The 53,638-nt window shown below is 46.1% G+C and overlaps 5 annotated features.

Moving 5' to 3' along the window:
* Window positions 12,207–13,192: an enhancer, noted in NCBI's record as "H3K4me1 hESC enhancer chr5:171042917-171043902 (GRCh37/hg19 assembly coordinates)". NCBI's record gives its function as "activates a minimal SCP1, AML or CMV promoter by ChIP-STARR-seq in naive H9 embryonic stem cells {active_cell/tissue: H9 hESC(naive)}" and the evidence as "EXISTENCE:reporter gene assay evidence [ECO:0000049][PMID:30033119]".
* Window positions 15,178–15,680: an enhancer, noted in NCBI's record as "H3K4me1 hESC enhancer chr5:171045888-171046390 (GRCh37/hg19 assembly coordinates)". NCBI's record gives its function as "activates a minimal SCP1, AML or CMV promoter by ChIP-STARR-seq in naive H9 embryonic stem cells {active_cell/tissue: H9 hESC(naive)}" and the evidence as "EXISTENCE:reporter gene assay evidence [ECO:0000049][PMID:30033119]".
* Window positions 19,545–20,365: an enhancer, noted in NCBI's record as "OCT4-NANOG-H3K27ac-H3K4me1 hESC enhancer chr5:171050255-171051075 (GRCh37/hg19 assembly coordinates)". NCBI's record gives its function as "activates a minimal SCP1, AML or CMV promoter by ChIP-STARR-seq in naive and primed H9 embryonic stem cells {active_cell/tissue: H9 hESC(naive and primed)}" and the evidence as "EXISTENCE:reporter gene assay evidence [ECO:0000049][PMID:30033119]".
* Window positions 40,573–41,074: an enhancer, noted in NCBI's record as "H3K4me1 hESC enhancer chr5:171071283-171071784 (GRCh37/hg19 assembly coordinates)". NCBI's record gives its function as "activates a minimal SCP1, AML or CMV promoter by ChIP-STARR-seq in naive H9 embryonic stem cells {active_cell/tissue: H9 hESC(naive)}" and the evidence as "EXISTENCE:reporter gene assay evidence [ECO:0000049][PMID:30033119]".
* Window positions 41,075–41,574: an enhancer, noted in NCBI's record as "H3K4me1 hESC enhancer chr5:171071785-171072284 (GRCh37/hg19 assembly coordinates)". NCBI's record gives its function as "activates a minimal SCP1, AML or CMV promoter by ChIP-STARR-seq in naive H9 embryonic stem cells {active_cell/tissue: H9 hESC(naive)}" and the evidence as "EXISTENCE:reporter gene assay evidence [ECO:0000049][PMID:30033119]".

Raw genomic sequence — 53,638 nt, forward strand, 5'->3', positions numbered from 1 at the left:
ACTTCTGTGTTTGTAGTTTCCTTGCTTTTGAATCATATATTTATAGTTTTTCATATCCATATGTATGCCTTAACAATATGTTGTTTAGTTTTTCTTGTTACAAAAAGTGTGTTCCAGAAATCTCAGACTTGCTTTTTCTCCTTTAACGTATGTTTCTAAAATTTATCCATGTTGCTGCATGTAGCTGTAGTGTATTGATTTTAACTGTTGTAAAATAACCATCTGTGTATACACCACAATGTATTTTCCCATTCTCCTATGGATAGGCATTTAGATTCTCCTAACGAGCTTCTGTTGGGTCTATATCTAGGATAGGAATTACTGGATTTTAGGTTATGCAAAGTGCAGTTTATAAAATGGAGCAAAATTGATTTCCAAATTCATTGTACCAATCCTTACTCTCACCAGCAATATATAAGAGATCCTGTTGAACCATCTTATCTACAGAATCTGGTATTGTCAAGTTTCTTCAGTTTGGCAAATCCAGGTAGCCTTGATGTACATTTTCCTGTAACTAATGAGATTGAACATCTCTCCATATTTTATTAACCAAATATATTTCCTCCTTTTTGAAATACCTTTTCCTGTCTTTTGCCCATTTGTCTAGTGATTTGCTTTCTTCTTCTGATGATATTGACAATTGTGTCTTCTCCTCTCCCCTTTTGTTCCTCATCTGTCTGGCTAGAAGTTTATTGATTTTATTGATCTTTTCAAAGAACTATGTTTGCTTCTATTGATTTTTCTCTACTGCTTGTTTTCTATTTATTTTTTCCTTCATTTTATTCATTTCATTCCTTCTGTATACTTTGTGCTTAATGTGCTTGTTGTTTTGTTTTGTTTTTGAGACAGAGTCTTGCTCTGTTGCCCAGGCTAGAATACAGTGACATGATCACAGCTCAGTGTAGCTTCAACCTCCTGGGCTCAAGTAATCCTTCCACCTCAGCTTCCTAAGTAGCTGGGACTACAGGTGTGTGCCACAATGCCCAGTTGTTTTTGTTTTTGTTTTTTGTTTTTGTTAGAGACAGGATTTCACCATGTTGCCCATGCTGGTCTCAAACTTCTTGGCTCAAGTGATCTGCCTGAGACAGTCTCCCAAAGTACTGGGATTGCAGGTGTGAGCCACCACACCCAGCCTCCTGCTCTTCTTTTTCTCGTTTCTTAAGGTGAAACTCCTGTCATGATTTGGAACCGCTACTCTTGATTTGGAACTGCTACTCTTTTCTAATAATGCTAATGCTGTAAATTTCCCTCTAATTGCTGCTTTAGCTGTATCCACAAATTTTGATATGTTGTATTTTCCTTTTTTTTTTTTTTCTGAGACAGTGTTTCACTCTTGTTGCCCAGGCTGAAGTGCAATGGTGTGATCTCGGCTCTCTGCAACCTCTGCCTCCTGGGTTCAAGTGATTCTTCTGCCTCAGCCTCCCGAGTAGCTGGGATGACAGGCATGCGCCACCATGCCCGGCTAATTTTGTATTTTTAGTAGAGATGGGGTTTCTCCATGTTGGTCAGGCTGATCTCGAACTCCCAACCTCAGGTGATCCACCCACCTTGGCCTCCCAAAGTGCTGGGATTACAGGTGTGAGCCACCGTGCCTGGTCATATTTTCCTTTTTAATCAGCTCAAAAGATTTTCTTTCTCTGGTGATTACTTCTTTGACCCCTGGGTTATTTAGAAATATGTTTAATTTTGAAATATTGAAGAATTTTCTAGATCTTTTTCTGTTATACCTTTGTATTCTAATTCTTTTGTGGCCAGGGAACATACTTTTTAAATATATTTCTACTTTTTATTTTGAACTAATTTTAGGCTTACAAAAAAGTGGCAAAATTTGTACAGAGAAATTTTATACATTCCTCATTCAGCTTTCCTTAAGGATAACATTTTATATAACTACAGTACAATTGTCAGAACCAAGAAACTAACATTGGTACAATACTTTTAAGTAAATACCACATTTTAATTTTGCCAGTTTTTTTGTTAAATCATTTTTCCACCTCAGGATCTCAGTCCAGGGTCCCATGTTACATTTAGTTGTTTTTCTGAGCTCCCCTTAATCTCTAATAATTCCTCAGTCTTTCCTTATTTGTCATGACCTGTCTACTTTGAGAGATTATTGATTGGTTATTTTATCAAATTCCCCAGATTTATCAAATCTGGGCTTGTCTGATATTTTTTGATTGGAGGTTTTTGTCTTTTTGACAGGAATACACAGAAGTTGGATCCTACTTCGTGCATGATATTACGGAGTTTATGATGTTGACATGTCTTCATACTGATGATCTTGATCACCCCCCTCTGCCTAGTTTTTTACCATAAAGAGAATATATTTTTCTTTATAAATAATAAATGTCATGGGCGAAATAGTTTGAGACTATGCAAATTTGTTTTTCCTACACTTTCATCATTAATTTTAGAACCCATCAGTCGATTTTTGTCTGTGACAATTACTACTGTGGTGTTTGTCTCATGGTACTTTTCTACTTCCCTCTTACCTTCTGCATTTACTCATTATAATTCTACTATATGAAAGAGCTGTGCCTTCTCTCCTGTTATTTATTGAATCAAGTACTTACTTATATCAATATGGACTCAATGAATATTGATTGTATAGGTTATAATCCACTACTTTCATTATTTCATTGTTTCATTGCTCAGATTGCCTCAGCTTTGGACATCAGGAGCTCTTCAGTTTGGCTCCTGTTTTTCTTTCAACAAGACTACATCTTTTAAATTTTTTGCCAACAAAAGATGTTCCAGGTTCATCTTATATTTTCTCTGTCTTAGTCCTGGACTCAATCATCCACTTATCCAAATAACCCTGGTTCCTTTTATTGGAGAATGATGTTTAGAAGCCAAGATCTGGGTGATAGTTGTGCTCATTAATGCTGGGGTGTTATTGCTTCTAGGCCCTCTAGTGGACAAAGCTACTAACACACCTGTACACACCAAACACACACACACACACACATACACACACACAACTTTCTCTCTTTCTCTTCCATCTATCCATGCCTTAAGAACCATGTCTTTATACTGATATTTCAGATTAAAATTAAACACCATAGGATTCTTTATTTATAATTTCTTTCTCAAGTGGCAAGAAATCTGGTTCTTTTTATAATCTTATACATTTATATTTTCATAACCAGTTATTCTCTAATTCATTTGCACAAAAATTTGCAAAGTTATCATGTATATGTTTAAAATTTGTATTTGATTCTATGTTTATCTTTCTCCTTGTCATTTCACATTTTGTATATTTGTGCTTTCTTCTTTTTATCCTTGATTAAATTAGCTAGTATTTTGTCCTTTTTGTTGATTTTTTAAACCAAGATTTTAATTTATTAATTAGATCTTTATTGTCTTCCTCATTAGTCTCTGCTTTTATCATGTTATTCCTATTCTTTTGCTTTATTTTGGTTTGCTTTGCTTTTGTTGTTGTTCTAGTTTTTTGAGTGAGCAAGTTAACTAACTGAATTTGTTTTTCATGTTTATTGAGTAAAGTATTAAGGTAATGAGTTTTTCTCTGATCACTGTTTTAAATGCATCCCATAGATTCTGATATGGATTGTTTTCATGTCATTAATTTTTAAAAATTCTGTTATTTCAGTTTGTATTTCCCTTTTACCTAGGAGTTGTTTAATAGGCTTTAAAATTTCCAGGTAGAAGGACCTGTATTTTTTTGATATTATTAAGATTTCATTGTGACCAGAGAGTATTGTTTGTATAATCATTTTTATTTCTAATGAAAGTTACTGACGTTTTCTTCATGATCCTTTATTGTGAATCTGCTGTGGACATTTAAGACTTCTCTGTTATCAATCTATGTCTATAAAAGCTATCCTATTACGTTCAGATTTTCTCTCCCTCCCTGCCCCATCATCTGTCCTGTAGTGAAAATTATTATTATTGGTGTGTTAAAGATTATTGGTGTGTTTCTATCTTCTGGTATCTGTTGACTTGTTTCTTCATGGAGATGGTTGTAGTGTTATTTGGTGCATAAATATTAATAAGTTATATTTTTATTCTAGGTTGTGGCTTTTAGCATTAAGAAGTATCCTTCTTTGTCATGTTTAATGCTCTTTGGCTTGAATTCTACCTTGCCTAGTATCAGGATCACTTTTTCCACTCATTTGATTTTGGTTTTTTTTTTCCACTTGTTACATATAATTTATTTTTAGCCTTTCCAAATCGCTTTATTTTTAGCCTTTCTGAATCCCTTTAATTTAGATTTATCTCTTTTATACAGCACATAGTTAATTTTGTTTTGTGAGCCAACTTCTAAATCTTTTTTTAAAGGTGAGCTAAGCCCATTCACATTTATTGTTATAACTGACAGGTTTGATCTCAACTGTATCATAATATTTATGATAATGCATATTTTGTTAATTTGCTGTTTTTCTTAAAGGATAGTCTTTATGTGGTTTAAATCCACTTGAGTTTTTGACACTTGTTTTACGGGCCAGCATATGGTTTATCTTGTTTTTTGTAATTGGTTTGTAAGAGCTCTTTACATATTAAGGATAGAGATCCTATGTCAAATGTGTTGCAAATCATTCCTGTTTGTTTCTTTCTCTATTTTTATAGCACTTCTCCTTGCAGAACAGGGCTAACTCATAGGCAGTGCTGCCAGAGTTGGCCCTTTCTGTTTCTAGTGGATGTAAAGGGTAATTGTCTGAAAAGAGACAGTTAAGGAAAAGCAACATATTAAAAAGAGTGAATATTTCCCTGTTATTCACATAGACTACTTGAATCTACTCTACCTGCGACTGTCTTCATTTAGATCCTCATAATTTCTTTCCTGGATTATTAGGCAACTCAGTTAATGATTTGTCACCAAAAGTCCTTGTTTGTAGACTATACGCTACCTTCAAGAGTTTTTCTTAAAATTATTTGGTTTTGTTATTTATAAATCACATAACACATTTATAAATATGATTTACAAATTTCCTGACTCTACAAGATAGATAGATATCAATTATTCAAATAACAAAATGTGGCTGGTGCTCAGCTCTCATATGGACAAATGTTAATAAATTTTCATGATCCAGTTGATGTGTCTGAGTGGTGATAGAGTATCATGTATGATACAGTCACTTTATGTTATGAAATGATTTATCCAGACAGGATGATCAAATACCCTGTGCATCTCCTAAAAGTTATAAGGGAAGTGGGAGTAATTAACATCAACAGCACGTCTCGTCTCTCTCCTCCCAACCCCAGCTTGTCACACTCCTGTCACACTGCATTCAAAGCTCTTTAATCACCTCAGGCTCTCTCAAACCTCCCTGCCTCAACCCTTTACAAAACCCTTTCCTCAACCCAATCCCTTGTCTTAGCTAGCAATTTCCAACTCATTCATCAAGAGCCTGCTTAGCTGTCATTTCTTGGTTATGGTGGCGGAACGTGGGGTCCTCCAAGGTGTGCGAGTGTTAACTGTCTGGGAGGAGTAGCACTCCTGCACCGCCCGTTCTAGAATGGCTCCTTCCCATCTTTCAGGATTCTTCATCCTACAAGTCACGCCAGCCAGGAAGCCTTCCCTGGACCCTTGACGTCTCAGCCAGGAGTCTATTCTGTGTTCTGGATCATCCTTTATTTTCATTTTTATTCTCCTACAGGGTCATTGCCTGTCTCCCAGGCAACTTCCCCCATTAGAAAGGGGGCTTTCTGGAGCAGGAACCATGTCTTTCTTGTTCACTACTGGGTCTCTAGATCTTAGCACAGTGCCTGACGCTGAAGGCAGAAGAAAGATTCCTTGAAAGATAAATTCAGGACTGTGGCTGGTGCTCAGCCTACATGTACTACATGTAGTACATGTAGGCATTTCACATTAATCAAGGTGATTATTTAAGCCTCAGTTCCTATGTCTACAAATAGAGAAAGGGTTATGGTGAGAATTACATAAAACCACATTTGCAAAATGCTTACCAGTGAGCTCAGCACTTAGTGCTCAATAAATGATAACAATGACCATCACTACTCAGGAATTACCAACGAGCCCCTTCTGTTGCAAAGGCCATCTCTGAAATGTAGTTTGAGAAAGTAACTAAAAGACTATAAGCATAAAATTAAGGTTCTTTGAGAAAATAACCCATATCAGTCATCCAGAGTTACAGCCATATTAACAGATTCACAAGCTCTGGCCAGTAGTACTGATGCTTTACTAATTGGAAAAATTAATATTCCAGGAATGTTCTAGACACCTCACTTTGAAGAAACACTAAAACTTATACTTGAAAAAATATGATCACGAGTGGTCTTGGCAGAGTTCCAAAGCAAATGTGGAAATTGAAGAATTCGAAGCACTATTATCACTCTGAGAAAGCAGCTGGCTTCTCAAATATGAACCTACCACTTGGTGGAAGTAAAGCTCATTTGTGTGAGTGACAAGTGCAAAGGTCATATCATACCCCATGCTAAAACCTTCCAGTGTCTTCACATCACACTTAGAAAAGGCCCAGCTCTTCACCACAGGCCTCTAAACCTTGGTGATATGGCCTCTGCCAGCTTCTCTGAACTCATCTACATTCCTGCCACAAGTTCCTTCTAATGCATCTCACTCCTCCTGGCCCCAGGGCCTTTGCACTTGCTGCCTAGAGTGCTCCTCCTTCAGGTCTTTGCACAACTGCTCCTTAGCATTTTGGTCTTCTTACCTCCAATGTCTCTTCTTCTTCTTCTTCTTTTTTTTTTTTTTTTGAGATGGAGCCTTGTTCTATTGCCCAGGCTGGAGTATAGTGGCGTGATCTCGGCTCACTACAACCTTCGCCTCCTGGGTTGAAGCAACTCCCCTGTCTCAGCCTCCTGAATAGCTGAGATTACAGGTGTGTGCCACCATGCTCGGCTAATTTTTGTAATTTTAGTAGAGATGAGGTTGCGCCATGTTGGCAAGGCTGGTCTCGAACTCCTGACCTCAGGTGATCCACCTCCTCGGCCTCCCAAAGTGCTGGGATTTCAGGTATGAGCCACCACATCTGGCCCAGTGTCACTTCTTCTAGGGAACCTCTGGCCTGCCCTAAGTGCACTCATTCCAAACGCTGCCTCTGTCCCTTTGGCACTTGTCACATCTAAAATAAAGCTATTATCTAAATATTTGTTGTTTGTCTCTCTGTGAGGAAGTAGACATTGTCTATCTTGTTTACCATGTCTGTACCTAGAACAATGCTTGGCATATAGTTGGTGCTCGGTAAATACTTGTTAACAGGTGCTGCGTCTGGCTGCGTGGACAGTCTCAGGTGTATTTTTCTCCAAGGCACTTGGTCATCAGACTGAGTCCTGCCCTGATCAGATTACACCCAGCTCATTGAAGCTATGAAAATCCCCAAGCAGTAATAACAATGGTCAACGAATATCTGCTTGTTTGTGTACTTCATCTTGTTCTGGAAAGGAGCTGTGGTAGAGCAGTGCACACGAGTTAAAGAAACACCATGAGCAGACATTTAGGACCAGAAAAAGGGCCATTTGCCCAGGAGGCCAACGTGGGAGAAAGTGAAAGGTATTCAGGACATGAAGTCTGAAGAGCCACAATGACTGCACTCTTACTGTAAACTTGTTCCTGAGCTTCTTGGCAGGTATTTCTCTAACTCTCTATTGTCCACAAAGACAAACCATTCCCTTTTTCCAAGAGAATCACAGAGTTCTTATTTGTCACCTGGGGCAGGTAACAAACCCAATGAAAGATGAAGTGGATGATGCCTTTACACCATATCCCTTCCATCCACTCAGCAACTGGTTCCATAAAATTGTTTCCTACAAAGCCTGGAAACGTGGCAGGACACCAAAGCACACTGACGCCATGAATCACGGCAGCTGACTCCGCTCCAATAGCTACTCGCACAGCTTTTTCACCTTATGTGGATCATTTCTCCTTTCTGAGTGGTAGCTTTCTCATCTGAGGAGATTCATGGTATTTTTTCCTGAATCATATTGACACATCACACATCATGGAAAGACAAGAGAAACATTATTATTATCTTTATCACGCAGACCGTGTTCGGAGGGTGAGCAGCTGGAGGAGTATTCTTCCTTGCAGTTTGTCCAAGACATGGGCAAACTTTTGATGAACCCACAGGAGACCTGTCTTCTGCTGGCTAATTTACTGGAACGCTGTTGGGAAATAGGAACCACAGGAAGACAAGGCTTGATTTCCCAGGACGAGCGGGTGAGGGAGGTCTCCCCTGGACTTGGAGAAGAAAGGGTAATTATGTTTCATCTTCTCTTAGGGCAAATTGCTGCTGTGGACCTGCCCACATGGGGGCTGAGAGCCCCGGCAGCTCCAAGGCCGACTGTCATTTTCCCAGGTGCGAGGGTATCTTTAGTAAGTGCTCCTGGGAAACTGCCACTCACACTCTGCCTGGCCTTGTAAAGGATTCCAGAAGGAAGAACCAGAGAAGGGACAGAGCAAGGAGGAGCTGGCTTTTTGTATGGCTGCTGATGGCCCCCTTCACTTAACCCCGGTCGGCAGAGAGCCTGGGCAGCCGCTGGGAGGTCTGCATCTGGCTCTCTTGGTGTCTGGGGTAGAGTTCCCATCCCACCAGGTTGGGGCCCTGTCACTGGCCAGAGCCTGCTGGAGCCTTGGATTACAGGGCAGCAGGAGACGTGCAGAGAAGCACACATCTATTGAGCAGCCACCATGTACCATTTTCCATGGCCCATGCGCTTTCTTCCCATTCCCCAGAGCACCCACGAAGCTGGAACTATCTGACAGATGAGAACATGGAGACTTAGAGAAGGGAAGTGATTTGTTCAGTCAAACAGCCAGCAAGCAGTGGAGCTGGGATTTGAACCCAACTTACAGATTTCAAAAAGCTGTGCAGTTTTGTGGTGAGGGCTAAGAAGGGAGAGTAATAGGAGGTGGAGAAGGAGGAGCCAGGCAGGTAAATGAAAAAGGAAACGGGTTCCTTCTCCGTGAAACGGAGCTAGACGAGCAGCTGATTCCAGAGGTTGTGACGATTCTACAGAAATGCATGGTTGGGGTTCTCAGCCCAGCGACCTCCACGGCTCTTGCCTGTCAGCCCACCCTCTGGCTTCCAGGGTCTTCCCTAGGGGTCCCTAGTTTCTTGCTTCCCATCTAGAAGCACCCCCTCCTTCCCCAAGTGTCACCTCCCTCTCCCCGTCCCCCACCCCAGCCCAGACCCTGGACTAATGCATTGCAGCTTGAGCTTGCAGCCAGCCTGCTGGCTCCTCTGCTCTGCTCGTTCCCCGCCCAGCTCAGCCATCACTTCCAATCACTCCAGTACAAAACATTCTGCCAGATGCAGCCTGCCGACATGGTCTTGCCTGGCCCTTGGTCACCAGCACCTGGTTGTGAGCTCAGACCTGTGGGGGTGGATGCACCACAGACTCCAAGGTCAATGGCTCACCAAACCCTCTCCCTCCATGACCCTGGGGCTTTTGAAAAGCACCAACCTGTGCACTGTACGTTTCCTCACCACCAGTATCCCCCATTGCTCCTTTCCCAGTCACAAGGGAAAACCACTGTGGACACTAGCCACCACATGCCCCTCAGGGTATCACTGTTTCTTTATGGGGAAGGAACTGCCATTTCTTGAGCATCTCTGTGCACCAGGTCCTCTGTGGACATTTCCTCATAACACCTAGGGGAAGAAGATACTCTTTTTTTTTTTTTTGGAGACAGAGTCTTGCTCTGTCGCCCAGGCTGGAGTGCAGCGGTGCGATCTCGGCTCACTGCAACCTCCACCTCCAGGGTTCAAGCAATTTTCCTGCATCAGCCTCCTAAGAGGCTGGGATGATAGGCGCCCACCACCATGCCTGGCTAATTTTTGTATTTTTAATAGAAACAGGGTTTCACCATGTTGGCCAGGCTGGTCTCGAACTCCTGACCTCAAATGATCCACCTACGTCAGCCTCCCAAAGTGCTGGGATTACAGGCATGAGCCACCGCACCCAGCCAGAAGGTACTCTTATCCCCAGGTTACAAATGGGAAGACTGAGGCACAGAGAGGGCATGTGTCTCTTCAAGGACACAGAGCATTCCTCCTCTCTTGCTCTCACTCTGTATCTATCTATCCACCCACCATAAGCATCTTCCATGGCCAGGCACTGCATGGATGATGCACTGGGTTGAATTGTGTCCCCCCAGAAGAGTCCTAACTCCTGATACCTGTGACTGTGGCCTCATTTGGAAATAGAGTCTCTGCAGATATAATCAAACTAAGATGAGGTCATATGAGATCAGGGTGGGCCTTAATCCAGTGACTGCTGTCTTTATAAGAGGGAAATTTGGACACAGACAAACACAGAGGGAAGAAGCCATATGTAGGCAGAGGTGGGAACTGGAGTGATGCAGCTACAAGCCAAGGAATGCCAAGGACTGCCAGCAGCCGCAGGAAGCTAGGAGAGCAAGGAAGAATTCTTCCCTAGGGCCTTTGGAGGGAACCCTGCTGAGACCTTGATTTTGAACTTCTGACCTCCTCCAGAACTGTTGCTTTAAGCCACCTCTTTGTGGTAATTTGTAATGGCAGCCCCAGGAACCTAATACAGATGATATTTAATCCCTGCTACAACCTTGTGAAATGGGAACAATTATTTTTTACTTAACAAACGAGAAAACTGAGGTTGGAAAGGGGGAAATTTGTGGCTGAAGGTCCCACAGCCAGCTGAGAGCAGGTCCACAATTTAAACCCAGGTCCAGCAAACCCCCAAACCTGCACCCCTTACCAGTAATGGATCCTCAAACCTGGATGCACTCCATCAATACCCAGAGAGTTAGGGAAGGTACTGATTCCAGGGCTTTGTCTCTGAAGATGCCCGTGCCATTTGTCTGGGCTGGGGCCCTGAACTCTGCATTTTAACAGCACCCCTGGAGGTTTTGAAGCAGCCGTTAGGGAAATGTTTCTTACCACACTCCTGTCACCCAAAGAAGTGTGTCTGCTGGGGCCCAGGAGTCAGGTCACTTGATGGTTTGTCACAAAGAGGGAGAAGTGGGGGTGAGGTGGAGAGGTGAGTCAGAGGCAGCAGTGGGAGGCTGGGGCCAAGTGGGGAGGACACACCCTCCCTATCTGCCCAGCGAAGCTCAGCGCACCTGTTCCACATCTCACGGAACTCACATCCAGCCACCCCGGCCCTGCCCTTACATCATCCTGGGACCTCAAGCCCTGGGACTTTTGTCTTCCTGGGCCTCCTAGAGCCCCTGAATATTAGATGGGGAATTGCTCATGGGGTGTCTCATCCAGCCACCCCACCCCACTCCCACCCACCACCGCCACTTTATGGCTCAGAGAACTGAGGCCCTTAGAGGGAAAGGGTCTTGTCCGGAACCTACCCGACCAACCCCTGACAAAGCTTTGCTCCAGATCCTTTTCTCCTGACTTCCAGAACATACCGTGTGAAGCCAGCAGAAAGCAGCCGTGCACAGAAGTCAGGCCAAAAGGCAGCAGACAAAGAGCCTCAGGAGGGGTGGGCAGATAAGGGGAGGGATGAGAGGGGAGGGCTTACACAAGCTGAGCGCTTCGTGTGCAGCACCGCTAAAGGCCGCATGTCATCGCCACACTTTATTATATGATGATCGTGTGTGTCCATTTGACAGATGCGGAAACAAAGCCTTAGGGGGTGTAAAGCCAGCTGCCCAGGCTGTGACCACCAGCTCACACGTGCCTGAGCTAGGAGGCACACCCAGCCCTGCTCGCCTCTGAAGCCCGACACCCTTCCCTTTGCTGCCCGGCAGCTCCTCCAACCCCTCAGCCCTGTTCCCAGGCCACACCCTCCCACACAGGAATCCTGCCTGCAAACCAAGCGTGAGTGCCATTGGCGAGAGGCACAGGCCTCGGAGCGATTCGTTGACAGCAAGTGCTCAGCTGGGCTGCACAGAGAGCCATCCAGCGGGTGTTGGCAGCAGCAGCCCTCCACCCCCCACCACCAATATTTCAAAGGAAAGATTGAAGCCACATGTTTGGAGGCCATAAGCTGATTGCTAGAAGGACGTTTCATATAAACAGCATGAGGCAGGGCCTGTCACTTGGACTCACCTTTGGTTCCCAACCCTGGCTATAGCTCTTAAAGCCAGCTCCCGCCAACTCCACCCTCTCTTCAAACTCTAGACCCAGAACCCTGAGGGTCCCGAGCCCAGGCTCACTGGGAAAGGGTTAAAGCAGAAGGCAGCAGGTGCAAGGGCAGAGAAGAGACAAGTTTTCCTGGGAATGAGGGTGGGTGCATGGGAAGAGAGAAACGAGGTGCAGTTCTGGCCAGGCCAGCGGAGCTCAGGGAAGGGCTGTGTTCTAAGCAGCCTGCGCCCTCCTCCCTCCCGCTGAGTGCGGAGTCTGGGGTCTTGCTTCCATTCAACCCTTTATCCCAGGCAAACTTTCTTCCCTCTGTGGCTGTCAGAGTCCTCTTCTGAGACAGGGGGGCTCTGGTGGTGGGGGTCTCTCCCAGCTGCGAGTTCTTCAGGTCTTGGAGACCCAGCCAGCTGCCCCAGGCAGGGGCTGAGCCTGGAAAGCAGCCCCCTCAGAGACACAGGTGGGGCCAGGGGAGGAGGTGGCGGGGGTGGGGGATGGGGGGTGCAGTCGGGGGATGGAGACCGCTGGGCCACACGGGCTGAGGGCTTAGGGTTACCAGAGCCAGGGCAGCACACGTGTGTTTCAAATTTTCTTTCAAGTCTTCTCGAGGCCGGCTTGCTCTCATCCCTCCCCCCGCCCCCTGGCTCCGAGGCTGTAATCAGTTTGGATGGAGCACAGCAGACACGCTGTGGGGGAGGGGCGTGTGGGGAGCTGTCGGGGCTGAGAATCATTTTAGGATTTTGATACCTGCCAGCAGCTCGCAGGCCCATCTGAGGCAGGGGACATGAAGTCCTGGACACTGGCTATGCCCAGACTGACCCAAGTGCTCGCCAGTGGCCTGTTGATGGGGATCTGAAGGGGAGAGGAACCAGTCCTGGATGTATGTAGAAGGCACTGGAATCTGACAGCTCAGGCTCCTGTCCTGGCTCTGGCCCTTGCAGGCTGAGCGGACTTGGCTGTGTCATTCTACTTTTCTGAGCCTCAGTGGCCACGTCTGTGAAACAGGGCTTCAATGTCTATCATGGCTCTAAAAGTTAAATAAAATATGCCTTCAGAAAGCTTAGTGCAGATGGGTGATCTGGCAGGGACTCCTTTGCCCTCTGGAGAAATAGGAGGAACGGATGAAGCAGGGTCCCTTGCACAGAGACTGGAGGCTGCAAAGTCAAGCCTTGGACTGCTGAGGCCATTAGCACAGCATAAATGAGGACTAAATAGCAAGTCACATTTCCTGCGTGGGTCCCAGTCTGCAGCTATCCGTGAGGGGTGACAAAGAGGCTTTGCTTGGCCAGGCTTCAGTCAGGCTCCAGAACCTTCTCCTAACCCCATGCGTGCACTTCCTTGTAAAATCTAGTTTTAGCACCTTGACATAGGATCACCCTCATATCCGATCAGGTTCCTCATTCTCTACCATGCCCCAGGGGATGTCTGGTCACCCTGGTCTGCCTTCAGCAAGAATCCCCTTCACCCCTGATGTTTCCTCTTGGGCCATTTTCCATCCCATGACCCCCTCCCTGCTCCTCGGCTATAAACTCCCACCTGCCTGGGCTGTATTCGGAGTTGAGCCCAGTTCTGTGCTGAGGTCTCTGTTCCGCTATTGCGATAGTCTGAATAAAATCTGTCTGCACGGCTTTACCGTCCAGCTCTGGTTTTCTTTGACAGAGGGCGGTAGGCATCTATGTGAGGCAACAGCCACCGCCCTGTTCCCGAAGCCAAGTCCACACTGGACCTGTCCTCTCCTGACCACGCGTCGCTCAGCAGCTGCTCAGAGGCATCTGGGCTGCTTGCTTTGACCTCTAACACCACCTGCATTTGAGGTGTGGGGCTTAATTATTCTCCTTGTCCCTCCATCTGGGGCTGCCACTCTAGATAACTCCAGGTCCCAGGCCACCCACTCTCAGCCTTTGTAAGGTCACAGGGTCCCCGGAGAACCAGATGAAAATGACTCTCCCTGTCCCAGGGAAAATGCATTTCCACCTAACATTCTGCCACGGGCCCCTTGGAGTTCCTAAATTAAGAAGATCCCTGCTTGGGGTTTTAAACTCCATTCACCACACCTGCCAGAGGAAACCAGCCCTCAGGCTGAGAACCCCTGCTCTGAAGCTTGCTCAAGGGGAGATGGAAGGCTCTTGCAGCCCCATGGTTGGACCCTGGCAAAGCGGGCTCAGGAACTTTGATGTTTAGCCCCTCAAAAGGGCAAGCACCACCTGGTCCTTCCCCAGGGCTACCCACGTAGAAGGCCTTTCCCTCCCCAGACCTCAGAGGACACCATCGATTCTGCACTTCCGAACCAGAGGATGTGCTGGTTCCTGTCCACCCTCGCTCACAGGTGGGGAAACCAAGGCCGGGTCATGGGGGCTTTTTCCAGCTCACCCACAGGTTTTAGAGTCTGAGGCCCAGAGCACCCAGTGGACCTCGACCAGGGGCCCTGGCTGACGTTGGGTCAGCCAGCTGGGCCATGGAGAGGTAGGGGAGTCCGCGTTCCCTCCCCGACCCCCAGCTTTTGTTAGCAACCGATGGAAACTGGCAACTCGGAGAGCAGAGGTTCCCGGCTTGCCAGATCGTAGCTAGGAGAACAGATGGCCAATTCATCCCACCAAACTTGGCACCTCCAACAAAAGAAACAATATGTATTTGGCTCCCTAATCTTTTCCTCAGGTTCCCAGGCAGGTGACTGGAAAGTCTGATGACAAGAAAGCGTCGACTCACCTCTCTCAGGGCGCAAACCACAAGGCAGGCCTGGCTATTGTTCCACTGCCCCCTCCACCCCATCCTGCTCTCCGCTCTCTGCTCTCCTCCCTCCTCCTCCCCTTTCCTGGGGCTGCCCAGGCCTATCTGCAGCAGCTCAGGGTCTCCCCCAGAGCCAGTCCCTGGTGAAGGTGGGCTGGTATGCGGGCACAGGGAGGTGCCCATTCTCTGAGTATCATACCCCTTCTCTCCTTCCACCCTCACAACAGCCCTATGGGGATAGATACTGTTATTGTCCCACTGAGCAGATGAGAAAACTGAGGGATTCACCAGTAGGCTGCATAGGCTTTCTGCACGCGGCAGAGCTAAGAATGTCCCTTGGGGCCAGGGCACCACCTGACAAGCACTGCCCACTTGCCAGATCTCAGAGAGGTGGCATGGCCTAGGGTGTAGACCTGGGCCCCCTCCTCACCAGGCTCTGCTCCTCTGGAGGGGCTTTGGTGACCGGGGGAGGGAAACACTCCCATTGAGAAGTCTGAAGGTGCGACCAAGGTTTCCTGCAGCACCATGAATTTGGGAAGGAAGGGGGCTCCTTTGTAAGCCCTGGAGATACACAACTACAGCTGTCCATTATTGAGCACCTACTGCATACTTGGCACTTGATAGGTGCTCCATGTGGGCTCCCCTTAATGGGCTCTGTTTTGTATGTGCTGTGACCCTAGTTGTACAGATGAAAAATTGGAGACACAGAAAAGTGATGGTTTGTGAAAGTCACACGACCAGTTAAGAGCCTAAGCTGGGACTCTTTCCACTGCCTCAGCTATTTCTCTCTGTCCTCCACCCCCAGCCCCAGGGAGGGTGTTAATGAGGCCTGCACAGGAGAGAGGCAGGGGTGAGGAGCTGTGCCCGCAGGTGCCTGCAGGTCTTCCTGCAGTGGCCAGCCCAGGGCCTGGCGCCACTCCTCCCCTGCCTGTCTGCTCTCCCCAGCATGTGATGGTGGCTGATACCCCCTGGGGTGGGGTGGGGGGGCCCTGCACGAGTCTGGGCCCTGCCACGACGCCACCCTGGAGACCCAGAGTCTGTCTCCCAAGAACTGCAGTCCTTCCCATTCTGGGATCCCTGGGCGGGGTAGGTGGGGCTTGGGGAATACTCAGAACTGGCTCAAAGGACTGGGAAGCTCCTCGAGGGCCCCAGTGGGTTGGGGGGGAAACGTAAGCTGCAAGACCTCAGAGGCCTGGTATTCTATTGTCTTTTTCTGTCTTTGTGCCCAGCTGGTCCTTTCACTCTTTTCCTCTCTGTCTCTGGGTGGCTCAGGGGTCATAGTTTGTGATGTGTTGGCTAAAGTAAGAATGAGAAGCCAAGAGATCCCATTTTAGCCTCACTTATGCTGGGTGACCCTAGGGTGTTCTTCCCCCTCTCTGGGCCTCCAGCTGCTGGGCCACAGCTTAGAGCCCCTCAGGGCCCTTAGGCCCTGATGCCCAGGCCATCCCAGGGCAGTGAAGAGCTCAGAAGACAATGTTTGACTGTTTTCTTCATACAAGGAACATTTGAGAAGCACTTCCTGGCTCTCGATGGAAAGAGATTTAAAGAGGAAAATAAAGCAAGCATGGAAGTACCTCTTATTGACAAGCCCAGGCCTTGTTAGCTTAGCGTCTGCTCCTGCTCTGCTTCTGTCCCTCTCTGTGACTTGGGAGCCATTTCTCAAGCCCCCAGCCCTTTCCCTCACGATCTTCCTCTTCAAGTTCCTGCTCAGGAAAGTGTGCTTCGAAATGTGGGCACAGGGGAGAGTCAAAGTGAGAAGGTTGGCAAAGATCCATAGGAAGACCCCAGAAAGTGGCCAAGCTCCTACAAAAACATCTCACCACCACCGCTGCCACCATCTCGTCCATCACCGCTATCACCACCATCATCACCACTTCCAGCATTATCACCACTACCTCCGCCATCTCCTATGTATTACTACTATTGTCAATAGTAGTATATAATAAAAGCAACAACGAATTCTGTTGAATGCTTACCCAATGATATGCATCATACTAACTTAAATACTCTGTCCGGCTGGGCGCGGTGGCTCAAGCATGTAATCCCAGCATTTTGGGAGGCTGAGGTGGGCAGATCTTTTGAGGGCAGTTCAAAACCAGCCTGGCCAACATGGTGAAACCCTGTCTCTACTAAAAATACAGAAAATTAGCTGGCCGTGGTGGTGGGCACCTGTAATCCCAGCTACTTGGGAGGCTGAGGCAGAATTGCTTGAGCCTGGGTGGTGGAGGTTGCAGTGAGCAGGTATTGCGCCATTGCACTCCGGCCTGGGCAACAGAGCAAGACTCCGTCTCAGTAAAAAAAAAAATCTGTCCAAGTCACACATGTAGTGCCTTAGTCTGGGTTCTCCAGAAGGCAACCTTGAAACAAGGACGCAAATGCAAGTAATTTATTTGGGAGATGAAATAACAAAGTGGTATGATATCAAGCAAGTGACAACTGTGGAAAAATGGAGCTTAATCTTGCTGGGAACTCCAGGCACCAGTAAAGAACACCCACCTCAGAGTCATCCCCCCCAAGGACAACGAAGCTGGGGTATTTATACACCAACTCTGGCTAGCCGTTGTTTGGGGGCTGCCTCCAAGGGGTATTAATGCCCCATCACCTCCAGCCTTCTACACATAGAGACAGACAAGGGTCAGCTGCAGAGGAAGCCCTCAGGCAAAAAGATTTAGGTTCTGGTAGTTGGAACTCAGACCTATGTGCATGGAGATGGTAAGGACTGGGAGGATGTGGGAAGAAAAATGAAGTATCTGCTACTGGTAGTATGTGGTGACATAAGGATTCGAATCCTGGTCTTTTTTATTTTGGTGTCTATGAACAGATCAGCATATGGCTGGCTGGCTGAATGGATGAACAAACAGATAGGCAGATGGGTAGATATATGAACAGATGGAAGGTGGACGAGCAGATGATTGGACAGGTAGGTGTTCAAAAAATGGATGGTTAGATGGATGAGCAGTGGATGAATGGATGGATGTCTGAGTGGGTAGGTGGATGGACAAATATAAAATGAATGAGTAAATAGATGGAGAATGAGTAAGTCAGTGGAAGGATGGATGGATGGCTGAAAATTTTAGGGGATGGGTAAATGGGTAGATTGTTTAAGAATTGTATCTGTGACTGGATGGCTGGATAGAAAGATGAGTAGACAGAGGAGAGGTAAGTATACAGGAAGTAGGATGGGCAGGAAGTGGGTTGGAGGATGGATGATCAGGTTTGGAATCAGAGAAGGGCCATGGCTAAGTAAAACAGTGCCTCAACAGTGATCTTGAATGAAGAGAGCTCAGCTAATGTCACCCCCATCATACCTCACCTCTTACTGCTCCAGGAAAACGCTAGTCTCTAAGACTCAGAGGCATCTCAGCTGTGGCTTAATGTTGATGACCAATCCCATCAGGAATTAAATGGGGTCCAGGGAAGATCCAGGGTGGCTGTAGCAGAGGGCATCTGTTGGAGAAGCCTGTGAGATGGAACTGGAAGAGTAGGATGAAGCCCACTGGGTCTTCCACCTGGAATGTTGCTGCCCTGCCCAGAGCTGGCTGGGCATTTGTCCAGGAGACACCATCATAGGGCTGGCTCTGGCCACTCTGCCCTGTGGTGGGATGCTGAACATATTCAGGCTTGCCTCATCACCCAAGCAAGGCAATGGCTGTAGAAGGCAGCTCTCACAGTGGGAACAGCACTGGCTCAGGAGGGCTAGGAAAGGAAAGGAGGCTGACATCAGGACGGGAAGCCCTGCCATGTTGGCAAAGCCAAGAGAAGCCCAGGAACACCCGGCTCCAGCCCAAGCACAGCTGATGGCCCAGCTCTGCCAAGTTTCACTGCCTGGGGCACATTTTTATGACAGAGGAATAATTAGAGGCAGGCCTCCTATTCCTGGCCTTTTCCTGGTGCTGTGTGTGAGTACACATTGCACACTTGTGCATGCTCACACACACACATAGGTTGTATGGGTGAACATGGATGTCATAGTGGGTTTCTGTTGTTTGCCTGTGTGTATGTGTTAAGGTTTGAGTATATACGCTAGGATATTTCATACGTGTGAGTTTGTATGTGACCACATGCTTGTGTGTATATGAGAACATGTTTGAATGTGGGTAGATGTGCTTATGTGTATGTGAGCACATTACTGTTCACGTGCTTGCACATGCATGAGCATATGTGCATTTGCATTAGCATGTTGTGTGTAAAGGTATTCGCTTCTGTGTATTGGTGCATATACTTACTGTTTGCATGTGTGGGAACTTGTTTGTGTAAGTGTATGTGTGTGTATGCGTGTGCACACGTGCATGTTCAGGTGGATCTGAGTGCTTGTCGAGGGATGGAGTTCATGGAATGATGGGACTCACATACTCCAGACCCAGCCTCACCTTTTATGATCTACCCTCCACCCTCGACCTCACTCTTTCACACAAACTGCAGGAGCCAAACAACTAGTAGCTACACCAACACTCTAGGCTGTTTCAGGCCTCCGTGATTTTGCTTGTGCCGCCTGGAACACCGTACTTTCCCTTTCTCCTTGGTAAAGCTTTTGTTCATCTTCCAGGTCCAGGTTTCATACCCTCTGTGCTATCTTCCTGGGTACCACAGACTCTATCCTCTGAGCTCCCTTGCTCCCTCTCAGACAGCCGTCTCTTAAGCCATGAGGTATTCTTTGTTCTTCCTGTAGACTGGGATTTGCTTGAGGGCAGGATCTATATGTAATTCCTTTCTGGAAAACCAGGGATTGAAACAGGATCTGGCATGCAATGGGCTGGATGGGTGAATGGAGAAATAGATGAATGACAGATGGATGGACAAACAGATGGAAGGAAGGATGGATGGATAGATGGATGGATGGATGGTTGGATGGATGGATGGATGGATGGATGGATGGATGGATGGATGGATGGATGGACAGATGGATTGGTTGGTAGATGTGTGGATAGATGGATGGGTGAACAAGCGAGTAGATGGATGAGTAAATGGCTAAATCTGGTGCTTTTCTTCCAGAATCCTGGATTCTGAAGGGAGGCTTTGCAGCCCTTCCTCGTGGATCACTTGCTCTGGTACAGAAGAAACAGTCTCTTTGCTTGCAGAGGAAGGCTGCAACCTCAGAGCCTGCCTGCTTTCTCCCCGCTCAGCCCTGGCTCTCAGGAGGGCTGGCTCCAGATTGGCCACCTACCTTACTGAGGAGAGATTAGGTCTGAAGAGGCCTTGCTGAGTGGCTTAAGTTAGCCCCTGTTTGTGTTCCTGGGCTTTCAAAGGCTGGGGAGAAGACAGAGGAGGGGCCTGACTTCAGGCCCCACGGCTAAGTGGGGAGGGATTGTGTATCCTCCAGGCCTGAACTGCAGGCAGCTCAAAGCAGGACCCTAGGAGTTTTGAGACAGGAAAATGGTGTTTTGTCTTGTTAATGATTCACTTGGCTTTGAACTGGAGAGTAGTCAGGTGTCCCCAGACGGCGGCTTTTGAGCTGGTCTAGGGGAGGGGGCAGGGCGTACTCAGGCCCCGGATTACAGAGGCCTTCCCGGGGGAAGGGGGCCTTTGATGGGGCCGGGTCTGTTGTCCGGAGTCTGCTTTGCTGGTGGCTGGAGCCCCCTAATGAGGGGGAAAGGGCTCCGTTTGGAGGCATTCCCCTGGCCTCCCTTGGGCAGCAGGCGGAGACCTCCTTTGATGTCGTAGTCCTTAAGCCAAGTGGGGACTAATTGCCACAAGGTACAGAATGTTCTGGTTGCTTGGGGGGTCTGCAGCCTGCTCACAATGCCACAGCCACCCTGGGGTGGGGGAAAAGGCAGACACTCTCCTGATGTGAGACAACTCAGGGGCATTTGTTGTGTTTTTATTTTTCCTTCATGCACAGAGCCACAGACAGAATGGGAAACCCACTACACACTGCACACTACACACACACACACACCTTACTCCACTGCAAGTTTGTAAACAGTATTATGCTTGAAAGCATACGTTTTTTAAATCAAAGAGTCAATGAGGTGGGAGGAATAATGGCAACGAGAAAAAAAAGCAGACGTTGACAGGCTGGCGCCAGACAGATTTGGGTTCAAGACTCAGCTTTGCCACTCACACTTTGCTGGGGCAAGTCACTGGACTTTCCAGGCACCAGAACGCTCTGCAGATGCAAGAGCTCATGCCTGACCTGGAGTAGGTGCTTCTGTTTTTGTCTGTTGACCTTCTATTGCTGAGGCAACTGCATGCTTGAAACAGTTCACTAAAAACACAGGTGTGTGGAACTGGCCATTCCACATGGTGTGCAGGCAAGAGGAAAACCTGTCAGGAAACGTCAGATCATTCTCATTTGGGCAAAGAGCAGGGAGAGGATGGTTTCCTTTGAATTTTAATATTTGTGCCCACATGGATTCCATCTCAAAGGAAGAAGATCTTGTTTTCCCTGGGCTGTGCTCACTCCATACTCCTCTCTAGATCTCTAGATCTCTGTGGACTCTAGAGTCAGAGCAATTATTATTATTGAAAGAAAAAGTTACAGTCAATTATTGTGTTTATACATGATATCAGGCACGGGGCTGGGTGATCTGACTACATTATTCCTGGACTTCACAGTGACACTCTCAAAGAGTTTGTAACTCATTTTACAGATTGGGAAACCAAGATTCAGAGAGACAAATGACTTGCCCAAGAACATCCTACGTGGAAATGGGGGAGGCAGCTTTCTGCCTGGCCTGGCTCCAGAGCCTAGGTCCTCCCAAGCCCACCCCAGAGGAATGAACTGAACAAGCTTCTGGTAGCTTCATCTCCCCATCTGGTCACCAGGAATAATAATGGGATGTCCTGCTGGGAGGCAGAGCCTCTGCAAAGGTACCCAGAGGGGAACCCTGTAGACGTGGCAGGGACCTGGAACACTTCTGCTGCCTCCCTTCCACCCTCATCACCTGCTTCCCCCAACAACACCCCCGCCCCACCCCCCACAGATATTCCCTACCCCCTCCCCCACCACATCCACTATCCGGAACCTGGAGAAAGGGAGAGCTGGGGAAATGGGGGTAGTGATGTCCATCAAGTTGTTCCTCCAGACTGTGGTGCCCCTTCTTTGTGGTTCCATTCTGACCTTTGGCCTCTGGATAGGGACCCTCCTGCCGGCCCCTACCAGTGTCAAAAACCACCAGGAGAAGCTTCCAGGATGGAGAAAAGAGAAGGACCTGTCTCTCTGGCTGTCCCTCAGTAAGCAGCAGAAGAGAAATAGCTGGACCCTGATGTTCCATAAACACAAGCCGGTGGCGAGCCCAGTGAGGAAGGCTGTGGGAGAGGAAGCGGGAGCAGAGAGGGCAACACCCCACAATCTGGATATGGCAACCCTTAGTTACACGCGAGACGGCTCTGAGAGGTGAGGCAGTGCCACGGATGAGCTGCATAGCAGGAACCCAGAGCCAGCTTGGGCTGACTTTGGACACGAGGCTAAGCCCAGGACCTGGGAATGAGGAAGCGGCTGAGAATGAGCCTCCAATGGGGCTTGTGGTCATTGCCAACAGTGTGGTCCTGAGGACCCCAGCTGAGAGGAGGTGCCCCCAAAGGGCTGTCATGAGACAGACACCGCAACTGTCCCTGGGAAGGGAGGGTCTGTGGCTGTCCTACTTGTTCCCTGTCTTGGGGGAGAGAATTGGGGGTGTCCCTGGATGAGCGGAGAGCCCCTCCGGAAGCAGAGGCACCATCGGGACAGAGGAAAATCTAAGAAGCTCTGGCACAGTTCCTGCTTCCACTACCTTCACCTTTCTTCTTCTTCTTAGAAAATATCAATGTGGAGACAGCTTTATTGTTTTAGAGCAGTAATACATTCTCCTTTTTTTTTGTAATGTCAAAATACAGGTAGGCAAAAAAAGAGACAATAAAAATGCCCAGAGAAGGTCACTGTCCCTCAGGCTCACTTGGTGTATATATACCTTGTGGAACGGCGATTGCTTCTCCCCTGCTTAACACATTGTGAGCACGTTTCCGTGTATACACACCTCTATCGTGATTTTAAATGCGTCCATAACATTCCAAGGATCATCACAGTTTTTTAAACCAATGCCCTAGTGTTGAGCATTTAGGTTGTTTCCAGTATCTCACGGTGAGACGTCTTTCTACTCCTGAGACTCCCTCCCGAGCAGTGGTGTTGCTGTGTTAAAGAGCATGAGCATTTTGTAAGTCTTTGGTGGCCAAAGTGTGCCCTGGGAAGATCTGTCACTCTACCACCCCAGAAAGTATCCAGAGTGCTGTTCCTTCTCACTGTGTTCAAAGCTGGATATGAGTGATCACTTTTTAATCTTCGGTGACCCGATAAGTGAAAAGAAAATCTTGTTTCCACGTGAATGTCTTTGACTACTGCCTCTGCTTTCTTCATTCATTTATTCAACAAAAATGTATTGAGTGCTTATCTTGTGCCAGGCATCCTCTATTGCAGGAAGGGTGGTGGTGCATATTTTAAGCAGAAAATCAAACAATCTCTCCATTACGATTGCAGTCAGTGTTATGAGGAATGGTGGCCTGGGGGAGATGGGCTAGTGGGAGCTTTGGCCTCTTCCACAATCTCTATCAGATTTGATTTTCCTTGCTATGGAAAATGGACCCTTCTCAATGTCATATAAAATTCTCTGTAAATGCAGCTGCATTTCACCCTCGCCCCTACCCCTCTAACCAGATATTCTTCTAAGCACTTCCAACAAAGATATTTCCAGCAACCTTGTTAAGAAGAGCAAGTGCAAGGGGCTATTTCTCTGGCAAGAAAGTCTAGACTATTATCCAAGGCCTGTTTGGGGTGCATTTTCTTCAAAAAGCCTCTGGTTTTCACCAAGACAAACCCCTCTCTCTTTATCACACACTGAAAATCTCTTTAAAAGACTCAATAAACGGAGTAATAGAATCAAGGGTGAATTGTCTTCTCCCCTCCAGTGTAGGTGGACAGAATAAATTCTCTGCATCCCCAGGAGCTCCAGGCCTGGGATGTGGTCCATGAGAAGTAAGTAAGGTGGGTGCTCTTACATACCTATTGTTTTCAACATCTTTTTCAACTGGGAGAATCTTTTTTTTTTTGAGACAGAGTCTCACTTTGTTGTCAGGCTGGAGTGCAGTGGCACAATCTCGGCTCACTGCACACTCCGCCTCCCAGGTTCAAGTGATTCTTCTGCCTCAACCTCCCAAGTAGCTGGGACTAAGAGGCGCATGCCACCACCCAGCTAATTTGTTGTATTTTAAGTAGAGACAGCGTTTTACCATGTCGGCCAGGATGGTCTCAATCTCTTGACCTTGTGATCTACCCGCCTCGGCCTCCCAAAGTGCTGGGATTACAGGTGTGAGCCACCATGCCCGGCCTCAACTGGGAGAATCTTTTCATGATAACTGAGGTTCACAGAACACTTTCTGGGTGCTTGCTTGAATTCACAGATAAGACAATGAATGGCTCAGAAGGGTTGGAGGCCAGCCCAAGGTCACATAAGCAGGAAGGGGGCTAGATGTGAATCCAACTCCCCTGGACCCTGGGGCAGGACCCATGCTCTTGCATTACAGTGAAGTTCCAACTCTGTGCCTCCTTCCTTCCTCTTTGGAACTAAACCCCTGGGAGTCCCTGGCCTTTTGGATTCTGAAGCTTCTAAGGAAGGGATTTTGCCAGAGGTGCCCTGGCCTGGCACTTGTTGGTACCCTCAATTGCAAACTGAGTCCAGAAGCCTGGCAGCCAGAGTGTCTGTCCAGATAGGCATCTGGGCAGTGCCCACAGATGGCCCCAGTGTGATGGGCAATGCGTTAGGCATACTTTCCTTGCTGACTGATGTCATGAGCTCATTAGAGCAACGGGGTTTATAGTACAAGGCAACTATCCAGACAATAAATTAAGCTGCACAATTTAGCACTTAATTATCCTCTCTCTCATCTACTTCACTCTTGTTCCCGGGTGTCTGTCTGGGCCCTCCAGCTAGATGGTAAGATCTTCCCTCTGCCTCACGCCCCACAGTCAATCCATCATGCAGCCCCGTTGGGGCCATCTCGGGAACATCTCTCAAATACTTTCCCTTTTCCACATCCCCACAGCCTTGACCGCAGCCAGCTCTCACTCTCTCTCCCCACTGGATTATTGCCACCCTGGTCTCTCCCGCTTCAATTCCCCTCTCTGCTCCGCCCAAGTTACACAAGCATGGCTTCCCTTGGTCTGAAATCCAAAGTCCCAAAGGTCTTGGCATCCAAAGCCCTTCATGCCCAGGGTGTCTTGCCTGCCTTACCAGCCTCCTCTTCCCAAACCCCCATGTTGGCTGCCCTCCCGCGCAGAATACTAGCTTGAAGATCTTCCCTTATTAGGATCAAAGCCAGCCTCCAGGCTATTTCAATACACGAACTTCTGTATACTCAGTTTCCTCCACGTGGAATATCCCCCTCCCCACACTGACAGCCCTGCCACTCAATTTGCAAACTCATTCTCATCCCAGCAGCCTGCTCTGGAATCTCCTCCTTCAGGAAGTCTAGGGGTATTTACTTGGCAAGCCCTACAGCTGAATCTCTTCATTTCCCATCCCCTCAAAGCCCACCCCAGAGGACGCGCTTCCACAGGGATGCCCCAGATAATAAGATCAACAGGACTGTCTATCTGTGGAGGGCATGGATGGCTACAAAGCACTCTCCCACCCTTGCACTTTGGAGTCCTTATTGTTAAATCCTCAGAATCAAACCACCAAGGATCCCTTTTACAAATCCTTTTATAGATGAGGAAACTGAGGTTCAGATTACAGAGCCAGGTCCCCCTGCCCAACCCTGCCTACGTCTAAAGAGCAGGGACAGTGTTCTAGGGCTCAGGGAGAACAGGCAAGAGGACCCCATGGGGGCACCATGATGGGGGGACGACCATGGAGGACAGGGATGGGGGACAGTCTGAAGCAGGGCTGTCTTTTAATCCAAAGGAGGCTTGGCTGGTCAAATCACAGCACCTCCACCAGGCGTTCCCTTCTGCTCCTCCATTTTGCAGGTGGGTGAATGGAGGCTCAGAGAGAGGGAGGGAGGAGCAGAGGACAAGGTCACAGAGAAATAGGGACCAAGTTAGAGTCAGGTGTCCTGGCTCCCGGTCCAGCTGACCCAGTGGGCTGCAGGTCAGGGAAATCACGTGGTCGCTCCTTCTCTCTGTCCTCCCTTCCCCGAGGGCTTCCTCCATTTCCTGCGTGCCTCCTGGCAGCCAGGCCTCACCCTTGTTTTTAAAGACACAGAGGGCCCCTGTCTGATTTCCTCATTGTGCCTGGCACATAGTGGGTGCTGGGTAAACACTTTTTTTGAGTGGCTTAATTACTGAGTAAGTGAATGAGCACTGGAATTGTAAGATTCCCAGAAGGACCTAAAGCCCTTTATGGGCACAGGTCACAACCATCCTATGAGATCAGTGTCATCACACCCATCTTACAGATGAGGGCGCTGAGGCTCACGGAGGGAACAGAATTCAACCAAAGCTCTATGGTTAGAAAGCAGTTCTCAGCCATCCTAGGAAATAAAACATTACACATGCTATATATATTTTAAAGCAAGGATGTTTTCCTTCTGGTGTCGAAACAGGAAAAGCTCCCTGAGAAGCCCATTGTAAATATCATCGCTTCTTCTCAGGCCTCTGTCAGCTTATGTTATTTTATTTATCAACATTCAGTAGCGTGTGGATTCAAGAACACGTCCTCGAGTGGAACGCCAAAGAAGATGCCTGCTCTAGGGGCCAGAGCGCGCTCCGAGCAGGAAGCCCGGGGCGGGCCGTCATCCAGGCGCAGGGCTGGGTGGGCGTGGGCAGCCCTTCCCAGCGCCTCTGTCTGGGTGGAGCGGCAGGTTGGAGTTGCAGCGGCGTCTCCCTCATTTCCATAAGGGGGAGCCTGTGCGCAGGAGATCCCGTCCCAGCCCGCGCAGCCTCGCCATCCTGGGACCCGCTCCGTCAGGAGTGGCCATTCGGGTGGCACCAGCAGATGTCTACCCTCGAGGGGAGCCACAAGGTTCTGTGCAAACTCTGCCTTCCTCCGTTTATCCTCGTGTCCCCAAGGAAAATGAAGGGGACCACCCAAGGCCCCGTGTAGAAAGAACGTAGCTTTGGGGACAGACGGGACTGGGGCCCCCCTGGCTCCATCCAGGACTAGCTGCATGACCTTCAGCTGGTTACCTCCCCTAGTCCTCAGTTTATCTGTAAAACGGAGCAATACCAATTTTAGAAAGTAATGCAGAGCAGCGACAGACAGTGTCTGGGGCACAGTAAATTCTTTAAAATAAAAGAAATATTAATTACCCTGGTGATTGTTGTCTGGATTATTCATGCAAGTCCTAATTGCCACCCCAACCTTCACAGAAATTTCTGCTCATCCAGGTCCCTGGCTGAGCCTTCAGGGTGATTTACTCAGGGGCTGTGGCCTCCCTGGGCCCAGATGTAGACAAACCCAGCAGAAAGGCATTTTGAGCTTGTGGTTGCAAATATAAAACCAGGTGCTTCTCTTAACAGAAATGATGACAGAGCAAAAGTACCAAAGACTATTTGAGAGAGAGAGACAGAGAGCGCTCATAGCTGAATTCCTACCCAGATTCAGCAACCAGTTTCTCTTTTTTTTTTTACACATCCCCACCCCTAGTCCACACACGTGTTTTGGGACTGTAATATACCAGGTGCTGTTTTATTCCTGACGTGCTGTGGCCTTTGGTCTGAATCACTCCATCTCCTTTTGTTTGGTTCCTGCCAGAAAGCAAAGCACATATTTCACTGTCCCTTCCCCTGGGAGAACTTCTTTGCTGGCCTCCCTTTGCACACCTTCATGGAGCTGCGTTCGGGATAGAACGATGGCATGGCCACACAATCTGCTGCCCTTCGGCCACTTTCTTACACTTTTCTTTTTTTTCCCCAACATAGAAATAGCATATTCTCCCTGATTACTAAAGTAATACATGTGCATCATAAAACATTGGGCAGTTCAAAAGACGAAAGTCACCCAGAGATAACCACCGCTAACATTGTGTCTTATCCTATCAGACTTTCGTGTGTCTGGTGCACACACAAACCTAGTTACAACAAGGAAATCTTACAGGATATGCTGTCGTGTATTCCGATTTTCTTTGTCTGCCTATGTGGTTTTCTTGATCATTCTAAATGGCTCAGAATCATTTCATTGTACGGCAATGTACAATAAAATGTATATACACCAACATGGTGAAACCCTGGCTCTACTAAAAATGCAATATTTAGCTGGACATGGTGGTGTGCACCTGTAGTCCCAGCTACTTGGGAGGCTGAGGCACAAGAATCACTTGAACCGGAGAGGCAGAGGTTGCAGCGAGCCGAGATTGTGCCACTACACTCTAGCTTGGATGACACAGTGAGACCCCATCTCAAAATAAATAAATAAATAAAATATAATGTATACACAATAAAATGTATATGTAAAGTGACTGACAGCATAGTTCATTTAACCAAAATCTCGTATTTTTGGACATTTAGGTTGTTTCCTTTTTCTTTTCTGTTCTTTTTGTTTTTTAAGCCTTTAGTTTGGAAATAAATATAAATTCATAGGAAGCTGCAAAGATAATACAGACAATTCCTATGTACCCTTCATCTGGTTTTTCCCGATGGTGGCATCTTACATAACTCTAGTACAATGTCAAAGTCAGGATATTGACGTGAGTGCAGTCTGTGTGTATAGTTCTAGGTCATTTTATCCCATGTTGATGATCTGTGTAACCACCACCACAATCAAGACACAGAACTATTCCATCATCATCATGATTTCCCTCGGGATACCCTGGAGGATCACACCCGCTCATCTCTCCTCTTCTTCCTAACCACTGGCAATCGCCAGCCTGTTCTCTAGCTCTATACTCTTGTCATTTTGAGAAATATATTATATATATATATGTGTATATATATATATATAAAACGTTATGTATGTATGTATATTGATTTGATTTTTCGTGTGTGGCATGTGTGTAGGAGGTGAACGAGAGGAGAGTGGGAAGGGCAAAGTTTTCTCTGAATCATCCAAACTTGCCCAGCCTAGTGGCTGTTCAGCACTTGAAGTATGGCTACTTCAAATGGAGATGTGCTGTAAGTATAAAATGCACACTGGATTTGAAATCCTTAAAAAAATTAGAAAGAAAGAAAACTCATTTGTCATGTTTTGTATCGACTATACACTAAATTTATAATATGTGGATATATATTAAGTTAAGCAAAATATATAATAAAATTATTTTTACCAGTTTCTCTTTACTTTTCTAATGTAGCTACTGGAAAATTAAAACTTATGTATGTGGCTTGCACTTGCGGTTCACACTGTGTTTCAGTTGGGCAGCAAGGGCCCAAACCCTCCCTCCCACAGCCCTTTAGGATCCACGGTGGGCAGGGACAGTGTGGTGGCCAGAGCCAAGGCCTCAGCTCTCAGCCACCGCAAGACAGTCAGCTGGTCCCTGTGGTTCTGGTCTCAACAGCCAGTACACAACCACAGACCCCACAGTGTGGTGGAAAAGAGCTTGAGGTCAGAGAGACCTTGGTTTCAATCCTAGCTCCTTTAGAGTGTTCTTGGATTTGAACTTTTATCCCCTTCCATTTCCTTATTCCTAAAATGGGGGAACTCACCCCATAACATTTATGGAGACTTTTTTTTATTCAACCAATTGTTACTGAACCTACTACATGCTTTCGCAGCCTAGAAGGAGGCTCACGTGGCGCTCCAGCGCTCATTGGACCCTCTTTGCTGCCTCCAGAGACACTCTCTCGCCCAGGCAGGAGTGCAGTGGTGCAATCTCAGCTCACTGCAACCTCGGCCTCCGGGTTCAAGCAATTCTCCTGCCTCAGTCTCCTGAGTAGCTGGGATTACAGGCACCTGCCATCATGCCTGACTAATTTTTGTATTTTTGGTAGAGATGGGGTTTCATCATGTTGGTCAGGCAGGTCTCAAACTCCTGACCTCAAGTGATCTGGCCACCTCAGCCTCCCAAAGTGCCGGGATTACAGGTGTGAGCCACTGCACCAGGCCCTGCTCAGCACTTCTTATGAGCCCACTGGCTGCCTGTGCTGAGATTCACCTCCGCCATTCCTTTATGACTTTAGCTAAGCCAGTCCCTTCTCTGTTTCTCAATTTTCTCATCTATGGAATGGGGATGATAACATGACCCACCTCACAGGGTGGCTGTGAGGGTTAAATAAGATACATGGAAACATAATTCCTGGACTTTTGTAGGTGCGCAAACTGGTAGCCTCTGCTATTATTGTTATTATTAGTAGTAGTGTTATTTTCTTTGTTTTAGAATCCCAGTGATTTCAAGGGCACTCCCAGGAGAGACGACCTAGGAACACAGAGGAAAGATCTGGAAGGATTTGTCAGTCTGCATGTGATGAGATGAGACCTTGGGCCTTTGAGGAGTTTATGAAAAATTCTATTGTTCAAGTGACAAATATGTCCTGGACATCGTGTGGCTCGTGTCAAGAAGGGCCTCCTGCTCTTGGTCATGCTAAGAAGATGGGCTCTGTCTTCTCTAACTGAAAAGGGTTACTGCTGCTGGCTGCCAACCCAGGCTCCATCCTCCTGTTTCAGATGCTGTCGATGCCCCGCCCATTGCCTCACCTCCATCTGCAAACACCTGCAATTCTCTGCCTCAGGGATTTTTTCTATCTGTGGAAACTTGCTAGGTCTGAACTCAGGGCAACGTTAAAGTGCTGGTTAATGTACTGGAAGGAAGTATCCCTGAACTCAGGATAAACAGGGTGCTGTGGAGAAATACCTTAGCTTCCTGGCCCTAGTTCGGGTTACCTCCGAGGTGTGTTCCACATCATCTCCCAGGTTTCTCAGTGGCCTCAGCTGCAGTTACCCACAGTAGCAACTGGCCTGATGAAAGCTGTCTTTCCTCCTCTGTCCCACTTCCTCATTCTCCTGCTGGTGTTTCCAAATAAGGAAGTTCAAGTGTAAGTTCTGCTTCTAGAAGAACCCAACAAAGATACTCTTTTTCTTCTTTTTTGCATAAGTTATTCCCCCTACTACAGAGCCATATGCTTTGGAAGAGGTTGACCCTTCTCCAATTCCAGGCTATCCCTTGTACCTTGACAAATAATCACGTCAGGAATCATCAGATAACTTAAGTCTATCTAAGCAGAGGCAAGAGCATACCTGCTGCTAGACATAGTCTTCTCCCCTCTACCAGTGAGCTACTGGAAAAGGTACTTGGTCCTCTTCTGGACATTGCTATACTTGGATGTGATGCCTGGGACTTCTGGTGCCATCTTGTTTGGATTTTTGGAATGAAGCCATCATTGCAGATGACAGAGCAGAGAGATGGAGAAACTCTGATGACAGCATTGAACTATGGGTCCAACCCACCCTGAAGCCACTGTGCCTCTGAAACTCTTACATGAGATCATAAATTTTAAGGAAATTTAAAGCCACCCTTGAATTTGAGACCAGGTTTTTATTACTTGTGTCTTTCTACTAACAAAAGCATCTTAACTGCTACCCCATGTATCTTTTCAGTTTGTCTTCATACAGCTCAGAGAGCTTGCAATTATTATTGACATCCCGAATTTGCAGATGGGGGTTGGATACAGATGAAAGCCCTCTCTAGGTGTGGGAGGTCTCTTTGTGGGTCCATGCAATAACTAATCTCTTGAGAAACTGCAGGTATTATTACAAATGGAAGGTCAAGTTCATGGGTGCTGTGGCAATTTCCTTTATAAAGTAAAAAACCCTTCCACAAAGTGACAGTCCATTTTCTAGTTTAGAAGTGAAATAATTATTGAAGGTGCAGCATATGTACTGCTATTGTCCCTATTTCATAGCTGAGAACACTGAGGCTCAGAGAGGGCCAGTCACTTGCCCAAGGTCACACAGCTCAGTGGGTAGAACTGCCGGACCTTCAGCCCTGGGTCTGACCCCAGTGCTTTTACCTCCATTCCAACCGGCTCCCATGGCATCTGCCTTGGGCTTAAACAAAAGTTGTGAAAGTACTTTGTAGACAGTGAGGATGCTCACTTCTCAGTTACCTGGCTCTGCCCTCACCCTCAACCTAAATTTAGCAGGGGCCAGCAAGCAGACCTCAGTCCCCACCTCCACCCCAGTTTCTTTCCTTTCAGAGCCCAAATCCCTCATAGCTGTTTCCCAGAATGCTTGCTTCCTGTGTGTCCTCCCCCTATTAAAAAATCTCCTGTTGATTGAAAGATAAAACCTTTCTTTTCAGCTGGTTGCTTGTAACGTACTGTTTTCTATTGCTGGCTGGGCTCCTTCAATTAGTTAAGAGTGCATGAGCAGCAAGAAAGGGGAAAGGAAAACCCGTCATTGCCTGTCAGTAACAAACATGGCTACTAGGGCGTTTTCCCAGAAGGAAACTGGAGGGAACTTTCTTATCAGTCCAGTATTGTATATGTGCAATTTTTGAAGATAATACTTTTGAGCTGTTCAAATACTGTTCTTTGGGCTGGTGACTTTTGATACCAGTAGACCCAAGCGAGAGAGCCTTAGCTTTCTGAAGCACTTCCCTCTGCAAAGTAGTCTAATTTGGACAGGCTGTGCTGCTCGCTGGCAAGCACTGGACCCATCATCCCAGTGCCACAGTGTCATGGCTTTTCTTTCTGGGAGTCTAGAAGGATGTTTTCCTAGAAAAATGCAAATAGGACACTATCTTTTCTTTTCCTTTCCTTTCCTTTCCTTTCCTTTCCTTTCCTTTCTTTTCTTTTCTCTTTTCTTTTCTTTTCTTTTCTTTTCTTTTCTTTTCTTTTTTCTTTTATTTTCTTGAGACAGAGTCTCACTCTGTTATCCAGGCTAAAGTGCAATGGCGTGATCTCCACTCACTACAACCTCCGCCTCCCGGGTTCAAGCAATTCTCATGCCTCAGCCTCCCGAGCAACTAGGATTACAGGCATGCGCCACCGCACCTGGCTAATTTTTGTATTTTTGTAGAGACGGGGATTCACCATGTTGACCAGGCTGGTCTCAAACTCCTGACTTCAAGTAATCCACCCACCTTGGCCTCCTAAAGTGCTGGGATTACAGGTGTGAGCCACTGTGCCTGGCTGGACACTATCATTTCACACCATTAGTCATTTAAGACAATCAACAGTACAGGAAGGGCATCAGCTAGTCATCTGGGTGAGGGGTTTCCCTCTCCTGAGGACTCCACCATCCCAGCAGGCTATTTATATTGGGGTGCCACCATCATATAGCAGGTTGGGAGTCCTGAATTTAAACACAAATTTAAATTTAAGAGGCAGATAAATGGAGAAGGAATATGTAGTAGGTTGAATGGTGGCTGTCCCCCCAAAGATATGTCCATGTCCTAACCCCTGGAACCTGCTAATGTGACTGTAATCAGGGAAAGGGTCTTTGCAGTTGTTACTAACTTAAAGATCTGGAGGTGAATTCATCCTGGGTGATCCAGGTAGGCCTTAAATCCAATGACAGGTGTCCTTATAAGAAAAAGGCAGAGGGAGACTCAAGACACACAGAGGAGAAGTGGGAAGAGGGATGGCTTTTGGAAGAACAAATACCAACATGGGTTTTGTTTAATTTGTCAAAGTCTTTAGATAATTTGAAGTGAGGTCATTAGTACCCACATACCAATTTGAAGTGAGGTCGTTGGTACCCAGTGCCTCTGCATTCCATGAGAGAGTCCACTGTGTGGCTTTGGGCGTGATAGCTGCTCTCTCTGAACCCATTTCTTCCACCGTTACATGACGATGCTCATGGTGCCCACCCTCATAGCCGTTGTGAGGATCAAGGAGGTGTGAGGTGTCAGGGGTCATAAATCGGCAGCCCACAGGTGACTTTGGGACACAGGCATTTTTGGTTTGTCTTATATAATTTATTTTTAAATTTGTTATCAACCTTCCACTACCAGGAAACTTTATACCAAAATCCCATATTCCCTTGAAAAGTCAAAAAACCTGCCGATCTAGTGTCACTATGAAATAAATGACTGGAGTTGAGTTGCAGCTGGCCCCAGCATGGGCTCTTCAGTTTGCCACAGTCCTCACCACTCCCTATTGCACAGCATGCTCAGACTCCATTTATTCCACTCACCTGGCTGGCCCCTGGAGGCCTCTGAGTTTGCAACCTTGGTGAGTGAAAGCTTTTTGTAAATTCTTGGTTAATTTCATTTTCATTTCACAAAAAGACAAATCCCAAACTCATATTCTTATTGAGGAGAGTGTCTCCAGTAGGGAGAGGGACTGATGAAAACCTCTGTCAGATGGAATTTTTTTACTTAATAGAGTTTGTTGTAACCAGATCAGCAACATCCTTTCATCGTAGGCTGCTGACTTGTGGAAATCTCTTTGTTACCCAGAACTAGACACAAATGATGGTACTTGTTAAAACCAGGCGTGCTGGTGGAGAGAGACCTCCATTTATGCTTGGTCTTGCCAATATTTTGATGTTCCAGTCCTTCTCTGGTTTAATAGTTAAGTACATGTTCATTTTGGATTTTCATTCAAACCAGTTCAAGAGGTGATTTTAAGAAAAAACAACACTTTTGGTTTGCATTTCGTCACCAAAACTAGCTATGATTTCCTTGGAGTTCAAGGTTCAGAAAATGGGTCCAGTTCATTGAATCAGACTCAAAATATGGCTCTGCCTCCTGCTAGCTGTGTGACTTTGGGCTGTCCCTTAACCTCTCTGAGCCTCAGTTTCTTCATCTCTGCAAAGGCCAGAATAATAGCTGTCACATCACAGGATTCCTGTAAGGATTGGAGATGACATAAGTTAAGCTCATGGAATAGGAGCTGGAGCATGAGACAGTATTTTTCTTATTATGATTGATTACTCCTTTAAGAGACTCCCCTAGTTCTAGTTTGGGAAGTAGAAATCTTAGATTGTGAAGATTTTATTGTTCACACACACCTGTAGTAGAATTCGGCCTTGATTTGCAAACCTTAGAGGTAATAATGATGACCTTGATAATAATTTTGAGGGGTGATATTTACTAGATATTCCCTTGGAACAGATGAAATCCTCCCCCTTCTCTCCTCTTGTCCTCTTTCCCCTTCTCCGTTACAATCTTTGGCACTTGAGGGTTAGTTATGTATCAACACACGATGTCTTGGGAAATCTGGAATAAGAAAATATTCTCAAAGCCTCCTGATTTGCAAACTGAATGATATACTCCCTAATTTTAGGTGCCAGCCTGTGTGGGATCAGATCAAGAGATAATAGATGAGCGAGGGTTGGGGGATAAGGCGACCGTTCTTCACTCTTTGGCTCTGTTCCCCGTCGCAAGAGGTTTAGCATTCCCGGGTCCCTGGCACTGAAGCCAGTAATGCCCTTCCAGTCATTGGAACAAACCAAAATGCCCTCCCATGCGTCTGAATGTCCCCATGGGAGTTTGACAACCACCATTAGCCAAATGAAGGTGGCTGATGAGAATATTCAAGCTTTCCTGGCCTGCAAACTTGGGCCAGAACCTCCATTCATCTCTCTGAACCTCCATTTCCTGGCCTGTCAAGTGGGAGCGTCGTGTTCACCTTGCAGGGCTGTTGGAAGGACTAAGAGGGAGGGTGTATGTAAGGGGCCAGGCGTGATCACTGGCATACAGTAAGTGCTCAATGCATGAGGCTGGCACATATTAAGTGCACAATGCACAGGGCACAGCATGGGGGTGCAGCAGACCTCTTGGCTCCCCTTTTTCCACTGATTGTGTCTCCAAGTAACAGGGCCAAGGGGGGCATTCAAAGCCCTCCGGACTTCATTCTGCCCTAATTGGAAGTCATTGTGGAATGAAGTCCAGTATTTAATTTGGCCTGTGTTTGACAGATCCGATGTGCACAGCGAGCAGAGCTCACACAGGGCCTGTGCGTGATACAGGGGGGATTCTTGGCCTGGGCTCAGGGCGGATTGGTGGAGAAAATGTCGCATTCAATTAAGGCTGATTGGCCCTGACAGTTGTCTGGGTGAAGTTTATAAGGTACATCTAATCTGGATGCATCTGGTCATAAAAATGCAAAACAAGCCATTCCCACCCAAGTTCTAACTCCAGATGTGGGCTGATTCTCAGTGATTGACACCATATTTTTTGCAGCTGTCCTACATTTCAAATCTTTTTCTATTTAAAATATATTCATCATAATTATGGAATGCAATAAACAAACTTCAGCCTGATGACAAGCTTTAAATATAAGAAAGTTTCAGCTTAAAATAAATGCCGTGATTTCTCAGCCCAGGACGGAGACAGCACCAACAAGCATTCTCCAAAGGAGCCTTGACCTTGTCACCATGAACCAGAAACAGTTATTTTCTCTCCAGTATTGACTGATATTTGGAGCGGGGACAGAGGGAGAAAAATAAAAAAGCTATTTATATCAGATAGAAAAATGTGCACAACCATCGGAAAGCCACGCTTGCAACACAAAGAAAAAGAAATAGATTCAACTTAATCATGTTTTGAAGGCCTCTGGTGGTGCAGGTTCTTCCCAGGGCAGGGTAGACTAGAGGTTATGCACATAGACTTTGGGGCCAGGTTGCCTGCTTTCAAATCCCAGCTTCCACACTCCACACACTGGTACCTTGAGCATTGTTTTGTCACTTAACTATTCTGTGCCTCGGCTTCCTCGTCTGTAAAATGGAAGATGATAATACCACTTATTTCATCGTGGAACTGTAAGAGCTAAATGAGTTACTGTAAATAAAGGGTGTATAACAATGCCTGGCACATAAATGCTCAAGATGTGTTAGCTATGATGGTAATCCATATCAGCTGACCCCTTTCCATGGATCCTCCAAGGGGGAGAGTGAGGTTTCCAGAGATTAGATGACTCGCACAAGTTTCATCCAACCCCTGGCAGAGCTGACATCCAAACCCTGATCATTTGACTTCGCTATAAAACATGCCTGCGGGTGCTCAGTCTTGCTCATGTTTGCATTTTTTTTGCCTCAATTTAAAGTTTTTTAAAGAAAGTTTTCCTGGTGGCTGCTCTATCAGTGGCTTTTTATGCATTCAAATAGTGTCCTATGAAATCTTGGACAAAAGAGCATCCTTATGTTTCTTCTGCTGCTCCTGGGGCTCATCTTTTATTTTTAATGCTATTTAAATGAGTCTGTAATTGAGATAGTCAAATAAACAGGCTATTAGGTTAATTATAGAGAGCTCAGCCTACATCCAAGCTGCTGGGTTTCCTATCCTCTTGTGGACCTCAGCCATGACCTAATGATTCTACCATTAACAGCAAGTACAGCTTAGTTCCTCGAGAAAAATGAGAACTACCCAGAGTTCATGTCAACAATCTGCTCCTCTTTAAAATGAAGCCATAAGTCACAAGCCCTCTGAGTTCCCAGAGAAGTGTCTGGAGCTAAATTTGTATCCTGACTGTGATAATTGTTCTCCTATTAGGCTGATGAGAGAATTAGCAGAGCCAAGTCCTCTGGGGCTGTGCCCACAGCTCGGGCCAAGCTGAAAATGACTCTGTGAGTTTTATTTGTGAGATGTGTAAAAGGCTTGTCCATCACTGGGCCCGTGGACATGGGTTCAATATCAAAATAGCATGAGCCGCCTTTCCCAACAGACAGACTCCAGTCCTGGCAGGCCCTCTGAATACAGCAGGAACAAAAAATTCCTGCCGGAAAAGGTGTAGCTGGGTGTTAGTTCTCTCTACAGCCCTGTGGATGGCTCCACTGATATCTGTGGCCCGTGCCTGACCTGCTGCACTCCTGTTTGAGAGAGGTAGTGTGGAAGGGTGGCAAGAGCGTGTCCTTTGGAGACAGACCCAGGCTCAAATGGGTGGACTGGGGTCAGCAGCCCCAGGTATTGGTCTCAGAGATTGGTCTGTGAAAGGGGAGAATGGGAGTAAATAGTCTCTGACTTGCAGGATCGTCATGAAGATTGGAAGAGATTATGTGGGGAGAGGACCAGGCTTGAAGCCAGTGCTCAATAAACAGAGGCTGAGGTTTTGATTCTCTGGGGTCAATGAGGCACTTAACATGGTTGTCTGGGATTGGAAAGATTGTTTCTCCTTCTGTAGCCAGAATGGCAAATAGATTGTATCTCCCAGTTCGATATGAATCAATTGGAGATGCCTGCTTAAAGTGCAGTGAATGATTTGTAATACCTGCCATGGACTAGGGTGGGTGATAAGAGAATGCACCCCATGTGTTTCTATCTCCCTTCTAGAATGTAAGCTCCAAAGGCAGGGACTGGGTCTGAACAACAATCCATTAACTTTGTACAGGCTCCAAAGCATTTTTGCATCAATTATCTCATTACTCTCCCCCAAAATCCTCAGACATGGTATGCTGTGGTCCCACATCCCCTGGAATTGCAAATATTCTGTCCTCCAAAAGGGCCTGGAGTTTAAAAACTATAGCTAATGTAATAGGCAAGGAAAACCTTATTCACCCTAATCTACAGATGAGGAAATTGAGTCTCAGAGGGAGAAATAAACTGCCCAGAATCATACACTCAGTTGACAGAAGAACTAGAACTCAATTTAGATAATTTATTTATTTATCTACTCAACAAACATTCCTTCATTGCCTACTATGATCAAATTCTGGACTCAACACTCATGTTGCCCTTGAAGTTGCCTACAGTCTAGTGGGGGATATTGATGTGTAAACAATGAAATTACAAAACTGTGTGTGAGAGTGCAAACAGTCAGGGAAGAGGGAACATTTCAACTAAGTTTTGAAGGCATGAGATCCAGAAGAGCTCAGTTATGGAACTTGGTCTTTATCCTGAGGGCAAAAGGGAGCCATGGAGGGTTCTAGGCAGTGAGTGACCTAATTACTGTAGTGTTTTGGACAAACCACCAAAGGGCAGTGTGGAGAATGGACAGGAAGGGGAGGACTTGGAACAAGGAGGCCAGAGAGGAGTTTTGTGGTCCAGGTGAGGGGTACTGAGGCCTGAGCAGGTGCAGGAGTACATGGGGTGGGTAGGAGGTCATGGGTAGGACATGAAAACTCCCCAGACCCCAGAAGGTCTCCCTTCTGTGAGCAGGAATCAGAAAGGACTCAGCAGAAGTCTGCCCCAGGCTTGGAGGAGAAGACCAGGCCAGAAAACAAGGCCAGGAAAGGCAGGGCAAAGGGTTTTTTAGCAGGTAAGTAGGCTGTGTCCCTCATCGCCATGGGTAATCTGGAAGCAAACTAATTTGAGTCATTTTGAGAGACTCTTCCTTAACTTACATGCCCACATTATAGTGACTATTAACTGCAGTAAGTTAGGTTATGCTGCAGTAACAGATACTCCCAAATCTCAGTGGCTCTCACAGAAAGCTTGCATTTTCACCATGCAGAGTGTGTTCTGGGTCTAGGCCAGAGAACAGGGCAACTGTTCTCTATGCAACAGCTCCACAATCCCGGTGGAAGGACATTCCACCATCTTCTACATCATCATCTGGAACAGGAAGTCTTCTCAGTCAATGCCAAAGACGAAGAGAGAGAAAGAGGGGGTTCTCAAGCCAGCAATTAAATGCTTTTGAAGTGACATTTGTAACTTCTGCTCACACCCATTGGTCAAAGCAAGTCCCCTGGCCCTGCTGAGCCAAGCAGGCTGGAGATGCAGACTTTCCCGCACCTGGACAGAGAGACAAGCAAGCCATTCGTGAGCACTAGTAATGTCTCTTACAGGGTCTATGGAATGGTTGCTGTTTTTTAAATTCAGAATTGTTTAAAATCCAACTTCTTTCCTTTTCTGACGTTGAATCCTGCAGCAATTATTATCTCCATTTGGCGGATGTGGAAACTGGGGTCAAAGGTCAAATAAATGATGTCTGCAACTGACAAAACAAGATTAGACTTTTAAAAAATTACCTGCAGTGTCACTCTGAAAACCTCTCCTCTCTATAGTCTCCCACTCAGGTGATGATACCCACATCCATAGTAAGGCACGGAAACATGGGTTCTAGCCTCTGCCCTCATGCCAATCAACCGAGGACCCCTGGAAAAGTCACTTTACCTTTCCAAGGCTCAGTCTACCTGCCTGCAAAATGGCAGTAGAAACTACCCCATCCTCCTGGTCTCCAAGAGTTAGCTAAGGATGAGATGAAACACTAGGTATGAGGTAAATGAAACTTGGATAAAATTCCTGATGTTGCTATTATCTGTGAGAGGGGAGGAAATACTCTTGGGTGCAGTAATGAATGAGCTTTACTCAAAGGAGATCTTCAAAAGCTTATTTCTGGCGCTCAGAAATTACCCGCAGAATTTCCAGACTGCCATGTGGAGTGCTTTGACACTCGACTTTCAACTCTAGCCTGTCTTTGTGGCCTTAGGCAAGTCACTTCACCTCTCTGACCTGCAGGCTATTCATCTGTATGACGGGTTGCCTATCCTCCTGGCAGGGGTGCTGGGAGGGCCCGAGCCAAGGCTGAGGGGTCCCCTGGAATTCAGAAGGCACTAAGCAAAAACTAGTTGCCCTTTTCCCGAGGATCTTGTAAGAGAACCTTGCCAGAGATTTGGGATCCGGAATTTTTTTCCCTTCAAAGGAATGGCAATAAGGAAATGTGTGTGAGCATGTGAGAGGGAGGGTGCATATGAGTGTGTGTGTGTGTGTTTGTGTGTGTGTATGTGTGTGTGTGTAGGGGGAGAGGACTGTGGAGAAATAAAGAAATGGTGGGGAATAAACAACAGAACATTTTAGTGACTTGCAGATGAAAGCTTCTTTTAGCAGAATTCATTAGCTTTCTGCACACCAGTTTAGCTGTGTTTGGAAAAATACTTAACTTGCTATAGGATGCCAAGTCATGAATGTGTCAGAGAGAGAGAGAAAATTTTTTTTTAGAAATTCGTCTGTCCCTCTCCTAAGAGCAAAGGGTCTATTGAAACGCAGTGGTTGATGCTTGTTGGTGACATTCTCTTTATTTATTCTTTGTGTGAGAATGTGGGAAGGAAGTCAGGAGTGAAAGGTTTTTGCATGTTATTCTGAGAGATGGAGGGAGAGGGGGCAAAGAAGAAAGAATAATGGGTGGGAAAAGGAGAGAAAACTGTGAGGGGGAAAGGAAAGGACAGAGAGGGCTTGAAAAGGAGCAATAGTGAAAGAGATGGAGGCGAGGAGAGACAGAGAAAGAAGGGGAGGGAAAGGGAGTGAGTCCGGAGGGCAGAGCTGAGAGCTGGGAGACAGGCAGGGGAGAAGACAAAGAAAGAGAAGGAAAGAGGAGTCAGAAGAGACAAGCAGACAGACAGACAGCCCACTAGGACAGACGAGAGAAGGGCCGGGAGATGGGGAGGTGGGGCGGGACTGGGAGAGCGGGACCCACTGTCCCCTCCCATCTTGAACCTGCCTTGGTGTATGTCAACCTTGACGCCTCTCTCAGGGCCTGCCTACCCAACCAGCTGCATCTGCAATGTTTAAAGTGCCCGTTTCTCACATGGAGCCTGACGATGGAGCCGAGCCAGCCTGCATTTGACAACCAGATGCTGAGCTCACACAAAGGCATCCTCCGCCCTGGCTGCTGGCGGGGAGATGAGCAGGACTTTGCAGAGCACCAGTCCACCCTCCGTGCCTGAAAACCCAGGGCAGGCCCTGCCACAGCTTCAGCCACCAAGAAGGGACCAGGGTTTTGGAATCAGACAGAGCTGAGTTTGAATCATACACAGCCCATCCCTTCCCGGTGGCTCTGTGCATGTGGTCCTGAGCCTTGGTTTCCCCATCTGTGAGATGGGGCTAGTAAGAAAATGGATGGTGAGAGGATTCCTAAGGAAAGAAGCATCAAGGGTTTGGTAAAGAGAAGACCATAGATTGCAAACCCAAGCCTAGCAGGTTGAATTCACCGGAAGCGGTTTGTTCGACCTCCTCTAGGCTTCAGTTTTTGAATTAATTGCTGACATCAAAAACCCAGATTTCTTATAAAAAGTCCATATTTCTGGTTTCTCGTGAAAGACCCTAGTACCGAAGGCTGGAAGTGAGCCGCAGGCCCCCTCTCTGCCATAGGCCCCTCCCTCCCTGTGGCTCCACGTCTGGTTGCCCTCATTTACATTTCCTTCCTGGCCGCTGAAGTCACTTGACCCTCATTTAGTGGCTAAATACCACCTTCTCCCCACCAGCCACCCAAGTTATGCCCTTTTATATTTCTTCTGTGGTTGACATGGTCTTTCAAGGAGAAAGGAAAGCAAAAATTGCTAAGGGGTGAGTTGTCATCTCATTCTCAGAACAAAGCTGGATTTCCAGTTCAGACCCCAATCGGGCCCATCAATACGAGGGGCTGGACCCGCACAAAAGACATGCGGATTGTCTGGGGCTGCAGGTGGGTTTCCCAAGAAACTCTGAAATTCAAATGAGTGGCTGCTTCTCTTTGAAATAATATGTTTCAATTTAGTGTTTAAATAATGTAGCTTTCATTCCAGCCATTGTTTTGGACTTTGCAAGAATTTTCAAGCATGTAGGCAGAAACTAGGCATAAGCATGTACTCCTCCACCCCAAAAGATGAATCCTGTAGCTTCTCAAGGATTGGGAGACTTGGGCATATGTACTCAGGAGGATACAACCGGACAAAGAGCTGGGAAGGGCCTGGGCTGAGGGAGGAAGGAGCCTCTCATTGGTTGAGTACCCATTGTGTCCTGCAGCCAGGGGGATGGCCACCATGTATAGCCCCCTTGCTCAGAGCTTATAGTACAGAATGGGAGGACAACAAGTAGACACATTCCAAGTTTCCAAAGAGAACAGCACAAGATACTGGGGAGACCCAGAGAAACACCTAGTGCAGCTGGGAGGAAAGCAATTTAGTTCCCTGGAAGAGATGAAGCCCCAGACAGGCCCCAATAATGAGTAGGAGTTGGCATGGAGCAGAGGTGCAGATGGGAGCTCCAGGGAGCAGGTGACAAAGATCCAGGTATGTTTGGGGTCCTGGAAAGATTGCAGGGTTCTGGAATATAATGTGGAGGAGAGGGGAGGGGGAAGTGAGAGATGAGCTAGGGTCTGTGAACAGGGTTCGATGGAGAAGGGCATTGCCTGCTGTGCTGAGGCATGCAGAGATGAGATCATCTGCAGGCAGTGGGGAGCCATGGACAGGTTTTTAGAACAGGAATGGCACGATCAGATTTATGTGTTAGAAACATGATTTTGAAGGCTATGCGGAAGCAGCCTGCAGGGGTGAGCCTGAAGGTAGGAAGGCCACCAAGGAAAGCGGTGCCTGGAGGTGGCCAATGGGATACAGTGAAAACGGTGGATTCCAGAAATCAGTGTTGGCGGAAAATCCGATAAGACTTGGCGACAGCTGCAGCATCCCTGAAGGAGGCTGATTTGCATAAAAGCTGGGTCTCTGCAAAGTTCCACCCCTATTGATGGGTGGTTAATTGAATTCATTCATCTAACAGCAAACATTTATAGATGCTGACTCTGCTGGGAGCCCTGAGCTAGGTGCTGAGAGGAAGAATGAGGAAGAGCTGATTCCTGCACACCAAGTGGCAAGCCACCAAGAAACCTTGCTTTTTAAAAGGCTTTTCTGACCCAGCATCCTATAAAGCAGATGGTAGCCCTCCCCGACCCCCTTTCCAGCTCCCGAGTTCTCTGGCTGAGAGAATACGAGTTGCTGCCACTGCACCCAGGCAAGAAGAGCCAGACCTTACCACAGTTTACCGTGAGCTGGGCACTGTGCCCGGGGGCTTGTCACTGACTAGCTTATTCTAGGATGGGGTTCAGGGTTCAGCAAACTTTCTGTAAAGGGTCAGAGAGTCAAAACTTTAGGCTTGAGGTCCATACGGTCTCTGTTACAACTACTCAATTCCACCATTGTAATGTGAAAGCAGCCATAGACAAAACATACATGAATTAACGTGGCTGCATTCCAATAAAACTTTATTTACAGAAACAGGTGGTGGGCCAAATTTGGTCCACAGGCCACACTTTGCCAGACCCTGATGGAGTTCTCAGGATTCTACTTGTGCTATAGAAACTGTGCATCAGGCAGGGTCCAGGAACAGATGGCTACTCACGTGGGGAATTGAGGAGGGGGTCACTGGAGGGCTTTCGACAAGGGTGGCAGGTGAAGAGGAATTGACAGGGCTGCTGAAGTCCTCCCAGGAGAGCAACAGTGGGGAGCTGTTGCAAACCCTAGGATTGGAGGGACAGCAGGAGGCGTGATCATCAGAACCCACAAGACCTGCTGCATGGAGAGAGGGAGGGCCACCCAGCGGAAGCTGTAGCCTTCGGTAATGAGTCACAGCCTGTCAAGAGCGGCTGGGAGGAAAGCACTCTGACCTGCTTTCCCTCCTGCTATCCAGTCTCCTGCTATTGCCCCCCTTTGACTGGACCCAGCAGAGGCTGGGGGCAAGGGAGCCCACTGAGGCAGGTGGAGAAGGGTGGACTGGCAAGTGGAGGGCAAAGAGAATCCCAGATCCACAGCTGCGGGAGTCTAAACAGGCGCCCAAAGTCATGCAGCTAGCGAGCGACAGTGCTTTGATTTTAAGCCACCTTTGGTCAGCAAGTTCTCCAGTGGCCAGGTTCTCTCTGGGCAGAGGCTGACATGGGAGGAGATAGAGGATGTGCCAAAGGACAGGCGGGCTGAAGGAGGGGCTCGCCGTGGGCAGGGATTTTTCTCAGACAAAAATAGCCCCCAGTGGGAATCCGACAGTCCTGGTTCAAATCCCAGCTCAGCTACTTACTGCTGTGGTCTGGCTCAGGTCATTATGCCTCTCAGAACCTCAGCTTCCTTATCTGCAAAGCTGAGGTGAGATTCTCTTTATTTGTACAGTGTTTCTCAGGGGTGGTCAAGAGACTTCCAGTCCAGACCTCCTGGAGTGCTGGTTAAAAAAGCAAATTCTCAGTCTGTCTCAGACTGTCTGAATCAGACTCCGTGGGTGGGATCAGAAAATGTGTCTTCCGACAAGGTTCTGGGGTGATTCGAATGCACCCCAATGCATGAGAGACCAGTCTATTGGCTTCTTGTGATAATGAAATCAACCTGTCCACACAGCTGTAGGCCCGTTGCAGACCCATCATCTATGGGCAGCCCCTATGAGCTGCACTGTTGATCTCAATCAGTTCATCAAATCATCGTGGCAACCAGAGAGATGGAGTTACTCTCATTCCCATTTCGTGGATGAGAAAAGTGAGACTGGGAGAGATCCAAACACTTGTCTCAGCCAGATGGATAACCACTGGCTGGGACACAGTAAGAGCCAGTTCACTTCCTCTTGCCCTCCCCAGGAGAAGAGAGGGCTAAGCAGGGAGGCCACGGCAGAAGCGGAGCCCTGTGCAACCATGGGCAAGGACCCAGAGGACCCCCTGGGGCAAATTCAAGCGCTGAAGGGGAAAGGCCATGTTCCCCACAGGAAACTGCAGAGAGGGGCCACCCAGGAAAGCCTGGCAAACTCGTCTGAGCCTAGGCGGCCCCAGGAGAGAGGCACAACTTCTGCTGAGCTGTGAAGCCTCAGCGATGCTATATGAAATCAGCCGGGCTGGGTAATTCACATTAAGGCACCGGAAGCTGTCTAACAGAGGCCTTTTTCTCCTTCTTTTAAATTAAGCAATGGGATTTGCTCATGGACTTTAGGGTCCTAAATACTCTTGACTCCTATGGTGAGGGGGAAATGTATCTTTGTGAGACTGAGACTTCTTTCATGGGCATCTTTGTGCAGAGGTACCTAGAGATGTATTTTTTAAAGCTAATAAATCAGAAACCTTGTTTGAATCCCAATCCAGAACAGATGTAATGCATATGGTCAGTAGACTTGGAGTTGCAAATAAATATGTTTGGAAACCAAATATTTGAAAAGCAATTCTTCTTCTCATTTTTTTTTTTTAAGTGTCACTGCCAAGATCGGTTCAGGGATTTGGTTTCCCCTGAAGTTGTTGCCACAGCACTATACTCTCTCAGCCAGAAAGGAGATATAGTAATGCCCCAGGCTAGGGGTGCAGAGAGGTTTCAACTTGCGTGCAAGTTGGGGTTGATTGGTTGTGGCTGCCTGAAGTGCTAGGCAGAGAAGGAACCTAGGCTCAGCTAGAAAGAGTGCTATGATCCATTAGCAATGTCTGCCCTAGGACTGGTCGTAGGCAGTGGAAGTACATAATTGCCATCCCTGTCCTAAGTGTTTTAGGATTTGCTAAACCCTGAGCTACCTGCTTTTTTAATAGGACTGTGTTTTGTTTATTTTGAATGTAGTGCAATGAAAATTTTAGGGTACAGAAAAATCGGGGATATTGAAGAGGTTCACTCACCCTCTAAATGCAATGCCCACATAATAACTAAATAGGCCTCTCACTAACCCAGCCCTCTACCTGAAGATAGAACAGGTAATCCTCTGAACAGGCCTGGGTCCCAGAGGTGGCACTTATCACAAATACTTACCTTTTGTTTATTTTATTTATTGTTTGTTTGTTTGTATACTGGATTATTGACTGTTTCCTCCCTAGAACATCAGCTTCATGAGGACAGGGACTTTGTCTATTTCTGTTCATTGCTTTGTACCCCACATTTAGCTAGCAGTGTATGGCACATTATATGGACTAAATTGATCTTTGCTGAATAAAAGTCTTTTTTTTCCATTTTTTTGTTCATTCCCTCACACGTGTGCTTTCTGATACCTTCACTACTCTGAGCTCAGTCCAGGGCTGGGTCTGAAAATTCAGATATAATAAACCTCCAGCCTGCTGAGGGAGCTAGATATGTCATTTAGTGATCCTAGAACAGCACGAAAAGGTCACAATAAAAGTAGGTGCTGGGAGGCCAGGCATGGTAGCTCAGGCCTGTAATCCCAGCACTTTGGGAGGCAGAGATGGGCAGATCACTTGAGGTCAGGAGTTTGAGACCAGCCTGGCCAACACGGGGGAAACCCATCTCTACTAAAGATACAAAAAAAAATTAGCTGGCCATGGTGGTAGGTGCCTTGGCCATGGTGGTGGGATGGGTTATCCAAGCTTCTAGGCAGGCTGGGGCAGGAGAATTGCTTGAACCTGGGAGACAGAGGTTGTAGTGAGCTGAGATTGCACCACTGCACTCCAACCTGGGTGACAGAGTGAGACTCCATCTCCCCCACCAAAAAAAAAAAAAGTAGGTGCTGAGGCAGAAGTGACACATCAGGGAGAAATGATGCATTGGAGCACCAGGAGAGAATTCACAGAGGCTTCCTATTGACCTAGGGTTTTGAAAATGAGTAGACATTTTCCAAGGAGAGTTGGATGTATTATGTTTTTTACAAGTATGTAGGATCCCATGCTGACCCAATCTTTGGGGACAGCCTTTGAGCCCTCCCTGGTGTGATTCAGAGAAAGTCAGACCTCTTGCCCCAGTCCAGATGATCTTCGTTATGGGCATTCTGCAAGGACCTTGTTAGCAGAAAAGCCTCATCCTCACTGGTTCTGTGGTGAGCACCGACCCCTCCACCCGCTGCCCTAGGGATATTGTCCTCAATGCCTCCCTGCCTGGCTCAGAGGCACGTGCAGCCTGTTTTTACAGCTTTTTACTGAGCTGAGCTGGGAGAAAATGCCAGCTTGATCCATTTTTCTTTCCTGTTCTTCAGACATGTGCAGGCAAAAAAGCTGGCTCAGCAGATTGCCTGCCTGGAGGATTTTGGATGGAAGGCAAGTTCAGAGTCTCATCATTTAAAAGACCTGCTCTCTTCGAAAGTAATGGTAACAATAATCGTAATAACAGCTACCGTGGGTGGCTGGCACGCTTGCTCAGTGCACCCCTGGACCGCCACTTTACTTGCACTATTTTACAGAAGCTTCACCAGGACCTTGTAAAGTTGCTGTTATTTTTTCTATTTTCCCATGTGAACCTTAAGTCCAAGTTTATACAGGTAGAAGTCAGAAAGAAAACCGTAGTTCTCGGACTCCTGAACTCACACCTTGCCTTTCCATTTATCTGTCTGTTTAAATTTATTTATTGATACTCTTACTCCTTTCAAAAAAGATTTGAGGCAATGATGGAAATACAAGCAGAAAAAGAAAAAACAAATTAAACCAACCAAGGCTATCAGAGCCAAGAGACTCTGAGACAGGAAAGTTCAGTATTTTCTGCAACGGTTGAGTACCGTATTTTTTGTATATCAGGTCAGCCCAGTTTGTTAATTGTGTTATTCAGGTCCTCTCTGTCTTCACTGATTCCATCTGCTATTTTCTGTCAGTCACTGAGAAATGTGTGTTAAAAGCCCCACCGTAGTTTTGGATTTCTCTCTCTCTCCTTTCAGTTCTGTCAGTTTTTTCTTTTTCTTTTTTTTTTTTTTTTTTTTGAGACAGAATACCTCTCTGTCACTCAAGCTGGAATGCAGTGGCACGATGTCGGTTCACTGAAACCTCCACCTCCCGGGTTCAAGCAATTCTCTTGCCTCAGCCTCCCAGCTACACACCACTATGCCTGGCTAATTTTTTTTGTATTTTTGGTAGAGACGGGGGTTTCACCATGTTGGCCAGGCTGGTCTCGAACTCCTGACCTCAGGTGATCTGCCCACCTCTGCCTCCCAAAGTGCTGCGATTACAGGCATGAGCCACCACGCCGGGCCAGTTTTTGCTTCATTTTTGAAGTTTTGTTGTGAGACACATACTCGTTTAGAATTATGTGTCTCCAGCGGAGTGATGCTTTTTATTATCATTTATCATTTTTATTATAGTCCCTCTTTATTTCTGCTTTAAAGTTGCCTTTGCCAATAACGTAGCCTAGTTCCATTTGCAGGGAATTTTTTTTTTCATCCTTTCACTCACTCAACCTCACGGGGTCGTTATATTTAAGATGTGTCTCTGACAAGCAGCATGTAATTCTATTTTTGTTTTTGTTTTTAATCCTAGCTTTGCAATCATTACCTTTTAATAGGAATATTTAGTTTATTCACCTTTAATGTAAGTGTCCATATATTGAATTATAGGTGTATATGTACAATCACATTATCTGTTTTCCATCGGTCTCATCTGTTTTATGTTCTTCTCTCTTGATTTTCTTGTCTTCTTTTCAATTAATCATTTATTTGTTATTTAAATTTTACCCTCTATTATGTTGGTAGTTTACATTCTCATACTATTCTTTTAGGACTTTTCTTAACAATGACAATAAGCATCCTTGTCTTATTGAAGCCTACTAGATGACAGTACTATTACCGTTTATAAACAGTAAAATTAAGACATTTTAATTTTGTTATTTTAATTTAATTTACTCTCTTTCAATTTAAATGTTATTGCTGTCAAATATTTTTTATTCTACATGTATTTAAAATGCCACAAGATATTATCACAGTTGACCCTTGAACGATGCAGGGGTTCAGGATGCCAATCCCCTGTGCAGCTGAAAAATCTGCATTTAACTTTTGAGTCCCCCGAAGTTTAACTATTAATGGCCAACTGTTGACCGGAAGTTTTACCGATAACATAAACAGTCAATTAACACTTGCTTTGTCTGTTATATGTATTATAACTGTATTCTTACAATAAGGTAAGCTAAAGAAAGGAAAATGTCATTAAGAAAATCATAAGGAAGAGAAAATATATTTACTATTTATTAAGTAGAAGTGAATCATCATAAGGAGAGGCAGGAGAGGCAGGTACACTCAGTGTAAATTTTTTTTTTTTTTTTTTTTGAGACGGATTCTCACTCTGTTCTGTCACCCAGGCTGGAGTACAATGGTGCAATCTCGACTCACTGCAAGCTCCGCCTCCCGGGTTCACGCCATTCTCCTGCCTCAGCCTCCCGAGTAGCTGGGACTACAGGTGCCCACCACCACGCCCAGCTATTTTTTTTGTATTTTTAGTAGAGACGGGGTTTCACCGTGTTAGCCAGGATGGTCTTGATCTCCTGACCTTGTGATCCACCCATCTCGGTCTCCCAAAGTGCTGGGATTACAGGCATGAGCCACCACACCCGGCTGGTGTAATTTTATTGAAAAAAATCCATGCATAAGTGGACCTGTGCAGTTCAAACCCATGTTCAAAGATCCACTATATTGTCATGATTTTATGCAGTCAAACTTCATCTAGAGTTATCTACATATCTAGCCCTTCCATTGCTTGTCAATTCTTCCTGCATTTCTGTGCATCTTTCTGAGATAGTATTTCTTTTAGCACTTCTAAATGAAGTTTATGAGGAAGCTCCTTTTAATTTTGGTGCAAGTCATCTGATAGCAAATTCTCTGTTGTTGTTTGTCTGGAAATGTCTTTGAGGCCCCATTTTTAAAGGATATTTTCACTGGCTATAAACTATGCTGGCAATAATGTTATCCCAGCACTCTCAATATGTTATTCCATTGTCTTTTGGTTTACATCATTTCAGTTTCCTGTCTTAGTTTGTTTCTTTGATGATAAAGTGTCATTTTCATTCTAACTACTTTTAAAATTCTCTTTGTCTTTGGCCTTCAGCAATTTTACTCTCATGTGCTAAGGTGTGTTTTTCGTCTGTATTTATTCAGCTTGGAGTTCCTAGTGATTCATGAATCTGTAGTTTGACCTTTTTACCAGGTTTTTAAAAAATGTTTAGCTATTATCTTCTTAAAAGTGACTTCTGTCTTGTTGTCTTTTTTCTACCCTTCTTGGACTCCAATTGCATGTAAGAAAGATCTTTTCACCATTTTCATATGTATTTTATGGCTTTTTAAATTTCTATTCTTTTAACCTTTATGCTTCAATTTGTATATTTTCTATGAATCCATCTTTCAGGTCATTAAACTTTTCTTTAGCTGTATCTAATTTGATATTAAAATCACTGCCTGTATTCTTAATTTCAATTATTATATTTTTAATGTCTAATATTTTCATGTGATTCTTTTTTAAAGATTGATTTCTCTAGTGAAAATGTTCAACTTGTCATCTATTTTCTTGAATATATTAATCTCAATTTTTAAAGTCTATGTCTGATTATTCTAATACTCAGATCACCTGTGGGCCTGTTTGTATTATATATATTTTTTCTCTTGGTATGCCTGATAATTTTTTTTTTTTTTAAGACAGGGCCTCACTCTGTCACTCAGGCTGGAGTGTAGTGGTGCAATCTCAGCTTACTGCAACCTCTGCTTCCCAGTTTCAAGCGATTCTTGTGCCTCAGCCTCCCAAGTAGCTGGGATTACAGGCATGTGCCACCACGCGCAGCTAATTTTTGTATTTTTCATAGAGATGGGGTTTTGTCATGTTGTCCAAGCTGGTCTTGAACTCGTGGCCTCAAGTGATCCACCTGCCTTGGCCTCCCAAAGTTCTGGGATTACAGGCATGAGCCACCGTGCCCGGCCAATAACTTTTTATTGAGTATTGAAAACTTTTGTATAAAAAATTTTAGAAGCTCCAGATGATGTTATTTTCCTCCAAAGATAGGATTTTCTTTAGCTTCTGACAGGCTGTTATAATAGAAGTGCATAGAATCAGCTCAAACAGGAGCTGAACTGATTCAATAATGAGTTTTAATCTTTGTAATGTCTGGCCCATTTCCAGCTCACCTTTATTCCTAGGGTGTAGGCTGACATGAGTCTTACCTGAAAGCCAATTCGACTATTTCAGGAAAAAATAGAGGCACGTATTAGAGAAGCAGCATGACTGTGGGAATATAGGAGTATATCTGGGAACTTAGGAGCCATAAGAACCAGGGAGCTGAGCACCCCAGGACTCTCTCTCCTCATTTGGAATGCCTCTTTTCCTCTGATTTCTGACTTTACCTTCTCAGACCGTTGTGGCTCGGAACATGGTCACCAGCAGTTACCAAGAGCACATTTCTAAGATCCTCTACCACAGAAGGACAAAGACCTGATCCCTCTCTGTCAAAAATTTCAAGACAGAGCAGTGATCCGGTCACTTTGTGTCAATCACTATAGCCAAGTAGGAAGAACCCCAGGGAACACAGATGACTGAGTCATAGCCACAAGGCTGGTGTGGAGAAAGGAACATTTCTCAAAAGAGTGAGGAGGATAGATAGAGTTGGGTGCAAAACTATAGCTATCTAGTGCAGCAGGGCACTGAGGTTTGATATTCCCCAGAAATGTGCTGCTGCTCTTAAAATGAATGAAAGTGCTCCCTTTAGTTAATACGCTGTGAGTACTGAAGGGTTTCCCCAAGCTCCTAGCGGACAGAAACTTCCTGCTGTATCTCCTGTGATAATAATCATAATAATAATAGCAAAGACTTGGAACCAACCCGAATGTCCAACAATGATAGACTGGATTAAGAAAATGTGGCACATATACACCATGGAAAGCTATGCAGCCATAAAAAATGATGAGTTCATGTCCTTTGTAGGGACATGGATGAAACTGGAAACCATCATTCTCAGCAAACTATCACAAGGACAAAAAACCAAACACCACATGTTCTCACTCATAGGTGGGAATTGAACAATAAGAACACATGAACACAGGAAGGGGAACATCACACACCGGGGCCTGTTGTGGGGTGGGGGTGGGGGGAGGGATAGCATTAGGAGATATACCTAATGTTGAAGGATGAGTTAATGGGTGCAGCACACCAACATGGCACATGCATATATATGTAACAAACCTGCACGTTGTGCAAATGTACCCTAAAACTTAAAGTATAATAAAATAATAATAATAATAATAATAATAATAATAATAATAATAATAACTGCTATCTACTAAGCAGTCCAGTCCTGGGTCAGGAAGCCTTTACACATCTCTCATAAGAACATCTCCCATCTGTCTGCAAAGCAGGTATAACTATGCCCATTTTCAGAAGAGTAGCCAGATTATACCCTGAGGCTTACGAAATTACGAATAAAAATCAAAAGTGAATATTTTAGTGTACAAAAAGAAATCACACATATTTCATATTTTAAAAAGCTGACAGGTACCACAAACATCATGAAAGCTATAAAATTTACATAATATTTTTAATTAAAATATTGCCTAGCATTCCTCTATAATACTTTTATCCCTCTATTTTTGGCCACATACTCTTTGATCATCTTTTCATATGACAAAGATGTGATATTATTTCCTATGGAAAGAATAGAAAGGTAATTCAGTCTTTTCTTTAGCATGGTTGAATTTTTTTTTTTTATTGAGAGTTGAGATGCAAAAACAGGCAAATTCACACAAAAATATACTAGCTGTTTGTAGTTCTGTTATTGGTTTGTGCTCTACAAACAAAAAGTTAATAAATGATTTTTTTACATGGTTCCCATTGAAAGAAGAAAAAAAGAATGGCGACTTTATAATTTCATAGGCTGAATTACTGGGCATGTTTCTGAGAAGAAAGAACTTCTATTTTAATTATATATCTACAGAAACCAAATTGCCTGCTTACAGTTTTACATGTCTGATGATTGGAAGTTTTTGTTTGTTTGTTTGTTTGTTTGTTTGTTTCCACAGACTAGCCTCTGACTCCATATATTTCAAACTTTGTTCCTCTTCCACTACCCACATATTTCTGATGTGAGACATTCTAGAAAAATTTCATATTGCAAGACGGCTTCTAGGAATACCCTGTCTTGGACAGTGGGATTATTGAAGGGAAAGCAGGAGTATTTAAGCAGAAGTGGGAGTGTTACTGGAAGCCATTCCTACCCTGGAAAGTCAACTACACAGGCCGGGCATGGTGGCTCACGCCTGTAATCCCAGCACTTTGGGAGACTGAGGTGGCTGGATCACCTGAGGTCAGGAGTTTGAGACCAGCCTGGCCAACGACGTCTCTACTAAAAATACAAAAATTAGCTGGACGTGGTGGCATGCACCTGTAGTCCCAGCTACTCGGGAGGCTGAGGCAGGAGGATCGCTTGAACCTGGGAGGTGGAGGTTGCAGTGAGCTGAGATCGCGCCACTGCACTCCAGCCTGGTGACAGAGTGAGATATCGTCAAAAAAAAAAAAAAAAAAAGAAAGAAAAGAAAAAGGCAACTACCCAGATATATTTAACTAAACTCGGATCAGAGGTAGCCCAACTCATCTTCACCTTGGCCTGATTCCAAAAATGATTATGGCAAAGTATTAAAGAGGAAATCACGTGGAAAGGGACAGTAGTCTTGACCAATTGGGACTAAAATATCTTGCTTTTACAAATTTTGCCAAAACATGTGACCAAGTGAACACATTGTCCGCCCTCTTCCCGGGCTTTGGAGGAAACCTGCACAAAGGGAGGGGCCCTGAGCCCTAAGCTTCG

Source organism: Homo sapiens, chromosome 5 (assembly GCF_000001405.40).
Source record: "Homo sapiens chromosome 5, GRCh38.p14 Primary Assembly".
NCBI classification, from domain to species: domain Eukaryota; kingdom Metazoa; phylum Chordata; class Mammalia; order Primates; family Hominidae; genus Homo; species Homo sapiens.